The 72,089-nt window shown below is 34.5% G+C and overlaps 1 long non-coding RNA gene across 1 annotated transcript; it reads left to right on the top strand.

The window, feature by feature from the left end:
* The first annotated feature begins 24,415 nt into the window (after positions 1-24,415).
* LOC141372747 (uncharacterized) lies at positions 24,416-66,843 on the top strand. Its single transcript, XR_012378148.1, has 4 exons — positions 24,416-24,533; positions 24,606-24,692; positions 35,615-35,717; positions 66,659-66,843. It is a non-coding gene; the product is annotated as an uncharacterized lncRNA (long non-coding RNA).
* Positions 66,844-72,089: the final 5,246 nt, after the last annotated feature.

Genomic DNA, 72,089 nt, shown 5'->3' with positions numbered 1-72,089 from the left:
TTTCCCCCACAACATTTGTTGAAAGATTGCCCTTTTCTCCACTGAATGGTCATGGTACCCTTGTAAAAAAATCAGTTCACCATACATGTGAATTTATTTCTAGACTATTTTATTCCATTGGCCTATATGTTTTCTATTATGCCAGTACCATACTGGTTTCAGTATTTAGCCTTGTAAGTTGAAAGTCAAAAAATGATAGTGTTCCAACTTCATTTTTCTTTTTCAAAATTATTGGCTCTTAAGGGGCCTGCTAAAATTCCATATGAATTTTAGAAACTATTTTCTATTTCTGTGATAAATGCTGTTGAAATTGTCAGAGATCGCTTTAAATCTGTAAATCACTTTGGGTAGTATGGAAATCTTAATAATATTAGGTCTTCTTATCTATGAATATGAATGTCTTTTCATTTATTTAGATTTTCTTTAATTTCTTTTAGCAACATTTGTAGTTTTCAGCATACAAGTCATTCACATACTTGGTTTAGTCCAATTTAATTATTTGAGATTCTGTTTTAAATGAAATTGCTTTCCTAATTACCTCTTTGGATTGTTTATGCTGGTGTATAGAAACAACTTATTTTTGTTTGTTGCTTTTATATGCTACAATTTTTCTGAATTTATTAGCTCTAGTAGTTTTCTTCTGGATCCTTTGGGGTATTCTATGCATAAGGTCATAACATCTGTGAATAAAGATTGTTTTACCTTTCAAATCTGAATGCTTTTCTTTCTTTCCTTTTTATTTTCTTTATTTTTCTTTAAGGTCTGGTTTGAACTTCTGGTACCATGATGAATAGCAGCAGTGGTGAAAATGACCATCCTTGTCTTGTTCCTACTCTTAAAGGGAAATACCATTGACTATAATGTTTGCTGTGGGTTTTTCATAAATACCCTTTATCATGTTGAAGAATTTTTCCTCTATTTCTACTTTTCTGAAAGTTTTTATCATGAAAGGTATTGGATTTTGTCAAATGCCTCCTCTGCATCAATTGAGTGTTCATGTTTCTCCTGCCTTGTTCTATTAATTTGAGGTATTATATGAATTTATTTTCTTATATTGAACTACTCTTGCAGTGTTGGTATAAATCTCAATTGGTCATGCTGAATAATACTTTTTAAACATTTTATTTTATTTTAAATCCAGTATAGTTAACATACAGTGTTATATTAGTTTCAGGTGTAAAATATAGTGATTCAAACATTCTATGCATCACTCATTGATGCATAGAAACATGCTCATCAAGATAAATGTACTCTTAATCCCCTTCACCTATTTCACCCATCTCCCCACCCACCTCCCTCTGATAACCATCCATTTGTTCTCTATAGTTAAGAGTCTGTTTTTTGCTTTGTCTTTAGTTATTGTTTGTTTGTTTCATTTCTTAAATTCCACATATAATGAAATAATATGGTGTTTGCCTTTCTCTGACTTCTTTCACTTAGCATTATATTCTCTAGCTCCATCCATGTTGTTGCAAATGGCAAGATTTCATTTTATGGCTGCATAATATTCCTGTGTGTTTCTGTGTGTGTGTGCGTGTGTGTGTGTGTGTATACATACCAATTCTTCTTTATCCATTCATCTATTGATGGACACTTGGACTGCTCCCATATTTTGGCTACTATAAATAATGTTGCATTAAACATAAGGTTGCATATGTCTTTTTTAATTGGTGTTCTTATATTTTGGGGGTAAATACCCAGTGGTGGGATTACTGGATCATATAGTAGTTCTGTTTCTAATTTTTTGGGGGGGGGGGACTTCATACAGTTTTCCACAGGGGCTGAACCACTTTGCATTCCCACCAACAGTGCACAAAGGTTCCTTTTTTTCCACAACCTCAGCAACACTTTTTGTTTCTTGTGTTTTTTAGTCATTCTGACAGGAATGAGTTGATATATCATTGTGGTTTTGATTTGCATTTTGCTGATGATCAGTGATGTTGAGCAGCTTTTCATGTGTCTGTTGGAATCTCTATGTGTTCTTTGGAGAAATGTCTGTTCATGTGTCTGCCATTTTTTTAAATTGGATTATTTGATTTTTGGGTGTTGAGTTGTATCAGTTTTTTATAGATTTTGGTTACTAACCCTTTATTAGATATGTCATTTACAAATATCTTCTCGCATTTAGTAGGTTGTCTTTTAGTTTTCTTGATTTTTCCTTTGCTGTGCAGAGATTTTGATTTTGATGTAGTCCCAATAGTAATTTTTATTTCCATTGCCTCGGGAGATGAATCTAGAAAGATGTTTCTACAAATGATGTCAGAGAAATTAGTGCCTGTGCTCTCTTCTAGGACTTCCGTGGTTTCAGGTCTCACATTTAGATTCTTAATCCATTCTCAGTTTATTTTTTTTTATAGTATAATAAAGTGATCCAATTTCATCCTTTTGCATGTAACTGTCCAGTTTTCCCAACACCATTTGTTGAAGACTCTGGCTTTTTCCCATTGCATATTCTTGCCTATTGGTCAAAGATTAATTGGCCAAACAATCGTGGGTTTATTCCTGGGCTTTCTGTTTTGTTCCATTGATCTGTGTGTCTATTTTTATGCTAGTACAAGACTGTTTTGATCAGTACAGATTTATACTATAACTTGAAATCTGGGATTGTGATCCCTCTAGTTTCTTCTTTTTCAACGTTTTCTTGGCTATTTGAAGTCATTTGTGGTTTCATACAAATTTTAGGATGATTTGTTCTAGTTCTGGAAAAGATGCTATTGATATTTTGATAGGGATTGCATTAAATCTGCAGATTGCTTTGGGTAGTAAGGACATTTAACAATATTTGTTCTCCTAATTCATGAGCATGGAATATCTTTCCATTTGCTTATGTCATCTTCAATTTTTTTCATCAATGTTTTATAATTTTCAGAGTATAATTCTTTTACTTCCTAGGTGAAACTTATTCCTAATATTTTATTATTTCTGTGCAGTTGTACATGGGATTGTTTTCTTAATTTCTCTTTTAGTTTCTTCATTATTAATGCAAATTATTTCTATACATTGATTTTGTGTCTTGTGATCTTACTGAATTCACTTATCATTCCTAGTCATTTTTGGAGGAGGCTTTAGGGTTTTCTATATATAGTATCATGCCATCGGCATATAGTGAAATTTTACTTCTTCCTTACTGATTTGGATGGTTTTCATTGCTTGATTGTTGTGCTAGGACTTCCGGTACTATGTTGAATTAAAGTGGTGAGAGTGGAAATTCTTGTCTTATTCCTGACTTTAGGGGAAAAGCTCTGTTTTTCACCATTGAGTATGATGTTTGCTGTGGGTTTTTCACATAAGGTCTTTATTATGTTGAGGTATGTTCCCTCTAAGCCTACTTTGTTGAGGTTTTTATCAAGAATGGATGTTGTACTTTGTCAGAAGTTTTTCCACATCTATGGAAATGATCAATTGTTCTTATCCTCCCACTATTGATATGATGTATCATGTTGATTGACTTGCAAATATTGAACTACACATGCATCACAGGAATGAATCCTACTTGATCTTTGTGAATGATTTTGTTAATGTATTGCTGGATTCAGTTTGCTAATATTTTGTTGAGGAATTTTGCATCTATGTTCATCAGAGATATTGGACTGTAGTTCTCTTTTTTGTAGTGTTTTTACTTGGTTTTGGTATCAGGGTAATGCAGGCCTCATAGAATGAATTTGGAACCATTCCTTCCTCTTCTATTTTTGGAATAGTTTGAGAAGAATAGGTATTGACTCTTCTTTAAATATTTGGTAGAATTCACTTGTGAAGCCATCTGGTCCTGGACTTTGGTTTGTTGGAAGTCTTTTGATTACTGATTGAATTTCATTGCTGTTAATCAGCCTGCTCAAATTTTCCATTTCACCCTGCTTCAGTTTTGGTAAGTTGTGTTTCTAGGAATTTATCCACTTCTTTTAGGTTTACAATTTGTTGTCATATAATTTCTTATAGTATTCTCTTATAATCCTTTGTATATCTGTGTTGTCAGTTGTTATTTCTCCTCTTTCCTTTCTGATTTTGTTTGAGTCCTCTCCCTCTCTCTTTCTAGCTCTCTCCCTTTGAGGAGTCTGGTTAAAGGGTAATCAGTTGTGTTGGTCTTTTCACAGAACCAACTCCTGGTTTCATCGATCTTCTCCACTGTGGTTTTTGTTGTGTTGTTGTTGTTCCTATTTCATTTATTTCTGTCCTAATCTTTATTATTTCCTTCCTTTTACTGGTTTGGGAGTTTGCTGTTCTTTTCCTATCTCCTTTAGATGTAAGTTTAGGTTGTTTATTTGAGATTTTTCTTACTTCTTGAAGTAGGCATGCATGGCTATAAACTTCCCTCTTAGAACCACTTTAGCTGCATCCTAAAGACTTTGGACCATTGTGTTTTTACTTGCATTTGTCTCCCTGTATTTTTTTATTTACTCATTGATTTCTTGTTTGACCCATTTTTTAGTAACATGTTATTAACTTCCATGTATTTGTGCTCTCTCCAGACTTTTTCTTGTGGTTGATTCCTATTTCATAGTGGTGTGGTCAGAAAAGATGCATGGTATGACTTCAACTTTCTTGAATTTGTTGAGGCTTGTTTTGTGGCCTAATATGTGATCTGTTCTGAAGACTGTTCCATGTGCACTTGAAAAGACTGTATTCTGCTGTTTTAGAATGGGATGTTCTGAATTTATCAGATCCATCTGATCCAATGTGTCATTCAAAGCCACTCTTTCTTTGTTGATTTTCTGTTTGTATGATTTATCCACTGATGAAAGTGGGGTGTTAAAGTCCCCTACTATTATCATATTACTATCAATTACTTCTTTTATGTTTATTAACTATTTTATATATTTGAGTACTCCCATGTTGGGTGCGTACATATTTATAATTGTTATATCTTATTAGATTGTTCCCTTTGTGATTATATAGTGCCCTTTGCTGTCTCTTGGTATAATGTTTGTTTTAAAGTCTATTTTATCCAATGTAAGTATTGCTACTCTGGCTTTCTTTTTACATACATTTGCTTGATAAGTGTTCTTCCATCCCTTCACTTTCAATTTACAGGTGCCTTTAGGTATGAAATGAGTCTTTTGTAAGCTGCATATATATATATATGTATATATAGGTCTTGCTTTTTTATCCATTCCATCACCCTAGGTCTTTTCATTTGAGCATTTAGGCCATTTATGTTCAAAGTAATTATTAATAGGTATGTACTTATTGCCATTTGTTACTCATTTTATGGTTGTTTCTGTAGTTCTTCTATGTTCCTTTCTTCTCTTGCTTCTCTCATGGTTAGTTGTCTTTTTTTAGTGATATACTTGGATTCCTTTCTCTACTTTTGCATATTTATTAATGGTGTTTGATTTATGGTTACCATTTGGTTTGTATGTAACATCTTCTTTATGTAGCTGTCTATATTAAGTTGATGGTTGCTTATATTTGAACCCATTCTCTTTTTTTAAAGATTTTATTTATTTATTAGAGAGAGAGAGAGAGAGAGAGAGATCACAAGTAGGCAGACAGGCAGGCAGAGGGAGAGGGAGAAGCAGGCTCCCTGCTGAGCACAGAGCCCAATGTGGGGCTCGATCCCAGGATGCTGGGATCATGACCTGAGCTGAAGGCAGATGCTTAACTGACTGAGTCTCTCAGGCACCCCTGAACCTATTCTTTACTCTCATCCCCCTACCTATGTTTTAGGGACATGATGTCATACCTTACAACATTCTTTTATTTTTTGAGTCCCTTGTCTGATAGTTATAGATATATCTCTATTGCTTTTGTGCTTCCTACTCTTCTTACTCCTACTTCTGATCTGTTCTTTCCATTCTTAGAATCCCTTTTAACATTTCTTATAGGGCTGGTTTAGTGCTCATGAATTCCTTTAACTTTTATTTGTCTAGGAAACTCTTTAACTCTCCTTCTATTCTGAATTATAGCCTTGATGGATAGAGTATTCTTGGCTTGAGTTTGTTTGTTTTTGTTTTGTTTTGTTTTGTTTTGTTTTGTTTTCCTTTCAGTACTTTCAATGTATCATACCATTCCCTTCTGGCCTGTAAAGTTCTGCTGAAAAATCAGCTGTTAACCTTATGCGGTTTCCTTTGTATATAACTTCTTTCTTTTCTCTTGCTGCTTTTAAAATTTTCTCTTTATCACTAGTTTTTGCTATTTTAATTACTATGTCTTGATGTGGACCTTCTTGGGTTGATTTTATTGGGGGCTCTATATGTCTTGTAGATATGAATTTCTATTTTCTTTTCATATTATTCTCTTACAGTTGTTTGTATTTTTGTGGTGTTGGTTATCTGACCTCTCTTATTTGTGATTTTATTTATTTGAGAATTTTCTGTTTTTTTCTTGGTAAGTCTGGCTAGAGGTTCATCAGTTTTATTGATTTTTTTCAAGGAACCAGCTCCTCCTTATTTAATTGACCTCTTCTATGATTGATTTGTTTGTCTTAGTTTCTATATCATTTATATCTGCACTAATCTTTATTATTTCCTTCCTTTTATGTGTTTGGGGCTTTGTTTATTGTCTCTTAGGTTGTTTGAGATTTTCCGTCTTGAGGTAGGCCTGAATTGCTATAAACTGCCCTCTTAGAACTGCTTTTGCTATGTCCCAAAGGTCCTGGATCATTGTGTTTTCATTCTCATTATTGCCATGTACTTTTAATTACCTCTTTTATTTTCTGGTTGTCTAACTTATTGTTTAGAAGCATGTTATTTAAACTCCATGTATTTGCACTCTTTCAAAATCTTTTCTTATGGTTGAATTCTAGTTTCATAGTATTGTGGTCAGAAAAGATGCATAGTTTGACTTCAGTCTTTTCGAATGTATTAAGGCTTGTTTTGTGGCCTAATACATGATCTAGTCTAGAGAATGTTCCATGTGCATTTGAAAAGAATCTATATTCTGTTTTAGGATGGAATATTCTGACTATGTCTGTTGAATCAATATGTTCCAATGTGTCATTCTAAGTTATTGTTTCCTTGTTGATTTCTGTTTAGATGATCTCTCCATTGATGTAACTGGGGTGTTAAAGTACCGAACTATTATTGTATCATTATTGATTAGTTCCTTTATTATTTTTTAATTGTTTCATGTCCTTGGGTGCTCCTGTGTTGGGTGTATAATTGTTATCTTCTTATTGGATTGTCCTGTATTATTATAGTGTCCTTCTTTGTGTCTTATTATAGTGTTTGTTTTAAAGTCTATTTTGTCTGATGTAAGTACTGTCACTCCAGCTTTCTTTTGACATCCATTTGCATTATAGATGTCTCCCCACCCCCTTAATTTCAATTTGCAGGTGCTTTTAGGTTTAAAATGAGTCCCTTGTAGGCAGCATATAGATGGGTCTTGTTTTTTTTTTTTAATTTTTATTTATTTGACAGAGAGAGAGAGACAGCGAGAGAGGGAACACAAGCAGGGGGAGAGGGAGAGGACAGGCTTCCCATGGAGCAGGGGGCCCAATGCGGGGCTTGAACCCAGGACCCTGGGAACATGACCTGAGCCGAAGGCAGATGCTTAACGACTGAGCCACCAAGGCACCCCTTGCTTTGTTTTGTTTTGTTTTTAATCAATTCTGTCACCCTATGTCCTTTGATTGGAGAGTTTAGTCCATTTATATGCATAGTAATTAATAGTAATTATTGATATGTATTGCCATTTTATTACTTGTTTTATAGTTGTTTTTCTGAAAATTTTCTCTGATCCTTTTTTGTTTTCTCTCTTTTATGTTTTGCTGGTTTTCTTTGGTGATATATTTGGATTTCTTTCATTATTCTTTGCATAAAGAATAGTGGTTTCTGATAAGTGGTTACCATTCAGTTTGTATATAACCTCTTCTACATATAGCAGTCTATATTAAGTTGATGGTCATTTAAGTTTGAACCCCTTGTTTTCTCCTCTCCTCCCCACATTTTAGGTCCTTTTTTGTGAGTTCCTTGACTGATTTTTTACAGAAATATTCATTTTTACAGCTTTTGTATATCTTTTTTTTTTCAGCTTTTGTATTTCTTACCTTCATACTGTCACGTTTGATCTCTCCTCTCCACTTAATGTGGCCCCTTTAACATTTCCTGCAGGGCTGATTTAGTGGTCATGAACTCTTCTAGTTGCTGTTTGGCTGGGAAAATATCTCTCCTTCTATTCTGAATGATAGCTTTACTGGATAGAGTATTCTTGGCTACAGATTTTTTTCCCTTCAGGGAAAATTTTGAATTTATCATGCCACTCCCTCTGACTTGCAAAGTTTCCATTGAAAATTCTCCAGCTAGCCCTAGGTGTTTTCCTTTATAAGCTATTGACTTTTTTTCTTCTTTTTAAAAATTTATTTATTATTATGTTTTGGCAATTTGATTACAATATGTCTTGGTGTAGGTCTGCCTTTGTTGATTTTGATGCGAGTTCTCTATGCCTCCTGCATCTGGATATCTGTTTCCTTCCCCAGATTAGGGATGTTTTCAGCTATTATTACTTCAAATAAGTTTTCTATCCTCTTTTCTCACTCTTCTTCTTCCAGGACTCTTATAATACAAATGTTATTATATTTGATGGAGTCACTGCTTTCCCTAAGTCTATTCTTATTTTGCATAATTCTTTTTTCATTCTTTTTTTCAGCTTGACTGCTTTCCATCAATCTGTCTTCTAGGTCATTAATTCATTCCTCTGCTTCTTCCAACTTGATGTTCATGCATCAAGCATGTTTCTAATCTTTATTGTCCTCTTCATCTCTGACTGGTCCTTTTTTTATCTGTGTTAAGGGTCTCACCAATGTTTTCCACTCTTCTTAAGACCAGTGAAAATCCTTATGATCATTGCTTTAAATATTCCATCAAGCATGTTACTTATATCTGTTTCACTTAGATCTCTGGCCATGACCTTGTTCTGTTCCTTAATTTGGGACAAATTTCTCTGTCTTCTCCTTTTGTCTAGGTCTCTGTACCTCTTTCTGTGTGTAAAGAAAGTCAGCTATGTCTCCTGTTCTTGAGGGTAATAGCCTCATGAAGAAAAGATTGAGTAGTGCCCTGCTATGTAGTGTCCCCTGTTCCTCAGGGCCTGGTGCTTCTGTGGGTGTCCCCATGTGTGCTGCCTGTGCTCTGCTATTTTGTCCTGGCTGATTTATCCTTCAGGCCAGTTGCCTGCAGGGGCTCTCTCTGCCTGTCATGGGCACTGTTTGGTCCCTTGTCTGAATGTGGCATGTTTTAACTAGATGCACTCTGGTTTGCTCATGAAATAAGATCTGTCACCACCACTGCTGGAACCAAGGCTCCACAAAACTCCTGGATGGGAGACATGGTATTGGCAGGGGTTTGGGCCAGTTTTCTAGGGTAGGTGGCCTGCCACACTGGGACTAAGGCAAGCATGACTGAGAAGGGTGGCTCCACCTGAGCATTGTGGAGTGGTGCTTGGTGTAAGCAAGTTAGGTAGCATATATAGGTGCTGCATTAGCTCCTACAGGTGGCTCTGTTTATGCTGAGGGGCGGGGCAGGAAAATGCTACCTTCCAGTTCCTCTGTTCCCAGAGGGGTCACTCTATGAATGCTTCCTGTCTGGGACATGCTCTGAGAGGAGTAAATCACCTCCCCAATGTGTGCCCCGGGCACTCTTCAGATCACTGTTTCCACCCTCTGCGTCTGTGGGTTGTTTGCCTGCCTTCTCTCCAGGAGCAGCACAGTGACCTCCAGGCTTTATCTAAGCCAAGCCTGACAACCTTTAGAACTCCAGGCTTTAAACTCTGCTCATTGCCAGAACTCACAAAATTCACCCACTCTTGCTTTCCAAGCCAGTTGCTATAGGGATTTGGTTTCCCTGTGCACTCTGCTATGTTAGTCTGTCTTGCACCCTTCTCAGTGACTGTGTCTCCCTCCCCACCAGAGTGGCCATGATTCATTTTTCTTCCAAACCACGTCTCTGCACTTCCTGACTTCTTCAATGTGGCCTCTTCTCTACCTTTAGTTGTGGAGTTTGTTCTGTCAGTTTTCAGGTCACTTCTGGAATATTTAGGATGATTTGATAGTTACCTAGTTGTATTTGTGGGACAAGGTGAGCCCAGGGTCTTCCAACTCCACTGCCATCTTCTAAGAAGACGTTTTTCTGTTGTTCTTTGTAAACCTACCTGAAAATTTGTCACTTTTGTTGATTTCTTTTCAAAGAACTAACTTTTGGCTTCATTGATTTTTTTTCTCTATTGTTTTTCTATTCTCTGTCTTCTTTATCTTCACACTAATTTTTTATTGTTTGTTTCTTTTTTCTCCTTTAGCTAGATTCGGGTCTATTCTTTTCCTCTTTTTCTAATTCCTTAAGGTATAAAAGTAAGGTATTGATTTGAGACTTTTTTCTTTAACATAGGTATATGCCACTATGTCAATCTTTGAGTAAGCTACAAAGGTAGATTTAAAAGAAAATAAAAAGATTTCAAGAATTTTAAAGGAAAATATTTTAGAGAGTTTCCTCAAAGAGCATTGTGTAATATTAATATAAGATATTTTGAAAAGTTGCTTTTCTGCTTGCATTTTCTGTAAATATATCATTTTGAGTCACTTTTATGGTTCATGAAGTTATTTTGAAAATAAAAACTTAGATCTAAAATCAGCTGAGGAATGTATAAATATCATCATTATCATTACCCATTCAGTCAAAATGTCAAGGAAGGTACCCTTTTTGGGCTTAGCATGCTGTAAAATTTATTATAGTGAGTGAATGAAAATCAAGGCAAGGATGTGCCAATCACAGAAATTAGAGTTTGAATGGATTGAATTACTGATGGTACTGAGAAACAACACTGATGAAGGGATGAGATTTGGTTGTTGAGGAGCATCAAGTTAGGGACTGAGTGATTAATAAACTGGAGTATGTTTATATTTGGAACCATAACTAGTTCCATAACCTATTTGCATGGGTTGAAAGTGTTCATGCTTTATTGAGGCTGTGATGCACTTTTCTTTTTTTTTTAAGATTTTATTTATTTATTTGACAGAGAGAGCACAAGCAGGAGGAGCAGAGGTAGAGGGAGAAGCAGGCTCTCTCTCGAGGCTCGATCCCAGGACCCCAAGATCATGACCTGAGCTGAAGGCAGATGCTTAACCAACTGAGCCACCCAAGTGCCCCTGTGATGCACTTTTCTGAAAAAAACAACAACAAAAACAAACAAACAAAAACGAGTATGATGCCATACTGAAAAAAAAGCCATTAGGACCCTGCCAGGAATTAGCCATTTGACCCCATACAAAAATTAAACCTTAAGATTAATTAATGACTACTGTGACTACAATCACTCATCTCAGCTGTTTCCTTTTTCTTTGTCAGTGACTACATCTTTTCCAAATCATTTAATGAGTCAAAGTCACAGGAGGCTTATGACACAGTGAAAAAGTCAGCTGCTCTTAACCATAATCAATGTTCAGAGAATATTTACCTGTGGGGCGCCTGAGTGGCTCAGATGGTTAAGCATCTGCTATTGGCTCAGGTCATGATCCCAGGTTCCTGGGATCGAGCCCCACATCAGTCTCCTGGCTCAGCGGGGGAGCCTGCTTCTCCCTATCCCTCTGCCTCTCCCTCTGCTCGTGCTCTCTCTCTCTCTGTATCTCTGTGTCTCAGATAAATAAACAAAATTTAAAAAAACAATATTTACCTGTTTCCAAGATTAATACCATAATGCCCAGTTAAAATACCTAAGAAGGACGGTGTTATCACAGAATTCTGATGTCTGATATGCATGCTAAGTCTGAAAATGGTATCAACATTAACCTATTACCTTCCTCATCCATGGTTACCCAGTGACCTCTGATATTAGAGTCACTGTTTAAAATCATCACTCGTCTTTTCCACTTCCCAAGTACCTGTCTGCAAAAGAAATGCATTTTGTAAACAAGTCATCCTTTTGTCATTTTCTTAATATGGCAAACTGCTATACGTAGAGCCAGTTCAATAGCCAAAGCTTCAGAAAGCCACTTGACATGTAAACATATTAAAAATCCTCTAATCTTTGAAATTTCTACATTTTAAGGAGAAACTTCATATATTTCTGCTACTTTGTCACCTTCAAGCAAACATATGATGCATTGTTCCTCAGTTTCCTCCTCTATAAAATGAAGGGTTTAGATTTTATAACATGCTAGACCCTCTTAAATCTGTATGTTGATGGTTCTTCTCTTTTCTAGTTTCACTGAAGTTTTATTGTTGACTTTGTAAACAAGGAAAGTGATTTAGGACCTAGGCAGCTACTTCAGTTGCTCACATTCACTGAAGAAACAGATTTCCTTAGGTACATACTATAGTTTGGATTTCTGCCTTCCAAAGTTGGTTGAAAAACAATGTATATTTAATATTAAGTATATTCCCAAGGCATCAGACTTACTGATCATGATGTTCTCTTGGTATCAAATTGTTACAAGGCTATTTAAAAAGAAAATACAATGGAATATTATTTAGACTAATTTGAGGAGAAATAAAGGCACCACTTTTAATTAGAAAACAAGCAATTCAACTATGTCATTAAGAAAGATTATAAGCATGGCTTATTGCAATGAGTGGGGATTTAGATTTAGAATGACTATGAAATTTATCTCTGTCTTTTAACGGCTATATAAACTTGAATAGTTTTTTTAAAGATTTTATTTATTTATTTGACAGAGAGAAACACAGGGAGAGAGGGAACACAAGCAAGGGGAGTGGGAGAGGGAGAAGCAGCCTTCCCGCCCAGCAGGGAGCCTGATGTGGGGTTCCATCCCAGGACCCTGGGACTATGACCTGAGCCACCCAGGTGCCCCAGTAGTTTTTTTTTTTTTAATTTGTCTTCTCTAAGCTTTAAATAACTTATCTGTAAAAATGTATAATAATGACTAATATAATGTTTCACAGTTTACATAAAAAGATATGTTTATCAATGAGTTTTTGGGGCAAAATCCCAAACAACTCTGAAATCACAATGGCTTAGAAAAACATACCTTGTTCAGGTTACATGAGGGATATAAATCAGCTGTGGCTCTAGTGGACATTGCTGGGCTTCATATATCTCCTCAATCCTGGCCCCATATTGAATGAGTAGCCACTGACAAAGGTAGGTTTTTCTCATGGAGAGGTCAGAAGCAAGAGAGAGAAAATCAACCACATGCACTTCTGCTGGGAGCTGGCATACATCCCACTGCTCACATTTATTGTCCAAAGCAAGATTCATGGCCAAGGACAACGAGGCAGGGATGAGCAGTCAATGTACATAGAAGCATGGCAAGGGTAAAGAAGATTAAATAATTATTAACAAATAATAAATTCTACCATAGGCTACATTCTTGATTATAAAGGTTTACCTTCCTCTCTCACACACACAAAAAATATATTCATCTTCTTCATAAGACACCTCAAAAATGTTATCAAACCAGTGCTTGATTCTCAAAGTCTAGGATCTTGATCTATATAATATTCATAAAATTCAGGTCCTCTTAATTTATGGTGCCCTACATACCCTACATGCAATAGTAGAACAGTAACATAAACAAACAACAACAACAAAACAAGCACTCATTCAGCAAAAGAGGTAATTATTGGTCCTTAGGAGTTCTGAAATCATATAGTATTGGTTAAAATGACTCCCTATTTTGGCTAAGGGATAATCCTTGATTATACCTCTGACAGTGACTCCCCAGTTCATTGTTCTCTATGGATCTTGCCCTGTCTCTGGGAGGGCCTTCCTTTTCTACTAGCATCTTAGTCCACCTCTATAAATATCTTTGGAGAATATGCCCTCTTTGGTCACTGAGTAGCTTTCACAGCCTGCCTCGTGTCCTTAGAAAGTTGGATGTTCAAGGGTTGTTTTAAATCTCTGTTACATCTTTTAAATCCAAGCTGGCAGTACTTAGGTACTTTTGAAATATTTATTTAATTGATTGCAGTCACCTCAAGGTGTCAATAGCTATACCAATAATTTCCGAGACACATTTGTCTTCCTGGACTATGGCACACATCTTTGAAACTTATCAAGCTTCTGGAAGACACCACCTTGTTCTTTACCCTGAGCTATTTTGTCCAACTATTTTCTGGAGCTACATTAATTTTAGACCTTAATAAAGAATTTGGAGGTTACATCCTTGATTGAACTGTTGCCCTCTAAACATGCCCATAGTTTGGTTTTGTCCTGAGACTATATCACTGAAATTTTTGCTAACTGGGGATGAAAAATAGATGCATCTTTCAAGTCTGAAAAGTCATATAAATTCTAGATTTTCTTTGTGTGTTTCTATTACTGCTTGTAAACAAGCCAATTCTTTTCCTACTAATATCTTTCTTGTAGAAGTATATCAAATTCAACTAATGAGAACCAACTCATTGTAACATTTTTTTCAAGAAAACTGTGTGTTCAAGGCTATAGTTTCATTAGATATATTTTCTATCTTTCAGTTTATTATAGTTTTACCACCATTATACAACATTTACCTCAACTGTCAGTCCAAATCCAGAGATACATATTTTAGATATTTTTATTACATCATCATCCAACTTCCAGTATAAATTTCTATGTTGTTTAGCTTTTTCTGGAACAATAATCAATCCAAATACCAGAGACTTAAAATAAATAGATATTTATTGGTCAGTTTAGATGAGGTCTAATACTTAGCTGAACTCAGCTGAGCTCCATTCATCATCTTACTTTAGAACTCAGGCTTACTGAGGAGTCATCATTATCTAAGACATAATGTTCTCATAGTGGAGAGCAGAGGCAAAAGAATTGGAGAAAAAAAACCCACAAATGCATTGTATTCCTCTGTTGGGACATTCATATTGTCATGTTTGGTCCTATTCAATTAGCCAAGCAAGTCATAAGGCAAAGCCCAAGTCATTGAGTAAGAAGGTATATCCTACCAATCGGAAAACATAGCAACAAAGAGGAAGAATTAATAACTGTGATGAATCAAAACAATCTACTACAATGTGCAGTGTAAACCATCTTACTGAAGGGCAGGTAACAAGTATCTAATAAAGGTAACTATTATATTATTAACATTACATTAAGTTTTAATTATTGGTAAAAATGTGGCAAACATACCAAATTCTCAGCAATTACACACTACCCTTGAATCTATAACGTAGAAGTTATTAGTGAAATAACTTGGTATTTAATAAAATATTATTTGGAATGGCTTACTATCAATCTTAAGTACAATCTTTTTCTGTAAATGAATTCATCTTTAAAGATATGGGGCTTAAGAAGTAATATCTGTACTTTTTAAATTTAAAGAATAACATTCTGGTAACTGTTGGTAATACTTTATTTAGAGGGAATACAATAGAAGGCAGAGAGCAATAACTTTAGGTTTTACATAAGAAATCGGTGCCTCTTTCTTTAAATGCATCAGTAGTCCCCCAACTTATATTTGTGTTTGAGAGATAAGCCAAATGCCATTACTCTGACCTATAGTGGTTTGTATTTTTAGAGAAGATAAAATAACCAACACTTGCATTTTCACATCTATGATATGAACCAATAACCCCATGAAATTGGATGAGCACTAACTTTCTATAAAAAATGATTAGTCTCATGTTCTAAGAGAAAAATAATAAAATATGAAAATATTTGAAGGAAAAGATTTCCTTCTTCTAAGCTGTGAATTAAATTTCTTTGAGAAAATGTTGAAAGGCACACATTTTCCACCAGAAGATGAAAAACTAAAGTTGTCTTATTTATTGTTTTGAACTTAGTAGGGAGTGTTAAAAAATGTTATTACATATTTCCTCCTATAAACAATTGGCTCCCTAGCATTTTATCCCAACCTCTTTCATTGCTATGTACAAAGCCAATAATAGTGCAGAGGCTGAGTGTGCCAATGGTCATGTCAACTACACAGTATGGGTTGATTTAGAAGTGTAGGTGCCATACAAGTCACTGAATTCTAAGAATTGTTGAAACCCAAATCAAATCTGATTTTTCCGAAGCAGTATGTTTCTTTGCCTGAGGAATCAAACATTACAGCATCACATTATTTCCAAAAAGAACATTTGAAGAGAAATATTTTTGAACTTTAATAATGAATGCATGCTCAAATATTTTAACATAGAAATTCTAATCCTCATGTGTCACAATGTGTAGATGTAGTTTATAATCAAATTTTTCATTCTCATCAAACATATTAATGAATGCTATGACACCTGTTTACTAAGTTAATTTTATGTTGATAAATACAAGACATATGCTCATGAAAGTTTTTAAAAATCCATATCTTCCTATGCTATATACCTCCTGTTCTATTGTGATAGCAGATTATTACAACAAAAATGAGGATGATGCCATAACTATTATGATTTTAGAAATTCTCACTTTTAGAATTTATTTGGCCTCTTGGCTTGTGCAGAAAAATTACTGGACAAAATGTGAAGAAATAATGCTGCAAATTAAGATTATGCAAAATCGCCCCTAGACTCCATAACTTTGGAAAGTGTTTAATGAAATTGTAAATAATATGGCAATATGTCTTATATGTTGGCTTTTTAAGAGCCAAAGTAAAATATAGACAGATTAATAGCTTAATAAAATGTTTAAAATTTCCAATTAAATAGATTAAATACATTTAGTTTATTTATGATGATATAACTATATGCTTAAATGACAAGAATGCTTCTTGAGGACCCAGCTATATGATTTAAATTTATCAACTCTAAAATGTTGGTCTGAGAGCTTTATTTCTTCTACCTTTTATTAGCTCAAAGGTATTATTCAAGGCTAAGGCCAACATTGGATCTGAGGGCTGGGGATGAATCATACGTATGAAGAACAAAGAAATCGCAAGCTGTTGTGTTTATGACGCTTTCACAAGGTGTCCCTCAGTGCACCTTTTCAGAGATAGTCTGTGTCTTTCAGCCTTTTTTAGCTGTAATCCACTCTTTTTTTTTTTTTTTGCTGCCATAGTGTCTTGCACATACTTTATTTTTTTCTTTTCTTTTATTATGTTATGTTAATCACCATACATTACATCATTAATTTTTGATGTATCGTTCCATGATTCACTGTTTGCATATAACCCCCAGTGCTCCATTCAGTATGTGCCCCTTTTTTTTTAATTTTTTATTGTTATGTTAATCACCATACATTACATCATTAGTTTTGGATGTAGTGTTCCATGATTCATTGTTTGCATATAACACCCAGTGCTCCATGCAGAACATGCCCTCTTTAATACCCATCACCAGGCTAACCCATTCCCCCACCCCCTCCCCTCTAGAACCCTCAGTTTGTTTCTCAGAGTCCACAGTCTCTCATGGTTCATCTCCCCCTCCGATTTCCCCCCTTCATTTTTCCCTTCCTACTTTTTTTTTTAACATATAATGTATTATTTTTTTCAGAGGTACAGGTCTGTGATTCAGCAGTCTTACACAGTTCACAGCTGTAATCCACTCTTTCTGTACTAGAACCCTGTAAATGACAAGGTGTGTTGGAGAAGAAACACTCTCTAGCCTTTCAATTAAATCTCAAATTTTTTCATTTCTTGTGTTTTGCAAGTGTTTCTTCTTGTATACAGTCCTCCATTCAGTAACACAGACAAGGGGCTGGAGTAAGAGGAAGGCCCTTTCCTCACAGCTCTAAGACAGGGTGCTGGAGAGTAGGCTATTGTTAAGGAGAATGTTTTGACTGTATTTGATAAGGACTGTTCTTATCTCCCCAGTGCCAGAGCACAAAGAACTCTTTCCTGGATATTTACTTTGAGAATCTAGTGGGATTACTGGAAACTGTGCTTCTCCTAAGACTACATCCACCAGGAGTTTCTCACTGTCACACTAATCCAGCTTAATTTCCAGTAATTCATCAAAATTATTATATTAGAAAAAAAATTATTATATTAGTGTTCATACCAGTTTACAGCTACAGAGGCTCCTTTTCAGAAAAGCAAATCTTTGCTGTGGCTCTCTGGATTCATCTGTCTCACCAAATTTTTGGGTAATTTTTTCTCCTAAAATTCTAGTTCTCTGACACATCAAAAAAAAAAAGAAGTCATTGATTTCTCAGTATGTCCAGCTTTTTCTTTATGTAAGAATGGGATTTCAACTTCTAAGCTCTTTATATACTGGAGCTGAAGCCAGAGCCACCTCAAAATATCATTTTAAAACTTTAAAAATAATATTTTTTTAGAAACACATGTATGTCTAAATAATATTTGGAAGAATATACATTCACTACACTAGGGTGCATATTATTGCGGTAAGGAAAATAGGTTTAGATGATATAGTATGAAGAGTGAAGATAATAAAGCATGCCATACTTTTTGTTAACTATGGGCTTTAAAGAATGTGGAATTATGATCTTACAAGCATATATTGGAATTGGTTGATACTTGAATTCAAAAAAGTTACTAAAGGTATGGCATTTTAGGTCCCTCCTCTCTGCCATCCTTAGTTCTGGCTCCATACAAAGGCTGGTTTGAACTCTTTATTATTATAAAATATTGCCATTATTAGTCAGCACTACACACTCAGAAACATACAGAACACCTCCACTTTATTTTCTTGGCCAGATTTGGTCTCATGGAAATACGTGATACTGAATTATGCAGGAAGAAAAAAAATTAACCTCAATAATTCCCTTAGTGTGTACCAAATAAAAGACATGTACAGAAAAACCCAGGGACTTTATGTATGACATGCTTACTTTTATGCTGTACTATAGTTTCAAACTCATCCTGTTAAGTCTAAACTTATCATCTGATTCCTTAACAAGGTGCCCATGATCCAGTATTTATTTCTGGTACTACTTTTTTTTTTTAAGATTTAATTTATTTATTTGAGAGAGCACAAGTGAGAGCAGGACTGTGGGGGAGGGGCAGAGGAAGAGGGAGAAGCAGACTCCCCACTGTGTCGGGAGGGGGGGCGGCTTGATCCCAGGACCCTGGGATAATGACCTAAGCAGAAGACAGACACTTAACCAACTGAGCCACCCAGGTGCCCCTGGTACTACCTATTTTTCACTCTCTCTTAGCTTTTATTCTATACTGTTTCCACTCTTTCTCATCTTCTATATCCAAAATGTATACATTTTTAATATTTCTCTTAGATGTCCCCCCGACTATTTCCTTTTTATTTTCCTACACCAGACCAGGTCTGCTTTATCTTAATTATAGACCACCATTGCAGTCTCCTAGTAGGTCATGCTTCACATACATTTTACCCTATAATTTCCTCTTTAATTTATCATTTCCTTTTCAAGAGCCTAAAACAACCTCTGATTGCCCCAGTAGCTGGCACAAAGTCCTTTCCTAGCTTTTAACTAATTTTCTACCCTTTCTCAGCATGCAATCCCATAGTATCCCACTACATTTGAAGACAACTTGCTTAATTCTACATTCTGTTCTAGGGTCTTTTGAATGCTTTGCCCCCAGAAGTAATCATGTTTTCATTTTTATCAATCAAAAGCCCACTCTGTTTAAAAAAAATCCAAATATTACTTATTTATAAAGATATTTTTGATAGTTCATTATCTTTGCACCTCTCATCTCCTCTTTGTTTACATATAATTGTACTTATAGCCACAGAGAAGGACTGAGATGGGGAGGGGACAGATTTTTATGGATCACAGTTCTAGAATTTACATGTTATCTTATTTAGTCTTAAAAACAGCCTTACATGACATTATGATTATTTTGTATATGAACAAACTACATGATTGTATAGCAAGTAAACATCAGAACCAGGATTCAAATTGTGGTCTGACAGATTCTAAAACTTATCTCTTTCCAAAAAGGAAGGAAGGAAAGAAGGAAGGAAGGGAGGGCAGGAAGGAGGGAGGGGTAGGGAGGAAGAAAGGAAGAAAGAAACTTCTTAGCATATCTTTCTTTCAGTAAAATCTGGTTTCAATTTTAAGTGGTCTCGGGTAATTTCTTCATGTTAGTCTTACTCCTTCAACTAGATTAAGAGGAAGGACATGAAGAACATACCTGATTAATTATACATATCTGATTAATATTCATCATTCTATTTGACAACTAGTTACTTAGTCGGCCTCCTCTTCTTGACTGTGATTTCTTTAAGAAATGAACCATAGGGGCGCCTGGGTGGCTCAGTCGTTAAGCATCTGTCTTCGGCTCAGCTCATGATCCCAGGGTCCTGGGATCGAGCCCCGCGTCGGGCTGCCTGCTCGGTGGAAAGCCTGCTTCTCCCTCCCCCACTCCCCCTGCTTGTGTTCCTGCTCTCACTGTCTATCTCTGTCAAATAAATAAAATCTTAAAAAAAAAAAAAAAGAAAAAGAAATGAACCATAAATGGGGCACCTGGTTGGCTCAGTCAGTTGAGCATCTGACTTCAGCTCAGGTCATGGTGATGGGGTTCTGGGATTGGCCCCATATGGGGGTCCCCACTGGGTGGGGGGTCTGCTTGTCCCTCTCCCTTTGCCCCCCCGTCCTTGCTCTCTCTCTCTCTCTCAGACAACTAAAAAAAAAATCTTAAAGTAAATGTTTTCTCTTTCTCCATTGGTTCTATAAATGAATAAATTTAGCCAAATAATTAAATAATTAATAAAGGATATAATCTTGGGACCATGAGTGGGTTTTAGAAAAGTACTATTAGCCCGGTGATGGGTATTAAAGAGGGCACGTACTGCATGGAGCACTGGGTGTTATGTACAAACAATGAATCATGGAACACTACATCAAAAACTAATGATATACGGTATGGTGACTAACATAAAAAAAAAAAGTGCTATTGACCTAGTATTAGGCAATAAATACAGTTAATTATGACTTGGTAGATAAAAATGTAGATACAAAATTAGGTCATATAAGCTAGATGCATTTTTTTTACACTTTAAAAAGTGCTGATAATATCTTAAAATTAAATTCCCATTTTTTAATGTGCCCTTGTATTTACTCCATTCACCTTTCTAACTCCTTTTGAATTTTTGTACTTAATACCTGTCTGCTATAGAAAAGTTATTTGATAAATTTCATGTCATAAAGCTGTTCTGAACTTACCAGCAGCTCACTTAAGAATAATAGCTTATTTTTTTCTTAGCACTGCTTATACATACAAGTAGCATCTATAAATACTAGCTCTTTTAAACCAGATTCCAGAATGTATCACCTGATCTCACTGACTGATGACAGTGTAGCATAATATTTCTTTATCCAAACATTGAGAAATAAACCCTTATGTCTCCCTAATATTGATTTCAGAAAAAGTGGCAGACTCAAATTTATGGTAAACTCCTCTCAATCTTGGGAGTTTTGGTTTTAAATCCTCATATTTAGTGAATGGCCACAGTGAGTTTCAGAGGATATTTCTCTGTATGATCCAAATCCATTATTGAAATACGGCATTGCAAAATTTTAAGACTATACAGAAAAAATTAATTCTCTAAAATTACATACTTTCACTACTAGTAATAACATAATAAAACAATATTATTGCAATAGCATGGTTAATATACTTGCATACCAAGGGAAATTAATGACTAATTTTCAAAATGTGTTTTCTTTTTATTAACATAAAGAAGATTTAAAATTGTTCTTAACTTTACCACTTGTGAAGCTGAGTGATAAAGTAACAGTGAAATTATACAACATATACAATCTTAATAACTCCTCCTGAGGCTGAAGGTGACCACCAACCAGCTGTTATTTTGGAAAAAATAAAACACTATATAATAAGAGCAAAAACACACTTTGTTCCATGTCAAGGAATGTATTTGTGCTGTCCTTTGTGAAGACTGCATTAAGGAAACGAAATAATTGTACATATAATATCTAAAGGCCAACATAAATTTTATCATGTACCCCAGAAATATAAAACTATCTTTTCAGTCTTATATTTAAAGTCAAACTTCTTTTGGATTTGAGTAACTTGTGAAAAAATATTCTTGAATCCTTAATGTTACTTGTTGACATTTAAAGAATTGATATGACTGAAGTTGATAAGGTATACATGTTAAATGGAGAATGTGACTCTAGGTAGCATTTTATCGGTATTAAAGAATAAAAAGTAAAAATTAACTTGTGTGGTGGGACTTTTGGCATTCCACTTGAAATATGCCAGTCTGGAAAGAGCATTGTTCTCACTCTAACAAAGAAAAAAGCAAATAATCTCCAAAGTATAACTTCTCTTGAACCCAATACAGGGTAGGAAACTATGGAATTTTGACCAAAAAGAGTTTTCAGGTAAATTGGACAATTAACATTTGTCACAGCTGGTAAATAGGAACATGAATATTTGTTCAAATATTTGCTATTCTTTTTATATGTTTAAAATAGTTCATGAATAGGGGCGCCTGGGTGACTCAGTCGTTAAGCGTCTGCATTCGGCTCAGGTCATGGTCCCGGGGTCCTGGGATCGAGCCCGCATCGGGCTCCCTGCTCTGCAGGGAGCCTGCTTCTCCCTCTCCCACTCCCCCTGCTTGTGTTCCCTCTCTTGCTGTGTCTCTCTCTGTCAAATAAATAAATAAAATCTTTAAAAAATAAAAATAAAAAATAGTTCATGAATAAATAAAAATCCTAGGGTTCATTATGACCAGGAATGATTATCAATAGACCCAGAGATGGGACGTTTTGGTCCAGAGTCTGTTATAGGTATGACCTTAGGCATCTTACTTCATTTGTACCACCTTCAGTTAGTTTCCTCTTAGGTCACTTCTCTTTGCTTTGGCAAGTTTTCCATGCTTTCTCTAACTTTTCCCGTTGCTTGAAGATGGCTATATCAGAAGAAATGTTACCCTGGAATTTAATTTTTATCTTCTTTGTGAAATGTTGATATAACCCTAATTGACGCCTACATCTGAGTGCAATATATTCCAGTTTGAATAACTACTGAATGAAAGGCTTTGGATTTTATAACAGTGTGTTGTATTTGAGGCTTAGGTGGAAGATGGACACCTATATATCTTTGTTCAAGTTATACTGACCATATGAGAAAGAAATAATAATTAGTATTTAATTGGTAGGGTCAGCCCACATATGAGTATGCATTTATCTTATTCTTGTGATGATTCCTCACTGATTTTCACAGAACACTAAACCAATAAAATGTCCCATTGCATGCAATTTTTTAAAAGGAAGCAAAGGAAAAAGGAATGTGAATAGAAGTATTGAGCATTTCCTTATGAGGAGCAAGGAAATAGCAATCTGATTAGGAACTATGATGTTGTATACAGCTGCTAGATAATCTGACTTCCTTAAAATACTTTGAAAGCTCTTTTGAATATCCCTATAATTAAGACATAAGTTTTCTCAACTTACATATTTCTTGAAGTTTGCAGGCAGTTTGCCTCAATAGGCAAAGTTTACAACAATCCTTTTATTTTCATAAATTCTAGGCTTGCTTGGGATGAATACTTTTTCTTCAAAACCTGTTTCCTTCTAATAGCTATAAAATATTTGTAGGATTTCACCATTCTCTGTTTGTTCAATAACATTAACCAAAAAGAAAGTGAAACAAGTGCAGCCTCTAAATGCCATTTTTGTTTGTAGGCCACATTTGGAACACTGTCAAAAATTGTAATTCCAACAAACAGCATTCTTTTAAAATAATTCTGCAAACCACTGGGCCAGTTGGTGCTTTCATAAAGAATAAATGGATAATAACGCTAGTTTATCTGGGAGTTTTCACACTGGAAAATAAGAGAGAGGCTGAAATTACCCCAAAAGTTAAATTCTAAAAAATGTTGATGAAGCCATGTATTTCTAGGGGGTTCTTCCAACCAGCCAGCTATTTCCTGAAGAGAGAATATTCTCTAAACTCTTTCAAATATTCAGTCAACTCTCTATTACTCCAGCAGTGATATTTAATTGATGGACCATTGAAAATTCTAAAAATCACCTTTGCCTCCTACCCCTGATAGTTTTGACTTTTTAGCCATTAGTCCTTTAGAGAGTGTATATGGAACATTGTGTTGGCTTGTTTCTACATATAAAACATAATAGGGCAGGTAAAAATTTCTGAAACGGAATTCAAAAAGCACAAATTATAAAGAAATGATTGAAAATATTTGACTATGCCAAAATCAAAATTTTTGGCATAATAAAAAAGCCACTTAGAAGAACATTCTGCAATACATAAAAATGGCAGATTATTTATTATAAAATTTCATGGCAAAGCTATACCCCTCCCTTCTAGCATTTTGGTAGGTTTTTTACCTAGCACTTCATCCCACTCCACTTTAGTGTCTCCATTGTAAAGGCTGATGTTAATTTTAAAAATAAAACTGTCAGTTACTTTACCAGGAAAAATAGGTTTATTTGGAGAACTGTTAATCTGGGTCCAGCAAGCTATAGGAAAACAAAAAACAAAACCAAAAAAATAGGCAAGTCTACAGAACAAAGGAGAGGTATACTCTTTTATAGAGGAAAATGTGAAGTTGGAAAAGCTGTTAGGAACATAAAGCCCATTGGAGTAAACTGGGAGTTTGAGTAAGTATAGTGGCTTTCCATTGGCTGAGTTGTGGCTGTTTCTCATTGGCTGTGCTGTTGCCGTGGTGATGAAGAAAGCCTCTCTTCCTTCTGCTGGGGTAGCAAAATAGTATCCTGTGCAGTGTGCAGCTGTTCCTGTTGGATTTGCAAATAAGGAGGGTAGGGGAACTCCCCCTCTTGAACTTCCTGACTCCATTTTAGTGAGTTTTCTCTTTATTATTTTCCCACTGGCCTTCAACCAGCAATTCACAGTGTTTTTCTTTTGGTTATAGGAAGACGTCACAGAGTCCCAAGCCCAGAGCTGGCTTAGCCCAGGTTTGGCTTCGAAGATGTTTGCTCTTTCCAGCACTTGAACCTAGGTAATTGAGAACAGCTTTTAGGCCCACCCAATCTCCAAGATTACAGCACTGATCCTGGTTCCAACCCACGGCTTTCAGAGGGGTGTGTGTGTGTGTGTAGAGCAGGCCAATTTTAATTTCCATTACCTCTCCAGAAGTTGCATCCCATGATTAGATTAGAATCCATAGTGTGCAACTTTTGATGAAAATATTAAGCTGTTGAGTGTGGTTATGTTATCTTTTAACTTTTTCTTAGTATCTTTGCTATATGTTTTCATATATATGTTTTCCTATATATATTTAGAATTTTTTCAGAGGGTATATTGATACTTAACGAGATGTTTACTAAAACTTCAGTCCTTGACGTTTTCCCAAACCATTTCATATCTTAGAAAAAAAGTCATGTCATTATTATTTAGAACATGAACAATTTTAGTGAAAAGACTAACCCTTAATTATAGTATTCTTTTAAACTAATATTGAAATAGAAATTTTCAACAGTCTTACCCTCCTTCATTGTCTTCATTTTTTTGAATAAGCATTTGTAGTACTCAGCATGAATTGGCATTTAAAGTGAATAATTTTACTGGGTGTTATGATTCTACTGCTATTTAAAGTAAACAAGTCTTTGTGTCAATGGAATGCAGACCAGAAATCTGTTTGATATTTCTAGCAGGAGACTCTATAGGAAATTTAACATAAAATAATTGATAGTTTCATAAACAGAAAAGGTTTAAGAAACAAAAAGGTTTTGGCTTATTGATTCTGCCTCTTCCACTATACTGTACCAATAATAATAATTGTGTTTGACTTTGTAACATTTACAGTAAATATATTTTACAGTGTGCTCATATTTATCACTATTTAGAATCAATGGCATCTTTTGATATTCCTACTATTATCTACTAAGGTATTGGAAAATTTAGTTTTCATCAGTAAATAATATAATATTAAGCTCTCTATATGTAGGGATAGAGTCAATACAACACACTGGTGAAAACTCAATTTAAATCCTGCCTCTATCAATGATCAGCTGTGTGGCTTGAGCAAATAACATTACCCTTCCTAACCTATGAAGATCCTTGAGGTAGGCTTAGGGCTCTTTGAGAAGGAAATTCTGGGGTCTCAGATATGCCCACTTAGAGCCTGCACCCCTCCCTATATTAACCATGCTCTGCATATCTCTTTGGCCCCATAGGGCACATGCCCTACAGGAAGGGCACAGCCAGAAGAAAGCCAGAAGAGAGCTTTCTACAGCTTGGGCCCATGGCAGGAACCCCTCTAGCCCACATCCCAGGGAGGTACTAGATGGAAGGAAGTAGGCAAGTTCATACACTAGTTATTTCAAATAAATTTGAGGAAAGGGGGAGCAATTTGGAAATATTTTCCAGAATCCAACCTGTCAGTTCCACTTCTAGAAATGTATCATCTATATTTAGTTGTAGAAGTGCCCAATGGTGTATGCATAATTACATTCTCTATACACTATAAAATCAAAAAGCTGCAAACAATATAAATATCGACCACGTGAAGAATGGGTAACTAAATTATGGTACACTCATGCACTGAAATATATTTTGCAGCCATTAAATAGGATAGGCTGGTGTGAAATGATCTTCAATATGTATTTTTAAAGATGTATTTATTTTAGAGAGAGGGTGCAAACAGAGGGAGGGGCAGAGGGAGAGAGAGAATCTCCAGCAGACTCCCTGCTGAGTGCAGAGCCCAAAGTGGGAGTGGGGGGGGTGGGGGGAATGTAGCTAGGATCAATCTCACGACCCTGGGATCATGACTTGAGCCAATGCTTAACTGACTAAGCCACACAGGGGCCCTTTCAATATATATTTTTTAAGTGAGAAAAGCAAATTAATGATCTGAGGCATAATATGACCTACTGTGTGTGTACGTGTGTGTATTATGCTTATATTTGCTAAAAATTTTTCTAGAAGAAATTACAAGGAACTATGAGGTTACTGCCTCTGGTTAGTAAGAGCAGGGGTTGATGGGGACAGTTTTTACTTTACACCTCCATCCATCGAATTTTTTTGTCATAGCAGTTAATATTTTCATAATTAAACAATAACAAAAAAATAACATTACCCTTTCCAGAACTATGTCAGAGGATTATGTATGAGAGATAAATGTAAAGCACTAGAAAAATATCTTGCACATAGTATGTATGTTATATATAATAGCCATCATTTTTATGGAAATTGTATCTTTAAATTCCCAAATGATCTATTGCACTCCCTTACATATTACAATTGTTCATTAGATTTTATGTCATTAGGTCTTTTTAAACAAATGTTACGACCTTAGACTTTTTCACTTTTGGGTTCTCAAAAATTTCAAATGAAAACTAGAGTAAGACAATCATTAAGATATTATAAAAAGGATACCAATTGTGTTGGAATGGACCTTCTTTTAAAGATGGTGGTACTATGACTATAAGGTGTACAAGTGGTGATAGTTAACATATCTAAAAGTGTGAGCAGCAAATGTCTCTCTTTTGCACTGTGTGCACATAAAACTTTTTTGGTGCTGTTTATTTTGAAATAATTTGAGGGTTTAGTGGTTTGTTTGCTTTCTTCCTTGATTGTTTCTAAGACTCAATATTAGCCAGGATGAATCTTATTTTCTAAGTAGTGAAATAGCGTGACTGTGTTTATTTAGTTCAGTCTTTAAAGAAATCTTTCAACTTCAGAACAGTACGTAGAGAAACAGAAAGTTTAAGTAACTTGACAGCTTAAGTTAAGTAACTTCTGAAGAGTACTGCTTCCTTTTCTCGGAATGAATACAAAAATGTTCAGTCACTACAGAAGAAAATGATTTCTATTTTAAAACAGATGAAAGTTCACAAGAACATTAGAATCAGTGTCTATACTTTGCTCTTATCTTGTCTACTTTACCTGAAATTTCAACATTTTAAAAGGAGGTTAATTGAGAGGTTTATTTTCCTGTGATTTTTATCATACTTTCTATAGATATTTTCAGAAACAATTAATTACCTCTTAAAATCAGGTATTTGGGAACTAAATTACTCCCACCTCTGGGGGACTGATTTTTCAGAGTATAGTCATGAGAGTTTTAAAGAAATTATCTTTCAAATCCCTTCTGTCTGTACATATTCTTCCCAAAGATTACTCCCTTTAAAAATATACTTGCAGTCTCATATTTGCTTTGCATGTTTCCATCATTATCTTACTTCACTTTGCAAAAGGATATATACTTCTCACCCCTCTCAAGCCTAAGGAAAATGTACTATTCTATTGGGATATACAATTCTGTGGCACTAACAAAGGCACAGATTGGGATACATCATGCTAAAGAGAGTTTAACAAGGTTTGAAAAACAGGGAGGTCTTTTTTTGTGAATTAATAAAGGAGCAACCCCTTATTTATCTGAGGCTTGCTGTATACTCACAGCTAGTCTTCTTGTCTTTCCAATCCATCTATATGACTGTATGTCTCTCTCCATCTCTCAGTGCACATATGTTAGAATTAGATTTCAGAAGTGAGATGTTTATCATTGTGACTCATGAACATGCTTATTTGAATAAAAAAAAAGTAAGCCTAATTTTCCTGAATTCTCTGACAATGAGAACTGGCCTAGCCTACTAGTTATATGGTAGCATTTTCTTTAAATTGAGTGAGTTAAATCCACAATTCCAAAGTCCTAAGGAATATATATATTTAAAATGTGTGTATGTAACTTATCATTTATATATTGATATATATTTATTTCAATCTTTTTAAGGCACTATATATTAGAAAAATCAATATTTCTTATTTATGGTCAATTAGGCCTTTTTTTTTTTTTTGCTGTAAAGCACCATAAACATCCTTGTATATATCCCCCCGTGTACAAATTTAATATAGGGAATACACTTGGAAGAATGCCACATCATAGTGTTTGAACTTTTCCAATTTATACTAGATATTTCAAATTTGTTTTCAAGCATGGTTATTATCAAGTTATACTGCCACTCCACCAGGGTTTCAGAGTTTCTATTTATTTATGCCCACTTGATGTTTAGTATGCTGGTCATTATGGTTTTGTAGCTCCAAATCCACCTTGTGATGCTGTAGCTGGGACCAACGTCGCATTTCTGCTTTGGTTAAGGGATCCCTGGTAGGCTCTGCTGGCAGGATGTACTAGAAGTAACTGCAAGGATGGAGAAGGAAAGGGCCTTGCTCCTAGTGTGCTACTTGTTTCTGTGGGCATCAAAAAGTGTACCCTGGTGACAGCAACTGGTTCCCATTTAATGTTGACTTCCTAGTCCCCAAACCAGCTGTATCATGCTCCTGTGGTAATAACAGTGCATCAGGAGGTCTGAATGCCAGGTGCTCGGAGCCTCCCTCTGAGATCCTGAAGTCCAGAATCAGCCAGCCTCCTCCCCAGAGGCCTAGGTTCTAGTGCTACCGAAGCCTACATTCATGGACACCAAACAGGAGACTGTCCCTCTTCAGAGATTATTCCAGTTTTTTGAAGCTGCCTGCTTCAAATATTTAGGTTCTAATACCCTGAAAGTGTTCCATTTGTTTCTCCCGTCCTGGAGTGGCAACTGCTTCCAGAAGTTGTTACTTCTATGAAAACTTAATATTTTCCTCTTGCCTTTTAAGCCCTCCAATATCTAACTAACCAAACTTTTATATTAAAATATCTCTGTTAAAGTAATCAGCATATTTTTCTGTGTTTATGATTGGACACTGATAAAAATGATATATTAAAAAGCATCCTAATTTCATTTTTAAGTACATCTCTTAAATAATGCAGTTGAGGAAATTTTCATATGCGAATTACTTAATCTGATTTCCTTTTCTATGAATCTCTTGACCAGTTCCTTGCTCATATTTCCTACCGATTTGTTGATCAACTTTATTTGATGGATTCTTTACATTGTGGGAAACCTATCCTTTTTCTTGTATAAATGCTTCACCTGCTGCTTGTTTTTTGAGGCATTGTGAGGAGACAGCATTCTCTGTTTTCATTTTAATGTAGTCAAATTTTGTGTGACTTTCTTTTGTAATTTCTGCTTCTTATTCTTTCTTTCAATATCCTTCCTGAAAATGAATGGTTCTAGTGGGGTGGCAAACCAAGATAATGTAAAAATTCTGGGAGTATAAGCATACAGATGCTAAATAATCTATAACAAAAATTATTTTCAATGCATGGTTGAATCCACAAGAAAGAAAAATCTCCAAGATTTAATAACTTAAAAAGAACACAAGGTAGAAAGCTAAGCATGTGGGTTGAAGCTGGGTCCCAAAACAGGCTGTGGTTGTTAAACCTGAAAAGATTGTTTTTATATTTTCATTTTAAAACATTATAAAATATTTTAAGTAAGTAAAAAGAACAAAATGAATCCCTATGTTCCTATCACCTGGATCAAGAATCATTAGATTTTTTCCACTTTTATTTAATCTTTTTTAAAGAGCAATTTCCAGACATAATGTCATTTCATCCTTCATTCTTCAATAATAATCTCTCAAAAAAGGAAAAAGTTCTTGACAGCAAATGTAGAAGCAAAACAGGTGATGGTGAATAAGAGGTACAAACTTGCAGTTGTAAAATAAGTCACAGAGATGAAAAAGTGCAGCATAGGGAATATAGTCAATAATATTGAAATAATATTGTATGGTATAGATGATAACTACACTTATCCTGGCAAGCACAGCATAATGTATAGAATTACACCTGAAACTAATATAATGTTGTATGTCAACTATACTGCAATAAAAAAAAAGAGTAGAGGAAACACAATGGAAAAATAATATATAACATCTGAGAGAATATAACTATCAGTCTAGAATTTTATAATCAGATTAGCAATTACCTAAGAAAAAGTGAGAAAGACATTTTCAGACAGATTTAACACTAAACCACTAACAGACCCTTACTAATAGAAGTCCTATTAAACAATATACATCAAGAAGAAAATAGGAGTTAATTCTTGTTATTTGTAGTAGTTATAGTCTATAAAGTTGCCAGGAACACTGAATGAGCAAAGACTGAATTCTTGCTCCCAGAAGAAATAGAGACTTGGGTTCCTTTGGGCCTCCAGGCACATTATTTTTGTTAATGAAAATGCTGTTTTGGTCATGTAGGTTTATATGTCAATGTCCTCCTGAAATAAGCCATCTCCTGCATATCTTCCATACAACCCTTTCCTGTACAACACGTAGCAGGTATTTTTTAAAATTCTTCTGTAGTCTCCTGGTCTGCAGAACCTGCACTACGTGCAAGTTTAGTATCTTTCATTCTTCTCATCTTTTGACACAAGAAATGTTTAACATATTTTACCCTCGGTGATGTGGACCTAAATTTTTTTGGCTTTTAGCCTAATAATAGTGCTGTCCACTCTGTTTTTTCATCATCCATCATCCCATGAAACCACACAATGAGCTGTTTCTCATCTTGCCCATAGCTTTATCATGCACCATAGAGGTGACTTTAACACTTTCTGTAGTGGGCAAACATCCTCCTCCTCCTTCTGGATGGATGGTGTTGTTGATTTATTACCATTGAACTCACATTGGCACTGTAATTCATGCCTAAGGGAAGCTTATCTAATGCAAGTATTTTATCCATGAGGCACAGCACAGCCTTCTAATGCTAAGGAACACCATACAGCACGTCAGCACTATGCTTAGGGGCCATTTTAAACAGTGACACCACCAAAATAATTGCACAAAAATGTAAAAAATGGACCACAAAAAAGAGAGTATGAGAGCAGAACTAAGAAGGCAGAGCATTCCCTTGTCCACCCTCACCTGGGAATGTGTGTGCTGGCCGTTTTTTTTTGTTTTTTTTTTTAACCACACTGAATCTACTCATGAATGATTGGAAAAATGCTGTGTTAATTTTGGTATTACAAATTAATTTCAACAAGAAGGCAAATATTGAGGATATATTTGTCTGATGTTAAGGAAGGAAGATGTTAACTGAACAATGCAGTTGGTAAATCTAACAAAGCATTGGTTATATTGAACCATAACAATTATGAATAATTTTATATTAAGAAAAAGTTGTAATTAAGATATTGTGAAACAATAGCATATACATGTAATGGGGGAATCAAAATTAATATTTGGTATATTTTCTCGTAGGGTAGTGACATTTAAATAAGAATGTTGAAGTACTGTAATTCCAAAAAAAGGGATACAGAATATTTTACATCCAAAGAATATAGGAAATAAAGGGAAAATAAAACATAATCAACTAATGATAGAAGGGAAAAAGTATGGTAAAGAGAAAGCATAAATAACAAGGTAAAAAATGAATACAAATATAATAAAAGGTTGGAAAATCTATGTGCTATTTATAAATAAATGGCACAAAAGTTAAGAAATAAGGCAAAAAATTATATCAGATAAATTCTAATTAAAAGAAAGCTGGACAACAATATTAATACCAGGCAAAATGAAATGCATAGCAAAATGAATTAATAGTGATATATAATTAAGTCCACCAAGAAGATTAATCATGAACTTGTATTCTCTTAATATAATCTCAGAATTTTTTAATTGACAATGAACTGTTTTTTATTACAAGCTATTGCATGTTTAAAGATAGTTCTGGTTTACAGAAGTAAATAACCTAACCATTCAGTGATTATTTGGTTCAATTGAGGAGGTATTGATGTAAATAAAAAAAGTAGTTATTGTAAATCTTTAGATTTTTAACAGACCAATAACAGCAATTAAATATCTTGGGTTAATATAAACATTCAATTGTGGCAGCAGTGTTTTAAAACTGGACTAATAGTTTTAAAACTCTATTAATGGCATGTATGTGATTAGAGGTAATAACCTGTACATGCATGGGGAATGGAGAAACTAGTAGGGAAGAGAACAAATTATTTTAAAATAATTTAAACTGACATAACACTTTCAGATATACAATATAATGATTCAACATTTGTATGCATTGCAAAATGATCACCGACAATAAATCTGTTAACATTCATCACCACACATAGTTAAAAATTATTTTTCTTGTGCTGAGAACTTTTAAGATTTACTTCCTTAGCAACTTTCGAAGATGCAATACAGTTTTATAAACTGTAGTCACCATGTTGTACATTACATCCCATGACATTTCTTTCATAACTGGAAGTTTGTACCTTTTGACACCATCCATTTTGCTCCCCTTTCCTTGCCTCTTGCACCCATCAATTTGTTCTCTGTATCAATTAGTTCTTTTTTTATTTTATTTTCACATATAAGTGAGATCATATGGCATTTGTCTTTCTCTGACCTATTTCATTTAGCATAATGCCCTCAAGGTCCATCCATGTTGTTGTAAATGACAGGATTTCCTTCTATTATGGCTGCAGAATATTCCATTGTATATATGTACCACTTTTTCTCTATACATTTACCCATTGATGCCACTTAAGTTGCTTCTCTGTCAACTCTTGAAAATAACACTGCAGTGGGAGTGCATGTATCTTTTCAATTCATGTTTTTGCTTCCTATAATCTCAATTTATATAGCAAAGCAACAGAATTTCAAGGGAAAAACAGCAATTTTTTAATACACCTTTACCAGAAGCTGACCTATCAAGCAGACCAAACAAAAACTTGTAGGAAATAGAAGATATGGATAACATGCTAAAAAAGCCATATAAAATATTATATGAAGACCTCTTTACACAACAGTAAGTCAGTATACATTCTGGCTCAAACATATGTGGAACTTTTATAATTGATATTTCAATTAATTTAGAATTGATAGCAAAAGCTAATTGTTAAATCTTTTTTCTATAAACTTTATTCTAAATTTTATAATTTTACACTTACAGAAAAAATTACAAATACCATATAAAGAACTTTTTCCTATTTTTCTTGTAACAGTTGAGAGCAAGTTGCCAATCTGATGCCACATCACACATGTATATTTTATTGTGTATTTCCTACAAACAATGGTCTCTTACAATACAACCATGGAAATCATGAATTTATGTTAGTACATTATTAATCTGAATTGAGTTTTGCCAGTTGTTACAATAATCTCCTTTAAAGGAAAGGGATCGGGTCTGGAATTATACATGGCATTTAGTCATCATGTCATTATAGTCTTCAATTTTAACAATTATTTTATGACTTTGGCATTTTTGAAGATTTTTAGTTAATTACTTTGTACACTGTCTCTCAGTTTGGTATGTCTGATGTTTCCACATAATTAGATATGGGCTATACATATTTGACGGGAATATCACAACAATGACGCTATGTTCTCATCACAAACTACTAGGTGGCTAAAGATTTTGTTTGATCACATTACTAATTATTACTTGGATCACTTGATCAATGTGGTGTCAACCAGTCTTCTCCCCCATGAAGCTGCTCTTTTTCCCTTTCATAATTAATAAGCATTTTGTAGGGAAGTAATTTAAATCTCAGAAGGAGTTCATTCTTAGTCAAACTCAATTTATTCATATGTTAACCTATATTGATATGGACTTATATTCCTACTGCCTAAATTCAGTAGATTATATTAGTATCATTGTTTATTTGGATGTTCAAATTCTCTGAAATTTGGTCAGTCGGGGCCCATTCAAGCTGGGTTTTATGCCCTTTTGACATGACCCCATCATTTCCTTGCTTTCTGGTATAGCAAGATGTCCAGGCTCATCTTTGTCTTTTCCCTGATATTGGCTTGAATTCAGTCATTTGAAAGAAACCTGGTTGGTTTTGGAGGATAATGGTATTTATAAGCCATGTTCTGGGAATGGGTTGTTTATTGGTACTTGTCATTTGCTCCTCTGAGGCACTCTTCATGAACAGAGCTGGGAAATATATGTACATATGTGTGTATGCATATATAGCTGACCATAGCGCAAGACAGATTTGAACCGTGAAGGTCCATTAATATGTGGGGTTTTTTAAATAAATACAGAACAATACAGTAAATGTATTTTCTCTTATGATTTTAAATAACATTTTCTTTAGCTTTTAAGAATATAGTATATAATATAACATAAAAATATATGTTGGGACACCTGGGTGGCTCAATCGGTTAAGCATCTGCTTTCGGCTCAGGCCATGATCCCAGGGTTCTGGGATCAAGTCCCGAGTCAAGCTCCTTGCTCAGCGGGGAGAGCCTGCTTCTCCCTCTGCCTGCAGCTTCCTCTGCTTGTGCACGCGCTCTCTCTCTCAAATAAATAAATAATTTTTTAAAAATGTGTTGACCGACTATTTATGTCAGTATGTCTCCAAGTCAACAGGTTGTTAGTAGTTAACTTTTGGGGAGTCACAAGTTATTAATGGATTTCTCACTGCATAGGGAGTTCAGTGCCCCAACCTCTGTATTATTCAAGGGTCAACTGTTTATATTTAAATCTGTATTTCCAAATCTATTTAGCATCCGTGTCTCCAATTCTAATTCAACATCAGAGGGTTCATTTTAGACTTTTGTGTTTGTAAATACCTTCTTCAAAAGAGAGAAAACCGGATATTCCCTTGTAAAACTACTGATATAATCAATCTCTCTCTATGCAACCAATCTCTGATTACAACTGCCTCCTTATGCTGCCTCTCTATGTGGGCATTCTGCTCAGGCTCTAATACCTGTGCCGGGCTGCCAGAAAGAATAGGCATGTTCTCAGATCTTTGGAGCACTGATTATTTACATCAGGTCACTCTCATGCAAAAACACCCTACTGCGTCTCCTTGGACTCTGATAGCCTATGGTAACTATCCTCTGAGATGGCTTCAAATGATCTCTGCCTCCTGGTACTTACAGATTTATGTAATCCCTAGTGACATTGTACCAGTGTTAGTATATGTGATGCACAAGTGATGGAATGTCATCTTTTAATATAAGGTTATACAAATTGGGGCATTCTCTGTTAGGAGTATATATTCCTGGTTAATTAGACTACTCTAGGAGAAAGAAAGCTTGCACGTTGTGAGCAGCTATATGCTGATACCCACATAGGGAGGAACTAAAGCCTCTGGCCAACACACAGTGAAGAACAGAGGCCTGCCAACAGCCACATCAGCGAATTTGAAAGTGGACTCTCCAGCTCCAGAGTCTCCAGGTAAGAAGACTCAATGTCAAGTTCATGATTGACTCTCAGTAACAAACACCCACATAAGTTGTTCCAGATTCCTGACTCTCAGAAACTGCATGAAATAATAAGTATGTGTAGTTTTACGATGTAAGTTTTGGGCTAATTTGTTGCATAGGAATGGATAACTGGTAAACATCCCATGTTGGGTGCTACCCTCCAGCCTCCACATGACACCGTTTCTACCTGTCGGGGCTCTGAAACATTACACCAATCATTAACACATAAGGATAACTTCCTCATCACACTTGGGCTCTGACACACCAGGCTAAGTTGCCCCTTGGCACAGATATTTTACTGGCTGTGCCCTAACCTAAATGCTTTAGAAATGAAAAGATCAAAAATGGAATTAAAGAGGAAAGAGGGAATGGGAGCAAAACAAAAATTTTAATGTATATGGACATTTAAAATAAAAACTAGAAAATACAACAAAGAAACAACAAAATCTCTCCTGTCAAAACCTGTGGTAAGTAAAGTATGTGTGTATAGATATTGTATAGATATATAGAGAGATTTATCCAATAAGTAAAATACAAATGGAAAGGATAAACCCAAATAAAGTAAATGAAAAAATGTTTTTAAAGCCATGCTTTAATGAAGTACAGGGCAAATCAATAAATATAATCAACCAAGCTAAGAGATGGCTCTGTGAAAACACTAATAAAGTGCATTTACTTCAGACAAAGTAGATTAAAAAAGAGAAAGATGCAAAACAATAAGAATTTAAATGAGGATTACAGATTTTTTATCCAAGCACAAAAATATAGAAGGTGTGTTACATAGAAACTGAAAATTAATAATTATTAAATTTCAGTAACTTATAAATCTGTATCTCAGAAATGTATACATTTATATATTTTACATAAATGTATTGGTATTTACCAAAGTGATTTAGGAAAATATGTAAAATTCAAATATATCTATGAAAATAAATTAAAATGATATTTCAATATCTGTTATACATATATACCACACACACACACCCTTAAAATACCTTGGTGGATTTAAAACTTACAGGCTTTTTTTTCTTACTTTTTTGCAGCTTTGAGGTATAATTGACAAAATTGTGTATATTTGAACGTGAAGATTTTATATGTTGTATACATGGTAATAAATCCATCATCTCACATAGTTACCTTTTTTGTGGTAAACACTATCTTAGCAAATTTTAAGTACACATACAATATTATTAACTAGTACCATGCTGTACACTAGATCTCTAGAAATTATTCATTTTATAAATGGAAGTACATACCCATTGAGCAACAAATCCCCATTTCCCCTAACTCCCAGTTCGTAGCAACCACCATTCTACTCTGTTTCTGCGAGTTTGGGTTTTTTTCCTTTAGATTCTACATCACACAGTATTTATCTTTCTCTGACTTATTTCACTTATGTCTTATGCCCTCAAGGCTCATCCATGCTGTCACAATGCTTTCCTTCCCTTTTATGGCTGAATACTATTTCATTGTATATATATCTTTACTATTGTGAGTAATGCTGCAATGAACATGAGAGTGTAAATATCTATTGTAGATATTGATTTCATTTCCTTTAGATAAAGACACAAAAGTGGAATTGACAGATCATAGGGTAGCTGTATTGATCCATTCTGGTTCCTATAACAATATGCCACAGACAGGTAGCTTGCAAACAGGAAACATTTATTTCTCACAGTTCTGAAGGCTGGAAGTCTGAGATCAAAGTGCCACCATGGTCAGGTGAGAGCCCTCTTCGGGGATGTAGACTTCTTGTTGTATGCACACAAGGCAGAAGGGGCAAGGGAGCGCTGTGGGGCCTCTTTTATAAGAATACTAATTTCGTTCATGAGGGCTCCACCCTCATGACTTAACTACCTCCTAAAGGCCCCACTTCTGTGTCATCACATTAGAATTAGGATGGATTTGAACATATGAATTTGGGGTGTGGGAGACATGAATCTCTACAAAATAGTTCTATTTTTAATATATTGAGGAATCCCAATATTGTTTTCCATAATGCCTGTACCAATTTATGTTCCTACCAGCATTGCACGAGGATTCTCTTCTCTCCATGTCCTCCCTGACATTTGTTATCTCTTGACTTTTTGATAACAGCCATCCTGACTGATGTGTCAGGTAATAAATATCTCATCGTGGCTTTGATTTGCTTTTCCCCCATGAATATTGAATACCTTTTCTTGTACCTGTTGGCCATTTGTAGGTCTTCTTTGGAAAAAATGTTTATTCAGGTCCTCTGACCATTTTTAATTGGATTATTTATTTTCTTGCTATTAACTTGTATGATTTCTTTATATATTTTAGATAATAACCCCTTACCAGATATAAAGTTTGCAAATATTTTCTCCCATTTCACCCTGTTGTTTCCCTCTTTGTGCAGAAGCTTTTTAGTTTGATGTAGTCCCACTTGTCTGTTTTTGCTTTTGTTGTTCATGCTTTCAGTTTCACATCAGAAAATCATTGTGAAACCAATGTTGAAGAGATTTTTTTTCCCTATGTTTTATTCTAGTTTTATGGTTTTTAGGTCTTTTTTTTTGTATAGTTTTTAGGTCTTACATTTAAGTCTTTAATCCATTTGAATTAGTTTTTGTGAATTGTATAAGACAGGGGTCCAGATTCATTCTTTTGTACATGGATATCCAGTTTTCCCAACACCATTTATTGAAGAGACTACCCTTTCTCCATTGTGTGTTCTTGAACTCTTATCAAAGATTAGTTTACCATAGATGTGTGGGTTTATTTCTGGGTGTTCTCTCTGTTCCTTTAGCCTATATCTGTTTTTATGCAAATACTATGCTGCTTTCATGACTACAGCTTTGTGATATAGTTTGAAATTAGAAATTAGGATGTCTCTAGATTTCTTCTTTCTCAAATTCTCTGTGGTCATGTGGGATCTTTTGTGGTTCTATGCAATTTTACGGTTGTTATTTCTATTTATCTGAAAAATATACCACTGAAATTTCAATAGAGATTGCAGTGAATCTATAGATTGCTTTGGCAAGTATGGAGATGTTAACAGTGCTTCTTCAATTTATGAACATGGAATATCTTTCCATGCATTTGTATCTTCACCAATAGCTTACATATTTTAGTGTAGAGATCTTTAACCTCATTGGTTGTATATATTCTTAACTATTTTATTGTCTTTGATGCTGTTGTAAATGGGATTGTTTTCTTAATTTTCTTTCAAATAGTCTGTTGTTAGTGTATAAAAATGCAACTAATTCTGTATACTGACTTTGTAGCCTACAAATTTTTTCATTTGTTTATTAGTTATAACAGTTTTTTGGTGAAATTTTTGGGCTTTTCTATATCACATTATCTACAAACAGAGAAAATTCTACTTCTTGCTTTCTGATTTGGATGCTTTTGTTTTTCTTGCCTAATTGATCTGGCTAGGACTTCCCATACTATGTTGAACAAAAGTGGCAAGAGTAGCTATTCTTCTCTTGTTTCTGATCTTAGAGTAAAAGCTTCCTGATTTTCACTGTTGAGTATGATGTTAGTTGTGAGCTGTCATATATGGTCTTTATTATGTTGAGGTACATCCTGTATCAAATTTGTTGAGTTTTTGTTATGAAAGGTTATTAAATTTTGATAAGTGCTTTTTCTGCATCTATTGAAATAATTACATAACTTATTTTTCTTTCTTTTAATGTGATATATTACATCAATTGATGTGCATATGTTGAACCATCCTTGCATCCCAGGAGGAAATTCTCACTTGGTCGTGGTATATAATCTTTTTAATGTCCTGTTAATTTCAGTTTCTTAACATTTTATTGAGGATTTTTGTATTTGTAATCATTAGGAAAAATGGCCTGTAATTTTATTTTCTTATAATGTCTTTATCTGCTTTTGGTATCAGGCATAATGCTGCCCTCATAAAATGAGTTTGGTAGTGTTTCCTACTCTTCTATTTTTGGAGGATTTTGAGAAGAATTGGTATTAATTCTTCTTTAAGTGTTGGTAAAATTCACCCATGAATCTGTCTGGTCCTAGACTTTTTTTGTTGGCAAGTTTTTGATTACCAATTTATTCTTGTTATTGGTCTGTTTAGATTTTCTATTTCTTCATGGTTGAGTCTTTGTAAATTGTATGATTCTAGTAACCTACCTATTTCTTCTAAGTATTCAACTTATTGGCATAATTGTTTATAGTAGTCTTATGATATTTATATTTCTGCAGAATTAGTTATTATGTCTTTCTGATTTTATTTGAATCTTCTCTTTTTTATTGTTAGTCTAACTAATGTTTATAATTTTATTTATCTTTTTAAAAAACAAACTCTTAGGTATAGTGATCTTTTCTACTGTTTTCTAGTCTAATTTATTTCTTCATTGTTCTTTGTTTCCTTCATTCTGCTAATTTGATTCAGAGATTGTTGTTATTTTTCTGGTTCCATGAGGTGTACAGCTAGCTTATTTACCTGAAATCTTTTTTTTCCCCGCTAATATAAGCATACATCATTATAAACTTCCATCTTAGAACAGTTTTTGCTGCATCTCATAAATTTTGGTACATATATTTCCTTTTCCACTTGTCTCAAAATACTTTTTGTTTTTCCTTTTATTTTTCCAATTTTCCTACAGGAATTAATTTCTAGTTTTATAACATTGTGGTTGAAAAAGATACTTGAGATGATATCATTTTTCTTAAATTTGTTAGAACTTGTTTGTTAAATTTGGTTAGAACCAAATATATGCTTTGTCCTGGAGAATGTTCCAGTTGCACTTGAGAAGAATGTATTTTTCTGCTGCTGTTGAATGGAACAGTCTGTACGTGTTTGTTAAGTACATTCGGTCTTTCATGTTATTCAAGTTTATTTCCTTATTGATTTACTGTTTGGATGTTCTATCTGTTGTTGAAAGAGGGATATTAAAATCCCCTATTATTTTATTGTATATCTCTCCCTTCTTACTCATTAATATTTGCTTAATATATTAGGTGCACCAATGTTTGGTTCATATATGACTATTATATCCTCTTGATGAATTGACCCCTCTATCATTATATAATGATCTATTTTTTTCTCTTGTTACAGTTTTAGACTTAAGGTCTATTTTATTTCATATAACTACACCTACCCTGTTTTACATTTTAATTTACATGAGATATCTTTTTCCTCGCTTCAATTTTCAACTTAAATATGTCTTTAGAGCTAAAATGAATCTCTTCTAGGCAGTGTATAGTTGGGTCTTGTTTAATCCATTCAGCCACTATGTCTTTTGATTGGAGTAATTAATACATTTACACTAAAGTAATTATCACTAGGTGAGAGCATAGTATTACCATATTATCTGGCTTAAAAATTTTTTTCATTATTCTTTTCTTCCTCTTTTGCTATCTTTCTTGGTAATTTGATGATTTCTAATGTTAATATGCTTTGACTCTTTTCTCTATCTGCTGTGTACCTCCTATATTATTTGTGGTTACCGTGAGACTAACATAAAACATTTTATAGTTATAACAGTCTATTTTAACCTGATAACTTCAATTGAAGACAAAATCTATATTCTTCAATTCACATTTTGTTTTTGATGTTACAATTTATATCTTTTTATATAGTTTATTAAAGTAATATAATTATTTTTAATAATTTTGTCTTTTAACCATCTATTAGAATTAAATATATACCAACACTGCAGTATTATTCTGACTATATACTTAGCTCTATATGTGAGTTTTAAAAGTGCTTATATTTTCATGTTCCTAATTAGTGTCGTTTTATATCAACTAAAGAATTCTTGTAGCATTTCTTTTTTTTTTTAAAGATTTTATTTATTTATTTGAGAGAGAGAGAATGAGAGATAGAGAGCATGAGAGGGAAGAGGGTCAGAGGGAGAAGCAGACTCCCCGCTGAGCAGGGAGCCCAATGCGGGACTCTATCCCGGGACTCCAGGATCATGACCTGAGCCGAAGGCAGTCGCTTAACCAACTGAGCCACCCAGGCGCCCTCTTGTAGCATTTCTTATAAGGTAGTTCCAGTGATGATGAACTCTCTCAGTTTTGTTTGGGCTAGTATCTCTCCTTCATTTCTGAAGAACAGCTTTGCCAGAAAAACTATTCTTGGTCAGCAGGGTATTTTTTCAACACTTTGAATGTATTTTCCCACCTTCTCCTGGGCTATAAGATATCTGCTGGAAAAAAAATTCATATATAGCATTATGATATTTCTCATGTATGTGATGAGTTTCTCTTGCTGCTGCTTTCAAAATTCTCTCTTTTATTTTTATCTTGGGTTGAATCTGTTTAGAGACTTATGTGCTTCATAAACCTGGATGATCATATTTTCCCCAGATATGAGAAATTAGTCATTTTTTTTAAATAAGCTTTCAATCCCATTCTCTTTCTCTCTTCTCCTTTGAGAAGTTCCATAATACATCTATTACATAGTTTGGGCTGTCTTATAATTCACCTAAGTTTTCTTTGCTCGTTTTTCATTCTTTTTTCACCTTTGATTAGATACTTTTTAAATGACTTGTCTTCAAGTTCACAAATTCTTTTTCTGCTTCATCAAGTCTGTTCTCAATGCTCTCTATTGCAGTTTCTACTTCATTCATTGTATTCCTCAGCTTCAGAATTTCTGTTGGGTTCTTTTTTAATTTCTTTTCTCTGTTGAAACTCTCATTTGGCTCATGTATATAGTTTCCTAATTTCATTAAGTAGTCTGTGTTCTCTTATAGTTCACTGAGCTTCATTATAACAATTATTTTAAATTCTTTTTCAAACAATTTATAGATCTTCATTTTGGGGCGGGCTACTAGAAAATTATTGTGTTCCTTTGGTACTATTGTTTCCTTGAATTTTCATGTTCCTTGAGGTCTTTCCTTCAAAATGCTGTATTTGCATTTGAAGAAAGAGTCACCAACTCCAACTTTTGCTAACTGGCTTTGGAAGAAAAACACCTTAACTAGTCAGTCTGGAGATTCTGAAAATTGTTCAGACCTTTTCTATGGATGCACCAAGTCCACACTTCTTATTCCCTCTTTGGAATGAATTCTTGTAATTTTATGCTTTTTTCTAAATTCTGTAAAGCCAGGCCAGGTGCTCAGAACTTCCAATTTGTCTTCCCTAGCATGATGCCCTGAAATGTTTAAGTTTATTAGCTTTCTCTTAATTCTACAGATAAAAGTCTGTATGCTCACTAGCCATTGCAAAGGCTTCCGCTTGATGTCTGTGGGAGCACATGCCAAAAGTTGGCCGGAAGTTGGGGATTGAGACACTTGCAGCATTGGGGGTGCCCATGAGCCAGTTGGGAAACTCCGCAGGAGAGGTATCCCCAGAAATTTGTGGGTGAGCTTTCTGATGGAGTTCACAAAGCAATTAGTAGTATGAGCTGCAAAGTATTTAGTTACATCCCTTTGATGAGTTCTGAGTCCTGGTTACTGTGTTCCCAGACTCTGCTAACCCTTCAACTGTGCAGATAACCTAAGTATTCTGGGTAGAACAAGAAAGAAGTGGGCTTAGTGATTTTCTTGATCTTTTAAAGAGGACAATTTTGGTTTTATTAATTTTCTCTACTGTTTTTCTATTTTTCTTTAATTAGTTTCTGCTATTCTTTTCTGGCTAATTTTTTTTTTCTAATTTCTAAAGATGAAAATGTACCTATGATTCTACAAAGTTTTTCTAATACAAGCACTGATTTGGTAACTTTTTACAAGTTACATTTTTATTGTTATTTAAACTAGTTTCTTATTTCCTTTGTGGTTTATTCTATATCCATAGAATATAAGTATATTGTTTAATTTAGAACTCTTCAGTGTTTTTCTTGCCACTTCAGCATTTTTATGCTTATTGTTGGCACAGTATATTAGTTTGCTAGAATTGCCATAACAAAATACTCCAGATTGTGACTTAAACAAACAACAGAAATTTGTTTTTCTCACAGTGCTAGATGCTGGAAGTCCAAGACAAATGTGGTTGGGTTGGTTTCCTCTAAGACCTCTCTCATTGGCTTGTAGGTGGCTACCCTTTTGCTGCTTCCTCGCTTGAACTTTACTCTGCATTTATTTCCCTGGTGTCCCTTCCTCTTCTTACAAGGACACCAGTTATACAGGATTAAGGCTCCACCCTAAAAATATCATTTTAAGTTAATCACCCCTTTGAAGACCTTATCCCCAAATAGGATTACATTTTTAGGTAGTGGATATTAGAACTTCAACATAGGAATTTGAAAGGCATACAATTCAGTAGGTAAGACATTTTACACTTTTTCACGTTTACTTTGAACTATGTCTTTATAGTTTGAGTGCAAACTACAAACAACATATACTTTGTATTTTTTTAATGCATTATATTTTTAACTTAATTGCAGTGTTTACTTTCAATTAATGCAATCATTGATATGGTTGGATTTAATCTTCAATTTTATTAGTTTTCCACTTTTGTATTATTTGATCTTGTATTTCACTATTTCTGATCTTATATGATTTTTTGGGTTCCAGTTTTGATTTTTCTATTTTATTAATTATACAGTTTTTTTTTGTTGCTTAGTGATTAGGAATACAACATCCATCTTTAATTTTTCAGAATTTACTTACAATTCATATTGTACCAATTCACATGAATTATTGAAATCTTGGAAAAGTATAAAGTATAGGTTTTTATCTTCCCATTCTTTATGGAGCTGTTGATATAAGTGCTACAAAATTTGGTGTTAAAGAATTAGTTTATAAAACAAGAGGGAAAAACAAAAAATTAGCATCTTTTATATTAACTAGACATTTACTATTTCTGATGTTCTTTATTATTTTTGGAAAATCTGAGATTCCATTTGTGTCATTTCTCTTAATCCTGAAGAATTGTCTTTCTCAATACTTGTGTATATCTTATTATAAGGAATTCTCCTAGTTTTCCTTCACCTGAAAATATTTTTATTACACTTTCATTTTTGAAGGATATTTTTGCTGGATATCAAATTCTGGTTTTACACTTTTTATTCTTTTTCAGCATTATAAGAATGATCCATTTTATTCTGGTCTTTATGGTTTCTGATAAAAATCCCAGATATTAATTTGATTACTCCTTTTCTTCCTGTAATGTGTCACCTTTCTCTTATAGTTTTCAAGATTAGCTCATAATATTTAGCTTTCAACAATTTGACTTGATGGGGGTTTGTTTTTATTGTACTTGTGTTAAGTATTTTGTATTCTTAAAATTTGATTTTTATCATATTTGGATTACTAAATATTACTACAAATATTTTCTTCCCCATTCTTTCTCTTATCTACTTCTAGGATCCATTTATGTGTATGTTAAACAATGGGATACTATATAACAGGTCCTGAAATCTCTGTTCATTTTCTCAAAATACTATTTTCTTTGCTTCACTTTTAATTCCTAATTAACTTCCTTAATAAGTTCACTAATTCTTCTATTTTGCAGTTAAGTCAATGGCATTTGTTTTTTATATTTTTAGTGAATATATGTGCTGGTTCTAAGATTTAATTTGATCTTTTTACTTGTTTACATTCTCTATGGAAAGCTTCTCTCTTTTCATTCATTGTGAACATATTTTACCTAGTTTATTTAAACATAATTGCCACTTGAAAATTCTATTTTGCAGGCCTATCATTTAACTAATATCAGTGTTCAATTTTTTTTTGAGAATGTGTCCATTTATAACACTTGAATACTGTGCAAATTTGGATGAAGTTTTGGACAATAAGTTGTGGATAATTGAATTCTGTTTGCTTGTTTAATGAGAATTGATTGTTTAGTTTGACTGGACTTGAATTGCAAAACTTTCATAGACAGCAACTCTATTCTCAGGGTCTCTTTAGCTTCTGCATCTATATCTCTGATTCACCTCCAAGGTGAATACATAATTTAGAGATGTCTTCTCTACATCATTCCCTCTTGTAATTCTACTACTCTCTTCAGCATTCATGGTTTCTTTGGCTTTCATTTTCTGGTTCCTTAGGATGGGAAGATTACTGTTTACCCACCATCATTACTGACATGCTTTTCATCAATGCTATTTCTGTCACTGACATGTCATACCAACTATGATTCACTCAGGTTAAAAACTGCCAAGATGAGAATGTATTTGTCTTTCCTCTCAGGGAGTCTGGACTTCCCACCAGAATTTGTCAGTTTCTATTCACTCTCTAATACCTTCAGATAATAGATTTATATTCCAGTTTTGCAGTTTTTTCTGCAGACTGAATGGTTATTTTTAAGGCCTGAGTCCATCATTCTCAAGAGTAGGTGTGTTTAGTATCTACCTTATTTAGATCTTTATTTTCTAGTGACTCTTATTTTTCCCTTATTCTCTTTTAATTATAAGCTAAAAATTTCATAGTTACCACTAAAAAATTAAAAATACATGACTAGCATCTTTGCATGCTTTAATCATTCACTGACTCATACAATCCTGGTTTTTTGATGGTACATAGTTATTTACCAAAACTTTTGCTCACTTTTTTTTGTTGTTATATTATCTTCTTTTCATCTATGTTAATTTCTTCTAGTGGAGGTTTATTCTTTAGGAATTATTTCATTGAGGTGGTAAATTCCCTTAGCTTTTATTTCCTCATACTCTGTTTTGATGATAGTTTAACTACTGAAGTCTAGAATGAGAAGTATTTCCCATAAACTCTACTTTTTTAATTAAAAGGAGTTGAATACCAATTTCTGAATTTGCACCATATTTCAATCCCTACTTACTTTGAAATTGGGAACTTAGAGATATTGTTGTATTTTCACTAGAACTCTAGGTTTATATTTACCTTAAAACTGAGAAGTGAGTATGAAGCATGACAACATAGAGAATTTTTGACTCAAAATGATCTTTGTAAGTCTGCTTTAGTCATACTATATAGGGTGACCATGTGGACATTAATGGAATTTACTTTCCTCTACTGGTTTTCAGACTCCTCTTTCTCAGCTGACTTGGTTTCTTAATGGAGCTGCTCTGGCCCAGTAGATAATAATTCCCTTCCCTAGTTATGCTCTTTTACCCAGTATAACCCATGGGATAGGGTAGGAAATGGTATTGAAAATAAAAAGGAGTTATACATTCATAGGCCTTCTCCTAAGCTCCAGTGTAGCTAATTGATAGAGCCTTCTTACAGTTCCCAAACAAAAGGATTCAATCATGCATTCAGACCCAAGAGCCACCATCCAAGAAGGTAGTTTCCATTAGATTTAATATGTAAAAGTTCCTCGGCTGAAATGAGCCAGCATACATTTAATGGCCACATATACTTTATAAAATCATGTATATGTATTTGGAAACACAAAAAGGTTATTATCACCCAATATTTAAACAAAATAAAATGTCTTTAAAAGACATTTTAATTAAGGTATTTAACTTATTCATAATATTTTTATTGAACAAACTTTTTTGTAGTTATTTCCATTATATATTATGAAAAGGGGAAATATTATATCCCTTTTTCTATCATGAAGAATGACACACACACCTTACTTAACATGTATATTAGCACCTGCATTGACAAAAACCTAAAAAGTAAAATATCTGCTTAGCAAAGAAACATATTTGCAGGAGGCTTACTTTCCTAAATATTATTTTATTTGAAGACACTTGTTTTGATGTCAAACACTACCTAAATTAAAATGTTTATTTTAATCATAACTACAAACAAATCTTTGTTTTTGGCCCTGTCTAAATGCACAAATGTTCATGCAAATGTTCCATAGGCCAGCTGCTACTAACAGTCCTTTGTAAACTTTCTTCACCAGGAATTTTGTCTACATTGGTTACATATTTTAAGACATTTATAAAATGTATCAAAATTTTATCTGTAGGATACCTGATTATTGGATGAAATTATTTAAAAAATAAAAGGCAAAGATGATATGTTTACCGATTCCTGAAAAAAGAATGAAAATGAATAAAATTACATACTTGACAAACAGCAATAAGAAGACTAGCATGTAAATCATGACATCATTCCCTGTAGTAGTTGGTAATCTGATATATATGTGTGTATGTATATATGTATTTCATATATATATGAAATGATTAAACCTAATGTACTAGGGAAGAGATTTAATATAGATTATTAGATACCTAAAAATACTTTGAAATGGCTGCTGATAAAGGCTCCAGACTGAACTTATTCCCAGACTACTACCATAGATCCATCCTTTCATCCAAAAGCCAGGAATACAGATGCTGTAATACTAACTACTCATTCCATTTCTACCAGGGATCAGGAAACACAACTATAATCTCTAAGATGGCAATTTCTCAGTCTTGCCATTGCCAACGAAATTTATGTTCAATGCTTGCTAATCTAGGGATTGAACACTAGCTCTCCTGTTACCACTGCTACAGAAATACCACATGCATCCATGATGATGATTGCAAATAAGTATGAAATCTCTGTATAATTTCCATGTTTTACATCTCAAGATTAATCAGTCTGACAAGAGATAGGCTATATGTGGAACATAAACTAAAGATTTCTAAGAATTTTAGACTTCTAGTCCATAGAATGTAGTAAGTCCTGAAATAAAGGGGTTGGAACTACATTAAATGAGCAAATCAACTGAAATATTTGCCAGAGGATTCATATAAAAAAATACCACTTGTAAACTATATAACCTCAGTTTTAGAACTTCATTTGTCATTAAGTGCAAATCTATCAACTAATGATGCAAGTTTAAATTTTGAATTGCCAAGTGCCTGATAATTCCAGCAAAAATTTTATCATGTTGATTTAAATGGTCTCACTTTGAGGACTTGTAGTACATAAGCAGCAATTTATCTTATTTTAATAAATATTTGACTTGTTTTTAATTATGAAATATTTCCAACATATATGCTCAATCAGGAAGCATGCACAATTGTAACTACTATTCTTAATGTGGACTCTTTATTGCAATGAGGCTGTACTGTTTCTTGTATCTGATGTATTACTCCAAAAGTGGCAGCTATAGTTACTTTTTTACCTTTATAAAACCTGCATATTTTCTTATCTGACCACCTTGAATTAGGTTATATAAATTCTTCCTCCCTGTGTCAAAATATCCCCCATGGCATCCCACTGATTCATAGGTCTCGTACAGCAGGAAATAGTGGGACATAAGCCCACAAAATCAATCAGGGGTGCTATTTCACTAAAGTATTCAGGGACTCCACTTGTTTGGAGAATGTTGTAATATTCTCTTCACAGTGAGAAGCAAGTTGTTGTTACTCATATCTCCTTCAAATAAAACACAGCTAATGCTTGGGAGACCTTGCTGTATATTTTCTGTGTTATTGAGGTCTGTTTATTTATCAAGGAACTAGTAAAGCTGTCATCTTTGAGTTTGACCCAAAGCCTGAGAAAATTTTCTACCTGGTTCAGCATGCTATGCAAAGAAAGCTCTCTCTGCCTTTATGACCCAGATGACCCATTTGTGATGATATGGTTGGAACTAGAGGGTATGATGCTAAGCAAAATAGGTCAGTTGGAGAAAGACAAATACCACATGATTTCACTCATATGTGGAACTTAAGAAACAAAACAGATGAACATAGGGGAAGGGAAGGAAAAATAAAATGAACATTGAGAGGGAGGCAAACCATAAGAGATGCTAAACTCTAGGAAACAAACTGAGGGTTGCTGGTGGGGAGATGGGTATTAAGGAGTGTACTTGATGTAATGAGCATTGATGAATGTTGATGAATCACTAAATTCTACCTCTGAAACTAAAAAAAAAAAAAAAAAAAAAAACTACCCCTGGTACAGAGAACCCCAAATCCCAGAGTTTCTCCCCAAGGAGCAAAGGGTTTGATCTATACATTGGACATCCCAACTTTTAAGACCTGCCACTGAGAGACAAGCCCTTAAAACATTTAGCTTTGAAAGCCAACAGAGCTCACAGCCATGGGACCCATAAGGCTATTGCAAACTGAGAAACAGTAAAGGGCTTCTGCACACACATATACACACATGGCCCAAGGGTCCAGCAGAGTCATTTGAAAAGCATCCAGAATCTCTGTGAAACAGGTTTATTTATCTTAGCGTGTGGGCCTTAGTGGCAGGCATATAATTTAACACATATCTAGGAGTCTCCTGGAAGGCTAGTGGGCACCATCTCTGCACTTTCCCTCTGCCACACTCCCAATGCCAGTTTCTGCCACAGTTGAGCCTTTACAGGTCTCTGGGCCCACCATATTTATGTCTAGTATTCCCATTATTATGGGTCCCACCCAAGGGACATCCCTTGATCATCTGGCTCTGGTGGCTAGCAGGGTTAACATCCCTGGGTCCCACAGTTCTTGGTTGGTTACCACCACCACAGCACTGCACAGACAGCAACTGAAATATATCCTAGTTTTTCTGTGAAAAAGGTGTATTTTCTTATCCTGGAGCTTCTGCCTGAGGAGCATTCTTCTGGTTTGGCACACATCTAGAGGCTATGGAGGGCTCTCAGAGAACAGAGGCCAAGGGATACAATCATCTTTGCATTCTCCCTCTGCCTTTGTCACAGAAAGGCACTCATGCTGGCCATCTGGTATCCCAATTGTGGTGGCTGTTTCAGGGGACACTTCCAGACCACTTAGCACTGGTGGCCAAGAGGACATATGCTAAGGGACTGGACTGACTGGACTGGACTGGACTGTAATCAAAGGAGAAAGAACTTTTAACAGGTTACTACCCACAGGGTATAGCAAGAGGCAACTTACCTGGGGAAGGAAACAGACTTCTAAATCCAGAAGTACTAGAGAGTTCCAAGTAAGATGAACCCAAAACATATTGCCATTAAAATGTCGAAAGTTAAAAACAAGGAGAGGATCTTAAAAGCAACAAGAGAGAAACAATTTCACAGGCCACAGGAGGTGGTACAATATATTCAAAGTGCTGAAAGAAACAAAAATTCCAACCAAGAATATTTTACCCAGCAAAAATGTTACTCAGAATTGAAAGAGTGATAAAAAGTTTTCCAGAGAAGCAAAATGTAAGGAATTCTTCACATAGTTTGCCTTATAAGAGAAGTTAAAGGGACATGTTTGGTTGAAATGAAAAGGTACTGGTTAATACAGAAAAATAATGAAAGTATTGTCATGAAAAATATGAAAGTATGTATCTCACAGAAAAAGGTAAATACTTGGCAAATTTCAGAACAATAAAGAATCACTTAGGAATCCAGTATAAAGGCTAAAAAAACAGTAGTAAAAAAATAACTACATTAATTTGTTAAGGTATACACAAAAAGATACAAATTGTGACATCAAAAACACAAGACATGCTTTAGAATGCAGTCAAATTTAAGTTGTTATCAACTTGAAATAGACTTCATAAATGTTTTTATATGTATGCCTTCTGTGAAAGAGGAAGTAATGCTTCAAAACTCACTTTACAAAAACCAATAGTCACTTTACAAAGCCAGCATTACTCTGATACCAAAATCAGACAAGGAACTATAAGAAAAGTATAAGCCAATATCACTGAAAAACATAGCTGCAAAAATCCTTAATAAAATGTTAGCTAATTAAAAGATTATACAAACAAATAATCTTAAAATATGTATGGAACCAGAAAAGACCCCGAATAGCCAGAGGAATGTTGAAAAAGAAAAGCAAACCTGGTGGCATCCCAACTCCGGACTTCAAGCTTTATTACAAAGCTGTAATCATCAAGACAGTATGGGACTGGCACAAAAACAGACACATAGATCAATGGAACAGAATAGAGAGCCCAGAAATGGACCCTCAACTCTATGGTCAACTCTATGGTAATCTTTGAAAGAACGTCCAATGGAAAAAGGACAGTCTCTTCAACAAATGGTGTTGGGAAAATTGGACAGCCACATGCAGAAGAAGGAAACTGGACCATTTCCTTACACCACACACAAAAATAGAAAAAAGAAAAAGAAGAAGATAGCAGGAGGGGAAGAATGAAGGGGAGTAAGTCAGAGGGGGAGACGAACCATGAGAGACAATGGACTCTGAAAAACAAACTGAGGGTTCTAGAGGGGAGGAGGGTAGGGGGATGGTTAGCCTGGTGATGGTATTAAAGAGGGCATATTCTGCATGGAGCACTGGGTGTTATGCACAAACAATGAATCATGGAACACTACATCAAAAACTAATGATGTAATATATGGTGATTAACATAACAATAAAAAAAGTTTTAAAAATAGACTCAAAATGGATAAAAGACCTAAATGTGAGACAGGAGTCCTTCAAAATCCTAGAAGAGAACACAGGCAGGAACCTCAGCTGCAGCAACTTCTTCCTAGAAACATCACCAAAGGCAAGGGAAGCAAGGGCAAAAATGAACTATTGAGGCTTCATCAAGATAAAAAGCTTTTGCACAATAAAGGAAACAGTCAACAACATCAAAAGACAACTGACAGAATGGGAGAAGATATTTGCAAATGACATATCAGATAAAGGGCTAGTATCCAAAATCTATAGGAACTTATCAAACTGGACACCCAAAGAACAACTAATCCCATCAAGAAATGGGCAGATGTGAACAGACATTTTTCCAAAGAAGACATCCAAATGGCCAACAGACACATGAAAAAGTGTTCAACATCACTCGACATCAGGGAAATCCAAATCAAAACCTCCATGAGATATCACCTCACACCAGTCAGAATGGCTAAAATTAACAAGTCAGGAAATGACAGATGTTGGAGAAGATGTGGAGAAAGGGAGGGCGCCTGGGTGGCTCAGTCGTTAAGCGTCTGCCTTCGGCTCAGGTCATGATCCCAGGGTCCTGGGATCGAGCCCCACATCAGGCTCCCTGCTCAGCAGGAAGCCTGCTTCTCCCTCTCCCACTCCCCCTGCTTGTGTTCCTGCTCTCACTGTCTCTCTCTGTCAAATAAATAAATAAAATCTTTAAAAAAAAAAAAAAAAAGATGTGGAGAAAGGGGAACCTTCATGCACTGCTGGTGGGAATGCAAGCTGGTACAGCCACTCTGGAAAACAGTATGGAGGTTCCTCAAAAAGTTGAAAATAGAGCTACCCTATGACCCAGCAATTGTACTACTGAGTATTTACCCCAAAGATACAAATGTAGTGATCTGAAGGGGTATGTGCACCCCAATGTTTATAGCAGCAATGTCCATAATGGCCAAACTATGGAAAGAGCCTAGATGTCCATCAACAGATGAGTCAATAAAGAAGATGTGATATATATATATATATACACACACACACATATACATACAGTGGAATATTATGCAGCCATCAAAAACCCCGAAATCTGGCCACTTGCAATGATGTGGATGGAACTGGATGGTATTATGCTAAGCAAAATAAGTCAATCAGAGAAAGACAAGTATCATATGATCTCACTGATATGAGGAATTCTTAATCTCAGGAAACAAACTGAGGGTTGCTGGAGTGGTAGGGGGTGGGAGGGATGGGGTGGCTGGGTGACAGACATCGGGGAGGGTATGTGCTATGGTGAGCGCTGTGAATTGTGTAAGACTGATGAATCACAGACCTGTACCTCTGAAACAAATAATACATTTTATGTTAAAAAAAAAAAAGTAGGAAGGGGAAAATGAAGGGGGGGAAATCAGAGGGGGAGATGAACCATGAGAGACTATGGACTCTGAGAAACAAACTGAGGGTTTTGAAGGGAGGATGGGTTAGCCCAGTGATGGGTATTAAGGAGGGCACATATTGAATGGAGCACTGGGTGTTATACACAAACAATGAATCATGGAACACTACATCAAAAACTAATGATGTAATGAATGGTGACTAACAGAACAAAATAAAATTAAAAAAATAAATAACTAAAAGGATTATACATCATGATCAGTGAGATTTAGTTCAGCCATGGATGAATGGTACAACATCCACAAATAAATCAATGTAATACACCACAATAACAAATGAAGAATAAATTATATAGTCATCTTAATAGATGCAGGTGAAGCATTTAACTAAAGTCAACATACATTAATGGTAAAAATTCTCAACAAAGTGGATATAGAGAGATCATAGTTCAACATAATGAAGGTCAATATAACAAGCCCACAGCTAACATTATACTCAACACAGAGAGGCTGAAAGCTTTTCCTTATTGTCAGGAACAAGCAAGTTATGTCCACTCTTGCTGCTTTCACAGAACATGGTATTAGAAGTCATAATCAGAGCAACTAGGGAGGAAAAATAAATAAAAGGCATCCAAATCAGAAAAGAAGTAAAACTATCAGTAGTTGCAGATGACATAATGTTATATACAGAAAATCTAAAGATTTTACTAAAAACTGTTAAAACTAATCAACATTCAGTAAAATTTCAGGATACAAAATCAATATACAAAATCTGTTGCATTTCTATACACTAATAACAAACTATCAAAAAGAGAAATTAAGAAAGCAATCTCATATACAATTGCATTAAAATAATAAAATACCTAGGAATAAATTACCAAGGAGGTGAAAGATGTGTACACTGAAAACTATAAGACATTGAAAAAACTGAAGATGACACACATAAATGGAAATATATTCCATTGTATATATGTGCCATATATTTGAACCTTGGCAAGAGATCTTAAAAGTTCTCATCACAAGAAAAATAATTGTGACTTATATATAGTGATGCAAGTTAACTAGTCTTATTGTGGTGATCATTTCACAATATATACAAATATGGAACTACTATGTCATACAGCTGGTACTATAATGTTATATGTCAATTATATCTCAGTACAAAAAGAATTGCATATTTGTCTACTACTCTTGGAGGGAATAAAATGTGCACTTATCATTCACATTATTAGTGAGATACGTTTAATTCATATTTAATGATTGCTGTTTGTAATGCCTAGAGTCCAAATTCTGGTTTTGAGTTTGGATTTGATATAGTTTATACCTGGGCAAATAAACATTAGTTTCATCATCTACATAATGGGGATGATAAGAGTTGTCTCACTCAAGCTTAGAGGATATTTGAGTTAGAAAGTCAATGATGTCCAGGGTATGAAACTATAGGAAACTATATAGAAAATTCCCCTCTTGGAGGGCTCACCTACAGTTTTGCTCACCCTGAGACCCAGTGAAGAAATAGCAGTTTGAAAAGGATAAACCCCCATAACATATGGCTTTGAAAACCAGTAGGGCCTAGCTCTGGGAGCTTTGAAAATCAGTGATAGTTATCTCTGGGAGTGCCAGAGGGCTATAGGAAACTGAGACTCTGCTTTTAAAGGGCCCTCACACAATCTTTCTTGGTTTGGGACCCATCAAATAGGCAGCAGTTATAAAAGCACCTGGGCCATATATGAAAGAGACATCTACTCATTTTAGGGCATATGCCAGAAGGCTCTATCGGAACTTTCTCCAGGAACAAAAGCACTGGTGGGTGCCATTTTCCTTGCCTTGCTGCCTATCTAGTCTGACTTTGGAGAGCACCAGTTGTGACACTCTTCGTCTACCTTGCTAGCACTGCTTATCCCACCCCAGTGTTCCCTCTGAATCTACCCTTCCTAACCTGCCCACTGGGCAGGTACCCCTCCAAAGTGTCTCCTTCCCTGAGGAGGGGAGCTAGCCCTACCCACCAGCATACCCACCTCATAGCTAGCCATATCAGGGGCTAACACCACCCACCAACACACTGGTTACAGTTGCAGCCAGTTGCAGCCAGACCTAGCAGCCAACCACATGGGTGTTATTCCCACATAACAGGATTCTCACACCAGCTGGTGGAATCAGCCCCACCCACCACTGCACCTACTTGGATCTTGACCCAGTCACAACGGGAAGGTAGACATAGTCCACATAGTGGACTTCCCTGAAATGCTTGTTCTGGTGACCAGGGAGAATTATGCTTCTGGTTCCCCTCAGTATGCCTTTCACATAAAACCATTTTGTTTAAGACCAGGAGATGTAGCTGATCAAAGAGAGTCAGACAAAATAAGGAAAGAAAACTATGTTCAAACAAAAGAAAAGATAAAAGAGTTCAAAGTAATGATCACAAAATGCTCACTGAACATGGGAGAAGAGTGGATAAATTCAGTAAGAATTCAACAGAGAGATTGAAAATATGAAAAATAAGCAATCAGAACTCAAGAATATAATAACTAAAATGAAAAATACACTAGAGGAAATCGACAGCAGATTAGAGGATACAGAAGAATCAATAAGCAATCTAGAAGACAGGGTAGTAGAAATCATCCAAACTGAATAGAAAAAGAAAAGAATTTTAAAAAATGAAAACAGATTAAGGGACCTCTAGGATAACATCAAGCATACTATATTTATATTATAGAGGTACCAGAAGGAGAAGAGAGAGAGAGAAAGGGGCAGAAAACTTATTTGAAGAAATAATAGCTGAAAACTTTCCTAACATGGGGAAAGAAACAAACATACAAGTGCAGGAAGCACAGAGAAGCCCAAAAAGAACCTGAAGATGTCAATACACATAATTACAATAGCAAAATTTAAAGAAAAAATTGTCTTAAAAGCAGCAAGAGAAAAGTAACTAATTACATACAAGGGAACACCCATAAGCTTGTTAGCTGATTTTTCAGCAGAAACTACAAGCCAGAATGGAGTGGCATAATATATTCGAAGTGCTGAAAGAAAAAAAAAAAAACCTACAGCCAAGAATAATTTAGCAAGAAGGGTTATCATTCAGAATTGAAGGACATAAAGAGTTTCCCAGAAAAACGAAGTTAAGGAGTTCATCATCACTAAACTGGCCTTACAAGAAATGTTAAAGAAACTTCTTTAAGTACGAAAGAAAAGGCTGTAAGTAGAAGAAAACTATGAAAGAACAAATTTTATTGGCAAAAGCAAACATATAGTAAAAGTAGTAAATCAATCTCTTATAAAGTTAATGTGAAGGATAAAAGAGAAAAGATCAACTTTATCCACAATAATTAGTTAATGGATACCCAAAATAAAAAGAATAAAATATGACTTCAAGTAAAGAGAAGTAAAAATGTAGTGTTTTTAGATGTGTTTGAACTTAAGCAACCATCAACTTAAAACAGATCGCTATATATATATATATACATAAATGTTATATGTGAACCTCATGGTAACAACCAACCAAAAAGCTAAAATAGATACACAAAAATTTAAAAGAAAGTAATCTGAGCATAACAAAGTCATCAAATTACAATGGAAAGGAGCAAAAGAAGAAAGGAACAGAGAAGAACTAAAAAACAATTAACAAAATGGCAATACATACATGCTGATCAGTAATTGCTTTAAATGTAGACTAAATACTCCAATCAAAAACCATAAAGTGATGCAATAGATTAAAAAAAAAGACCCATCTTTACTTGCCTACAAGAGACTCACTTCAAACTTAAAGACACATACAAAGTGAAGGAAAAACATATACCATGGAAAGAACAACAACAAAAAGCCAGGGTAGCAATACTTAGACTGAATATACTTTAAAACAAAGACTGTAGCAAGAGATAAAGAAAGGTACTACATAATGGTAAATAGATCAATCCAACAAAAGAATATAACAAGTATCTAAGTACCCAACAGAGGAACACCTAAAAACAACAACAAAAAATATTAACAGACATAAAGGGAAAAATTGACAGTAATGCAATAGTAGAGGGGAATTACAATACCCCACTTACATCTATAGATCGATCCTCCAGGCAGAAAGTCAATAAGGAAATGGTGGCTTTGAATGACACATTAGACCAGATGGACTTACTAGATCTATACAAAACATTCCATTCCCAAACAGCAGAATACACATTCTTTTCAAGTGCACTTGAAGTATTCTCCAGAATAGATCCCATGTTAGGTCACAAAACAAGTCTCACTAAATTTAGTAGGATTGAAATCATTTTAAGTACCTTTTCTGACAAAGATGGCATGGAACTAGAAATCAATTACAAGAAAAACTGGATAAAACATGAATACATGGAGGCTAAACAACATGTTACTAAATAACCAATGGGTCAATAAAGAAATCAAAGAGGAAATAAATATTTTGAGACAAAGGAGCATGAAAACACAACATTTCAATGTCTTTGAGACACAACTAAAACAGTTCAAAGAGAGAAATTTATAGTGATCCAGGCCTACCTCAAAAAAAAGAGCAATCCCAAACAGTCTAACTTCACACCTTAAAGGAACTAAAAAAAGTAAAACAAAGTCTAATGTTATTAGAAATAAGAAAATTTATTCCATGAAAACTAAAGATCAGAACAGAAAAAAAATAGAGGCAAAGAAAAAACAAACAGATCAATGAAACAAAGAGCTGGTTCTATGGAAAGATAAACAAAATTGATAAATCTTAAGCCAAATTCATCCAGAAAAAAAGACTGGAGACTCAAAATCAAAAATGAAAGAAAAGTTACAACTGACTCCACAGAAATAGAAAGGATTAGGAGAAAAAAATAGAGAGCTCAGAAATAAACCCTTATATAGTCAATTAATCTACGACAAAGGCAAGAATACACAATGGGGAAAAGATAGTCTCTTCAATAAATGATGCTGGGAAATTGAACAAAGTTGAAGCTCAATCACTTTTGTACTCTTTATGTACATAAAAAAAAACCTCAAAATGGATTAAAAACCTAAATGTAAAACGTGAAAACATAAGACCCCTGAAAGAAAAAATAGGCACTAAACTTTTGGACATGTCTTTTTTGGATCTGTCTCCTCAAGCAAAGGCAATGGAAGTAAACAACTGGGACTATATCAAACTAAAAAGCTTTTGCATAGCAAAGGAAACCATCAACAAAACAAAAAGGCAACCTACTGAATGGGAGAAGATACATGCAAATGATATATCCAGGAAGGGGTTAATATCCAAAATATATCATGAGCTAATACAACTCAACACCAATCAATCAGTCAATCAATAACCAACCAACCAACCACCTGATTAAACAATGGGAAAAAGGGAAGAGACATGAATAGACACTTTTCCAAAGAGTCATATAAATGGCAAACAGATACATCAAAAGATGCTCAACATCACTCATTATCAGGGAAATGCAAATCAAAACCAAAATGATATATCACCTCACACCTGTCAAAATGGGTATTATCAAAAAGACAAGAAATAAACAACTGTTGGTGAAGATATGGAGAAAAGGGAAACCTTGTTTACTGTTAGTGGGAATGTAAATTGTTATAGCCATTATGGAAAACAATATAGAGTGTCCTCAAAATGTTAAAAATAGCAATACCATATGATCCATCAATTCCACTTCCAGGTATTTATTCCATGAAAACTAAAACACTAATTTGAATGATGTATGTACTCCTATGTTCACTGCAACAATATGCATAATAGCAAAAATACAGAAGCAATCTAAGTATCCATCAATAAATGGATAAAGAAGACGTGTTACATATATGCAATGGAATATTATCCAGCCATAACAACAAATGAAATTTTGACCTTTGTGACAACATGGATGGACCTAGAGATTATTATGTTAAGTGAAATAAATCAGAGAAAGCCAAATACCAGATGATTTCACTTAAAAGTGGAACTTATAAAAGCAAAACAAATGAATAAACAATACTACACAGAAATAGACTCACAAATACAGGGGAAAAAATAACGTGGTTGCTAGAGAGGAAAGGGGTAAGGTGATGGGATCAACAGGTAGAAGCTTCCAATTATAAAACAAATAATAAATATCTCATGGGGTATAAAATATGGCATAGGGAATATAGTCAATAATATGCTAATAATTTTGTATGGTGACAGATGGTGACTATACTTATAGTGAGCATTTTATAATGTATATAAATGTTGAATTACTGTTGTATATTTCCATTAAAAATAAAAATAATTGTCTCACAGATTTTAAAGATAGCAATAGTTTCTAAAGCTTTTGCTTTCACATAGTAGGCCCTTGATAAGCGTTATTTTTCTTCTAACTATACGAATGATCTTTTTGCACTTACCACAGTTTAGTTTGTTTTTGTTTTGATATTTAAAGTTATGTTTAGGGCAGTGGGATGATGGGTAGAGTCCTATTCCGGTGCTTTGAATATAACTTGCAGTAGGTTTCTGATAACTATCACCACTAGCGTCACCCCTCTGTGCTCTGGTCTTACTTCACATACCAAATCACTTGCCATACCTCTCAGTATGGCTTCCTACTAACTACTGGTTGGCAGGTGCAGGAAGAATTATGCAGTTTCAATTTTACTTCAAATCCCCAACCACTATGAAAAAAATACTTATAAGGCATACCCAATTTCCTAACTTCTAATATATTGTTACCTACATGTGAAAGATGTTCAAAAGACTGTTAAAACTGCTATTTTTCTTTAACCATTTTACATTTCTTTTTGCAGGAGAACAATTTCAGTCAATTAAACTTGCAAGCAACTCTCACTCAGACTTTCCTGTGACTGTCATAAGTGAGAAATGTTTTTAAAAAATGAATAGTTGTAAGGATTGAGTCTTCTGATGGGAGCTATTACCTGTCTGACATTTTTGGGGACTTGATTAACTACCTCGGTTCATCTGAGATAACTATTCAGAAAGCCTTGAACTATTTTTTTCACTTACTAAATGAATTTAAGTCACTCCCTGTTTGTGTCCTAATTACACATGGCATTTCCAAGTTTGTTGCAAATGACAACTATGACTCAAAAGTGTCTTGAAAGTGGAAATATCCTTGACATGAGTTTAAAAGTAGCATTTAATAATCTTTTCATGCCCTTGGAATTAGATACAATTTTTATTTTCACACTTTAAGTGTGAAGTAGGCAACTTTAGTGGATCATTTCTTCTCTCTGTTCTCCTGCCCAATCCCTTTAGTACTTGCCCCACAATTCACAAATTACAACATTCTAAAATAGTTTTTTATAGTTAGGTATTTATATATGAGTTTTTAAAAATAAGTTTGACAACTCTGTGGTGAAGTTATAAAATTTGTCCTGCAGAAATACTTGCATTCAAAATTACTAATAAAAGTATTCAAAAATTGATGATATCAGAATATTAAAATAGGTTAAGTATATTCCAGTAGATCACGGATTCAATAAATTACTGTCTTTCCATTTAATGGAGCATTATAGAGCAGATAAAAGTAATATATTGATACGAAATGCTCTCTAAGTACAAAAATTATGTTATAAAATGTACTCTAGATATGTATCTTATATAAATACCCCTACACTTTTACCCCTACAGTAGTACACCTAGACATCTTCTTTGTACTATATTTTTGTACTTAATATTCTTTATATATATATTCCTTTTACCTATTAGCTTAATATTTTTATAATATTATATGCTTATAACTTCAGTGACTCTCTCGAAGGATACATAAGGAACTTATAATTAGTTACCTCTTTGAAGAAGAACTGAGTGACTTTGGAACAGAGGTTAGGGCAATTGGGTTGAAACAGGAAAACTAACAAACTTGCATAGTTCACCTTTTTAACTTAATTGTTTATGATTCAGGGTGTGGAGTGAGAGCTATTAGGGAATGTTAAAAGTCTTTCCTCAAGCTTTCACTTAATGCTATAAATGTGGCAAAGGTATTTTTATTTTACTCCCTTCCTCTAACACTCACTAATGATAACCAAATAGAGAAGTAAATATCCTCAATTTCAAATCACAATCAATAAACAGTATCTGTCAAATAAAATAAAATTTGTGTCAAAATCAAGATGTTTATATAGAACTGATACACACCTTCTTGGCTTCAGGCAGCATGCAGATTTTTCTAAACATAGTCTTAAAGGCTTATCAAAAATACCTTGATCTAAATGCTGTAGTAAGCTGTGCAAGAAGCCAGGCAGGAATACCCTTTCATGACCTCAATTCAGTATAGCAAAAGACGAAGAAAAGCTGAAGGAGGTAAAGGAAATGTCTAATATGCTTTAGTGGTGCTGCCCAGAGACAGATAAGTAAATATAGATAACAAATCATTACACATATGCAGGTTATATAAAACTTCACCATGAGCCACACCAATCTTTTATTGCCCCAGTGGGCAATAATCCCCATCTCAATTCTTCTGCAAAGGATTCACTTAGATGGATCTGCCCCCCTTGAAAAAGAAATAACCTGAAAAGAACCAACAGTATACCAACACAAAAATATGTTTTTAACTAAATTATAAACATTACCAGTGGAATTAACTTTCCCAAATCTTCAGACATATGGTTCTCCATACCCAAAGAAATTGATGATCACAAGGCAGCTCTATGAAAAAAATAATTTTTTCAAAGACAGAGTGCAGGATATTAAAGAGGAAATGATAAGCAATATAAGGAGACTGGACGTGATCTGACAAAAAAAATAATTAGAAGGAAAAAATCATTAATAAAACCAAAAATAAGAGAAATATTGGGGTGCCTGGGTGGCACGGTTAAAAGTCCAGCTCTTGATTTCAGCTCAGGTCATGATCTCAGGGTCATAAGATCGAGCCCTACATTGGGCTCTGCACTTGGGGGGGGGGTCTGCTTGTCCCTCTCTCCCCTCCTCAAATAAATAAAATCTTTTTTTAAAAAAAGAGCAATATTACCAAAGGCACATAGTCTTTTAAAAGTTCTACAAAACAGAATGAAATTTAAGAAATAAAAAAGATCAGAAAAATGATGCTAGGTGTAGAAGGAAAAGGAGATCCAAACAAGTATAATTTACATTCCTAAAAAAACAAAAGAACCAGAAACAAATAGAAAGATGAAAAGTATAATTTATACACACATATAAATGTAAATAAATAATTGATGCTACAGATTAAAAGAAACTGTCCTAGGATAAACTGGTAAAACATAATTCACTACTAAACATATCTTGACACAGTTACTAAACCTCAAATATAATTAAAGTATCCTCTGGAAAAATGTCACTTACTCACTTTTCAGTATCCACAATTCAATGTCAAAATAAGGTGAACCATTATAGAAAAATTTCTGAATACCATGATATATGATCAAGAAAATTGTCATTCATATATTAAAAAAAACAAAGTTGTCATTCATATATCATTTCAAATATGCAAGAACTCAGATAAAATATAGGGTGGTCCTATTTCATAGTTCCCCAAAATCCACTGATGCCTATAGATCAATATTGGTATTAAGAGTTCTCTCTTCATCTTTAAACATGTCCTAATTTGGACAATAGATTTTATAGTCATACTAATAATAAACCCTACTTGAAAGAAAAATAAAACATACAAATAAAAAATTCAGAAATGGCAACACAGAACTTTATTTCAGCTCTGAAATGTAAGGAATTTGAAATCCTTACTTGAATCCTAAGAAAAAATCTGAACAAACTGAAAACCAATGACTTTTCTTGGACTCATCAGAGAACTGTGCTTACAAAGCACGTTACCATCCTGGACTCTGTATAGACACATGAATACAATGAATCATAGCCAGCAGCCTATCTGGAACAGAAGCTGGTGGAGCCATAAACTGGTGGGCACACTTAAACAGTAACTTCCCAGAGTGTGGATTAGCATGAGAGAAACTCTGGGTGTAGGGGCTGCGGTTTTAGTGGGGCCCCCACGTTTTTGTGGGCTTTGTCTCCAAAAATGCCCACCAGGTTCTCAATGTGTAAAGTCAAGAAAAATCCTCCTGTTTTGGCAGAAGTGTGAGAAAAGTAATTTTTTCAGAAATAATTGCAGTACGTTCTCTAAAATAAAGGCTTATGTAGGGGACAAGACCTTTGCAAAGCCTTATCCAAAATAGGGAAAGGAAATGATCCAACCCCATCTCTCTCTTTAGCCTTCCTGTCTCATCTAAAGGAGGAATAAAATCTGAGAAACTTTTGTGGAGATCACAGCCCAGAGACAGAAAACCCCTGAAAGATTAAAATTTAATCATGAGATTATAGATTTCCTCCACCTGTCACATCAGCAGGGCTCCAGAATATAATAATGGGTTACACCTGAAAGAACTGGAAGTTACAGATTCGACTTAAGAAGATTTTTAGGGAAACTCAAAAACAATAAGGGAGAAAAAAAAAAAAGGACACTAGAGAAAACTGACATATAAAGCTATAGTAAACATTAAACAGTCCCCTACTCTAAGTCGGATAAACACAAAACTTTATAGTAAAGACCTGTCACATTTCCTATTACCTGATATATCATGACCAGCTTTCAACAAGAAATTACAATGCATCCTAAAAGGCAAGAAAAAAAGTCTGAAGAGACTAAGCATTAGAATGAGACACAGATATGGAATTATCAGAGAATTTCATATAACTATGACTAAATTTTTAAGGACTCTAAATGGTAAAAGTAAGCAACAAGCAAGAACACCTGGGTAATATAAATAGAGAGATGGAAACTCTAATAAAAGAAGAAATGCTCACTCTAAATACTATAAGATATTAAATCTAAAAACTATCACAAATAAAGAAGGGATTTAATGGGCTCATCAGTAAACAGGACACAGCTGAGGAAAAAAATCAGCGAGCTTGAAGATAGGTCAATAGAAACTTCTCAAATTGAAATGCAAAGAGAAAAAATAATGGAAAAAAACAAAATAGAATATCAAAGAACTGTGGTATTATTTCAAAAGGTGTAACATGCATACCTAGAATACCAGAATGAGAATAGAGAAGGGAATAGAAGAAATATTTAAAGTAATAATGGCTGAATTTTTTCAAAATTAATGATAGATATCAAAACACAAATCCACAAAGCTCAGAGCACACAAAGCAAAATACATACCAAAAAATGTATACCTAGGTATATCATACAGTGCAGAAAACCTAAGACAAGGAGGAAATCTTGAAATAAGCTAGAGGAAAAAAAGTCATGTTATATAGAGAGGAAATTTTTAAGAATTATAATGGATTTCTCATCAAAAAATATGAAAGCAAGAAAAGAGTGAAATAATTAAAACGGTGAAAGAAAAACCAAACTAGAATATCTAGAGATACACAAGAAAACATGTGGGAATAAACTACTATATTCAGATTGCTCAGCAAATTCCTTCTATTTTGTGTAGTTCTTATCTTCTTAAAGCAAAAACCATTTTTCTAGGGTGCCTGGGTGGCTCAGTTGGTTAAGCGACTGCCTTTGGCTCAGGTCATGATCCTGGAGTCCCGGGATCGTAGTCCCACATCGGGCTCCCTGGTCAGCAGGGAATCTGCTTCTCCCTCTGACCCTCTTCCCTCTCATGCTCTCTATCTCTCATTCTCTCACTCTCAAATAAATAAATAAAATCTTAAAAAAACATTTTTCTACTCCAAAAAGCTCATATTTTCACTCATATATGATCATTTCAAAAACTTTAAATTCTGATCACCTGGGAGTCATTCATTATTGAGTCAGAATATTCCATAAGTTTGTAAGGTATATAAATGCATAAAATCTATCATTCATTCATTCATTCATTTTATGCCCTATGATAGAGGAACAATAATAAGAATTTTAGATTTCTCAGCAGAAATCATGCAGGCTATAGAGAGAGAGATTCATTGAATGATTGATTAGAGGGAATCCACTCACGTATGATTACTGAGGCTTCAAAGTCCCTATTTTTCAGAGCAAATATTCCAGTTTGAGTCCAAATTTTGGCAGGCTGATGTAGAACCAGGAAATTGAAAGGCCATCAGGAAGAAGAATTCTCCTTTATTGGGTGGGGGAGAGTCAGACTTTTGTTCTATTCAGACCTTCAACTGATTAGATGGCGTTCATCCACATTATGGAGGACAATCTGCTTTATTCAGTCTACCAATATAAATGTTCATCCTATCCAAGAACACCTTCACAGAAACACCCAGAATAATGTATGATCAAATATCTCAATTAAGATAGTTTATGTATGGATTTTATATTCATTTTATCTATATCAGAAACCAGTATCCGGTATATATCACAAAAGGAAAGGAAAGAGTTTGACTTTTGCTAGAGAAATTTGATAGCCATCAGCAAGATTTAAAGTAATGAATAAATAATATTGGCTTTTTAAAAAATGAGTCCTTGTTATCCTAGATATCATATTTTATATACTCCAAATAAATTATAACAATGGTAATAATATAAAATAAAATATTTTGGAAAATATGTCAAAAGAACTCATATACTTTCTTATAGTCATACTTATTACAGGATAGAGCAAAATAAAAGAATCAAATAATAGATACCCATGAAAATCCTGTTCATTTTTCATGCTATCACAGAAACAGTTAACAAGTGCTGGAATATGGGTAATCCTCTTCACCAAGATAGCATTCACTGTGTGCCAATAGATGTCATCCTATTTAATTTTCACAGCAACTTTATGGGGTAGTTATCCCTTGTTTTATTTTAGTGATGAGGAAACTAGGGCTCAGAGTAGTAGTATGCAATTGCCACCATCAGCAAGAGATAGAATTTAATACAGGTCTGATTGTCTCTGAAACCTCCTATTTTCAGTTTACATTAATTCCTTCCCTCATAAGTAGTGTTACGTTATTTTTTTTAAAAAGGGTTAATCGATTTGTTCATCTGGCATTGGCATCAAATGATATTTTATAGAATATTAAAAATCTCATGGCATCAGATTTCTCAAAGTTCAAAGTTGAGCTTATAAATAACACCTTCATAAATTTAGCCAAATTTACACTGAGTCACTCAGTTTTCAACAACTTCGACTAAATCTCCCATATTTCTTAATATATATTATATATCAAATCTTATCAGATTTCCTTTCAGAATTAATTTGGAAGGATAAAGTTTGTTCATTTCTGTTTTTTGAAGACCTTATCAATTAACACCACTAGCATGGGTTTATGGATAGAATGTGTGTTGATACTACTTTGGGAGGAAAATAAAATACTAAATCAGTCCTAGTTCAAAGTACCAAAGAATTATGCTGTCTACTACTATGTATTTTATCTCAGTGGAATTTAGCATCATGTGCCACACTCAAGAGAGAGTCATCTCATGGGCCTCCTTGCCAAGGATTAACAATGAGAATTTAGTACCAGATGTCATTTAGGTGTCCCTGCATGTCTAGGAGACTATGATCTCATTTTATGCACTAGTCTAATATCTTTGTTTTCTTGTTGTTCAGCAATGAATCCTGTGGAGAACTGGAAAGCAGTATTATTTCCTGTAGTTCACCATCTGTGGACCAAGCTTTTTCTTTCCTTGTGATGCAATTCAATGCCTATACTGCCCAACTGCAGCCTAGCTCTACATCAAGTATTTTGTTTCATCTTTAATTTGTAATTTGTTCAATGTACAGGTGAAAATAAATATAAATTTACAAGAGGTGCAGAAGGAAGAAAGTCAAATTATATGAAACGAATACTAAAAAGTTTCAGTTACTGAAGTAAAAGGATTATCATACAGTTTTTCTTTGTGGGTCAAAGTATCTAACATCAAAAGAAAGGACTTGCAAGATACATGGAAGAAATTAACATGGGTATGTAACAACATGTCAGTAATACTGTTCATTATTCTATATTCACATTGAGAAAATGCAAGGGAGGGATTTAACATGAGCATAAATGGACTTAAAAAAATAAACACAAAACAGAAAATGCCAAAGCAATTTGTCATGTGAAACTACCTGGGGACCTGCATTTCAGGTGCAGCAAGTCACATGGCTGCACACACCATGCCCAAAACGACTTTATGTCAAAAGCTATTTATCAAATGTGGGAGCATGTGGCAAGCATTGGGAATGAATCACTGTTTCCTTTGTGGTATGCTGACTTGTGCATTTACCTTGTTACATTGTTCTATGTTATATCATTTTCAAAAAATGCCCCCTGCCGCATTCAAAGCCCTTGTCTGATTCTATAACAGTAAAGGAAAGCATTTAAGAAGTTTTGCCTAGGTGGCTCAGTCGTTAGGCATCAGCCTTCGACTTGGGTCATGATCCCAGGGTCCTGAGATCGAGCCCCGCATCGGTCTCCCTGCTTGGCGGGAAGCCTGCTTCTCCCTCTCCCACTTCCCTTGCTTGTGTTCCCTCTCTCGCTGTCTCTCTCTCTGTCAAATAAATAAATAAAATCTCTTAAAAAAAAAAAAGTTTTGCCTATACAGAGAAATAGAGAACTTGACCAGATTTGATGAATTATTTTTATATCATATGTGCAACTTTCACCTTTATCAATATCTATAATATAAGCTACCAAGCACATTTTATAATTTACATAAATCCATAGAGGTAACTATTGAGTCAGAGCAGTATGATGCTATACTAATTTTAATGTTGATGACTGCTCACTTAAATTAGAGCAAGTGTTTGTAATAAAAAATTCACAAATATTAAGACATACTGGAAACTATTTTTATTTGATGAATATGAATTTACATGACTTTTTTTAATCCATAGAAATTTCCTTTAAATTAAGCAGTTTAGGATTTAATTAAAAACAACAGCAACAACAACCTAGAATTGCTTAATTTAGCCTGCTAGGATTTCCCCATGCAATTAGACTGCGTGGAACATAAAATGTCCTCAATAAATAACTGGTGAATTAGTGATGAATGGATAAATGAATGAGTAAATAAACTTACAAATATAGAAGGAAAGGAAGAAGTTTTCAAACTTTCCTAATGTTAGGACTATGTAGGCAAGTATTAAAAAACAAACAGGGAAGTTCTAAGATACTTGATCATGTTTCATGTGGATATTTGGATACCTACTAAAGTTTACATACATGCACACAGATCCATACACACAGACTAATTGAAATTAGGAAACCATGACTCAACTGAATATATGCAAGAGCCAAACCAAGCTAATTTTCATCTTAGATTTCATCCAAAAATCTTATTTCCACTCTAAAATATGTTCTAAAAATATGCCAGTATAGACCACCTATAAATGCTGAATATCAACATCCATTCAAATAAATAAGTACACACAAAAGAGAGATCCTTAGAATCCAAAAAGGAAGAGGAGATGGCTACCACAGTGGTATGATGAAGCTTAGGCTACAGATAAACCTGAGCTTTTGTAGATCTTAGTAACCAAGGATCATGCACATTTAAAGATATTCAGGGAGAGGGAATAGATCTTTGAGTCTCACTTGAAGTTGTACTAACAGTATAGTAAAGGGAAACCTCAAGCTGGGAAAAGACCTGGCTTGACACTTGTCCAAAGAACTTGATGGAATAAATAAACACAGAAAGGTGCTCACTCTTGATTCAAATATTTCAAAATAACTTTGGAAAGTGCTCTATTAATCATAAGTTCACAATTCAAAGTTTAAAAATACACAGGAATAAGGTATCATAACCAGACAGCAAGAGAAACAAACAGGAGAACTAAATTTACCACTAGCTGTAGTTACATAGGACTCCTCAAGCATGGCACATAAAATTACTATAGTAGTTAAAACAGGCTATTTAGGAATCATACAAGGAAACAAGTGAATTTGAAAGAGAACCAAAGAGACATTCTCCAAGTATAAACACTGAAATTAAGATCTTAGTGTCCTATAATGCATAGATAAACAATTAGAAAACTGAAGATAAGTCTCAAGATATTACTCAAGATATACCATTAAGAGAGATTTTTCTATCTAGAGATAGAAAATATGTCAGAGAAATTAAGAAGGATGCTATGGTAATAAAAGGCTTAACATATTTTATTCACTTTTGAGAAGACTAGAGAAAATAAATAAAACTTTTAAAAACTGACTGAGAAATTTCTAGGCCCTTAGATTCAGGAATCACAGCAAATCCCAGAAAGAATATGTTAAAAAGAAAAGGGGAAACCAAATGTAGGCTTATTAGTTGATGCCAAAACCCCCAAATATTGGTGGCTTAAACAAGCCCAAAATCTTACTTTACAAAGTTGTCTATCTTATTTGATATCCCCAAGGGGATGTCCTCATTCACATGATTGAAGATGACTCAGCTATCCACATTCTAACTAGTTCTAAAGAGGAAAAATATATATATACCTTCCTTTAAAGGGCACAATCTGGAAGTTGTGTACACTGAGGGGTTTTTTTGCATCCCTTTAGCATCTCAGCCTACCTGATCACAGCCAAACCTAGGCAAAGGGAATTAGGAAATAGTAGTCTTTCACTCAATAGCCACATGCCCAGAAAAAAAAAATCCATTACTCTAATATTGTCTTATCTGATATAGTAGCCACTATTCACATTTAATTAAAATTAAAAATTCAGTTCATTTCCACCAGCCACACTTCAAGTGTTCAGTAGCCACATGTGGTTAATGTTGGAAAGTACAACCCAAGAACGTTTTCATAACTCAGTGCACAGTGTCTCCTGCTGCTCAAAAAGTGGGTAGAATACAGACTGGAAGAAGTCTAGCATTCAATGTCATCAGTTTCTCCTTTTATTACACAAATATGTGCATTTACGTGAGCCCTTATTTCTATACTTGAAACACATTTTCACTTCAAGTGACGATCCCCAGTCCAAGGTTTTCAGTATAGCTGCCTCTAACAAGCTCAGCCATGCCTACTAATTCTGTATATCTCCATAATAAAAGATAATTGATATATCTATGATTCCTCCCTCCATACACAGTGGTAGAGCAGGAATAGAAAAACTACATTAAAGGCACAGATTTAAGCAAAGGAGAAAGGGAAGCGCACAATAGTCATTGACCCAAAATAATTATCAAATTCCCCTGAGCAGGAGCTGTTGAATACTCAAACTGGATTGATTCAGTTTTACTAAGCTAATTCAGCAGTCCTGGGTCTGCTTTCTGGGATAAATTGTCTTGTCTTTAGATCCCTGAAAACGTCTTCCTTGGCCCACATCTGAAATGAGCAATGGAGAATATTCCTCCTGAGTATTCTGATGATTTTTGGATTACTTTAGAACTTGAACAGTCATAAGCTTTTGTGTTCATTGAGGTCACCTGAAATAAAAATTTGTGTGGGAAGACATGATTCTTAATTCATTGCCACTGGGCTGATTCCTAGTTTTCCAGTCTAAAATTCTTAATGGAAAATACTTGAGAGAATTACATGGTACTAAGAGTTGAATCTCCTGCTAAGGCTGCCTCTTCAAAGATACTTGTTAAAATTGCTTCTGTTTGGGGCACAGAAATAAATGGATTTCTAAAAACTCTCTATCCACTTATATTGCAGGTCATAGGTATAGAGTAACAGGACTTTCTTATCATTTAGCAATAGCAATATTAAAATATTTTTAATTATCTTCCTCTAATCTTGCTAGCCAGCGTATATTAAGGAAATGGAAGGAGTTAGGAAAACAAAATTATTGGGAAATAAATGAAGTCTAGGATATTTTTTGTAATATGATATATAAGTGAGTTAAGTCTATTTACACAATTTGAGGAGACAAACTACCTTAGTGTCTTCCGGCATTTCTGTCAGATTTGATTGAACTTGCTCAGACAGTTTTAATATTATCAGGTGAAGGGCACACTTATAGGTAGACTGATTTATAGCAGGAAGAAAGACTTTCACTATCTAGTCTATTAATCACTTATTTGTTTTGAAAAAAGTTTCAGCTGAATTTCTTAAATAAAATGACCGACAGTAACTTGTGGGTGTACAACAGCCTGGGTTCTAGTCCCAGGTTTACTGCTGTCTTAGGTGTGGCAATGCAAATCTTTTTATTTCTTGGTTGTGAGATAGCATGGGTGTTTTAGTTCTGCTATATGGAATCAAACTGACAACACGGCTTATGGGACATGCTTTCAGATAGGAAATCTCAAAGTAAGATTGAATTTTCTTTCTTAAGAGAATGATTTCCTTTAACCCAGTGAGGAAAAGCTTAGCTAAGTGTAGCCAGGTAAGAACAAGTAAACAGAAGTCTCAATATGGAGTGTAAGTGATACTATACAGTCTAGTTTCAGTAGAAGCAAATGTAACAGTCACAGCATTTTAGTATTCTACCCAGCAGTGTGGGTAGGGACTATTATATTAAATTAGGGATTTTTATGTTAAATATTCTGAAGGGTACTTGGCTGAAACCTTTACCTCAAATTCCTTTAAGTGCATATCCAAAGGGCATAAATAACAGGAATATAGAAGGTTTCCTGTGCATTTTCAGGGTTTATGAAAAGCTCCTTAAAAATGGATACTTTTAGTGTACACAGAACTGTACACTTAAAAATGGTTAAAATAGCAAATTTTATGTTATGTACATTTATCACAATATTTTAAAAAAGAAAATTCACCAAGTTTCAATTTTCAGAGAAAGTACTTGGAAAGTGAGTATGGAAAGTCACCTTATTTTTTCAGTTCATATGTTAAGTTAGGTGCTTTCTATTTATAATCACAGTTACTCTTCAGAAGAACTCTTACAGATATTATTCACATTTTCAGATGAGAAACTGAGGTTCAGAAAGAGCATGTATATGGATGAGACGCTGAGATTCAGAAAGAGCATCAAACCCAAAGTCACAGTAAAATAATGTCTTTGAAAGCAGAAGCAAAAAGGATAGTAGTGAGGAAAAGTTCATGGATCCCATGGACTATGGAAACAATAGAACATCTCTACCACAATCCAACTATCCTAAGAGCTTTACCATATTCCATT

Source organism: Callorhinus ursinus, unplaced genomic scaffold, assembly GCF_003265705.2.
Source record: "Callorhinus ursinus isolate GAN/ISIS: 27379988/994484 unplaced genomic scaffold, GSC_fseal_2.0 scaffold5, whole genome shotgun sequence".
Lineage (NCBI taxonomy): Eukaryota > Metazoa > Chordata > Mammalia > Carnivora > Otariidae > Callorhinus > Callorhinus ursinus.
This window is presented reverse-complemented; position numbering and strand designations above follow the sequence as displayed.